We start from the raw sequence: 72,089 nt of genomic DNA, 5'->3' as shown, positions 1-72,089 counted from the left end.
TTCCCCAATTCCATCTTCCTAAAGAGATTACATTTTTTTTTTAATCTCAAAATTTTACATCAGTAGAATTGTTTTGTTTGCCTTGAATTAGAATCTTGAGTGCATTTGGGTGATTGCTAAATGCTGAGTGCATCTGGATGAGTGCAGGAAGTTTGAAGTATGAGGCTCCTACAAGGTGACTGTTAACATAAATAGGTCAAAGTTCTCTTAACTTCTCTGCCAGAGTTTCCATGAAGTTAAATTTGAAAATGGACCAACATAATGTAGAAGTACGAAAGAATCCCAGGACATTAGAGAAAGGAAAAGACTAATTGATGATCCAAAACAACATCATCATTTCCAGACAATGATACAAATGCTAAAGTATTTAGATAATTTATCTAAGGATAAATATACAGATAGATAGTGGAAGAAACCCTGTGTTTTGAACCTAGACAGTAGTCAGAACAAGAAAATCTTCTCTTAATAGGCTTTTCATATAGGGCAGCCAAGGATTATTATATTAATTTATCTAAATGCTGGATTTGCACAGATTTAAGATTAAAAGTGATAATCCCTGGAATATGCAGTTTTGCTTCATTTTGTTTTTAATTATTTTTGCAGCCAAAGGCTATCTTGAAGAGAGTAAAAGGATTGGGAACACAAATTTATACATGGAAGATAAACACATTGCTGAAAGAAGTATTACACTTTTGAATAAATGGAGCTAAAACCTTATGGTTTCTAAATGGAAAGACTGCATGTAATAGTGATTCAATCTTTTCTGGAAAATTTATAAATTTTAACTCAATTCTGACCTGTTAAAATTTTCAGAAGATGTTTAAAGAGACAGAATGACTATTCTCTCCTGAAGGATCCCCAAGATCTTGAACTGAAGCATTACTTCAATATTTTATGACCCATCTCCTCTTTGATAAAAACTGTATGCTTTCTCTTGATTTTTAAGTCAAAACAATGGCAATTTTGAACATGGTTTCTTAAAGAGAACACATCCTCTCTTTCCACGCTCAGGGTTCTCTCCCTCAGGGAAGGGATGTGTGTGTGTGTATGTGTGTGTATCTTTCCTATGAGTTGAAAGTCATTGCAGGGATGGTTCAATATCCACAAATCAATCAACGTGATATATACCACATTAACAAATTGAAGAATAAAAATTGTATGATTATCTCAATAGTTGCAGAAAAAGATTTCAACAAAATCCACGATCCATTTATGATAAAAACCCTCAACAAAGTCAGTACAGAGGGAGCATACCTCAACATAATAAAGGCCATATATTACAAACCCACAGCCAACAACATACTCAAGGATGAAAAGCTGAAAGCATTTCCTCTAAGATCAGAAACAGGACAAGGATGCCCACTCTCACCACTTTTATTTAACACAGAATTGAGAGTCTGAGCCACAGAAATCAAACAAGAAAAAAAATTAAAAGGAATACAAATTGGAAAGGAAGAAGTAAAACTGTCATTCTTTGCAGATGACAACTATATACAGAAAATCTGAAAGATGCTACCAAAAACTATTAGAACTAATAAATGAATTCAGTAAAGTTGCAGGATACAAAGTTACCTACAGAAATGTGTTCATTTCTATACACTAGCAAATGAACTGTCAGAAAGAGAAATTTAAAAAACAATCCCATTTACAATTGCATCAAAAAGAATAAAATACATAGAAATAAATCTAACCAAAGAGGTAAAAGACTTGTACTCTGAAAACTATAAGACATTGATGAAAGAAATTGAAGACAATACAAAAAAATGGAAAAATATACCAACTTCATGGACTGGAAGAATTAATATTGTTAAAATGGCCATACTACCCAAGACAATTGACAGATTCAGTGAAATCCCTACCAAAATACCAAGGGTATATTTCTCAGAACTAGAACAAATAATTCTAAAGTTTGTATGGAAACACAAAAAAATCCATATAGCCAAAACAATCTTGAGAAAGAAGAACAAAGCTGGAGGTATCATGCTCACTTATTTTAAACTATACTACAACGTTACATTAATCAAAATAATATGGTACTGGCACAAAAACAGACACATCAATGGAACAGAATAGAGAGCCCAGTAATAAACTCACACTTATATGGTCAATTAATCTACAACAAAGAAGGCAAGACTATACAAAGCTGCAGGAAAGACAGCCTCTTCAATAAATTATGTTGGGAAAATTGGATAGATACATGCAAAGGAATCAAACTGGACTACTTTCTCACACCACATACAAAAATAAACTGAAAATGGATTAAAGACTTAAATGTAAGACCTGAAACCATAAAACTCCTAGAAGCAAACATTGACAGTATGCTCTTTGACATCAGTCTCAGCAATAGTTTTTTGGATCTGTCTCCTCAGGCAAGAGAAATGAAAGCAAAACTAAACAAATAGGACTATGTCAAATTAAAAAGCTTTTGCACAGCAAAGGAAACTACCAACCAACAAAAAGGCTGCCTATCGAATGAGAGAAGATATTTGTAAATGGTATGTCTGATAAGTAGTTATCCAAAATATGCAAACAATTCATACAACTCAAATAAAAAAAAATTTAAAAATGGGCAGAAGACTTAAGCAGACATTTTTCCCAGGAAGACATACAAATGGCCAACAGACACATGAAAAGATGCTCTATATCACTGATTATCAGGGAAATGCAAATCAAAACCACAATAAGCTACCAACTCACATGTCATAACCACTATCATCAAAAAAACAACAAATAACAAGTGTTGGCGAGGATGTGGAATAAAGGGAATCCTCTTGCACTGTTGGTGGGATTGTAAATTGGTGCAGAAACTAGGGAAAACACTATGAGGTTCCTCAAAAAATTGAAAAAAGAATGACCATACAATCCAGCAATTTCACTTCTGGTTATTTACTCAAAAAGAAAATAAAAATAGTAATTCAAAAAGATATCTGCACACCAATGTTTATTGCAGCATTATTTACAACAGCCAAGATATGGAAGCAACCTCAGTGTGCAATGATAGATAAATGTATAAAGAAGCTGTGATATATATATATATACACACACAGACAATAGAATTTTAGTCATAAAAAAATGAAATCTTGCCATTGTGACAACACGGATGGATCTAGAGGACATTATGCTAAATGAAATGTCAGACAGAGAAAGACAAACACTATTTGATCTCACTTATATGTGGAATCTAAAAAACGAAACAAACAAGCAGACAAAATGACATGAAAACAGACTCATAAGGTAGTGAGAGGGGAGAAATAGGTGAAGGGGATTAAGAGGTATGAATCTCCATTTATAAAATAAATATGCCGTGAGGATGTAATATACAGCATAAGGAACATGGTCAATAATATTGTAGTAACTTTGTATAGGGACGAAAATAAGTTTTTGTAGGCTTATTGTGGTGATCATTTCATAATTTAAGCACGTGCCAAATCACTATGTAATATACCTGAAACTAACATAATATTGCACATCAACTATATTTCAACAACAAAAACAGAAAAGTGTTTGTCATTGTTCAGAAACTGGACTTTGATCCTGAGGATCTGGAAACACAATTTGACAGCAAACCTTGATCTTGTCTCAGGGACAGACACAAGTCAACTAGGCTGCCATGACTGATATATGCAATCAGAATTTATTGATTTGCAAGAGAAATATAATTGCAGAGTAAATTGGGTTCTCAAGTCCATTGACTAATATTTTCTCTTCCTGCAGACAAGTAGCACATGAAAATGGTATAATGAAAATGACCATCGATTGATTTTCAAAAAGAAAATCTCTTCTACATTCACAATATGATGAAAAAAATTTTGAGCCACCACTTTTTTCAATAACTCTGTAACATTGCTCTATATTTATTTGGTATCTAAATGCTACAATGAAAAGACTATGGTCAGCGGCTTCCCTGGGGGCGCAGTGGTTGAGAATCTGCCTGCCAATGCAGGGCACACGGGTTCGAGCCCTGGTCTGGGAATATCCCACATGCCGCGGAGCAACTAGGCCTGTGAGCCACAACTACTGAGCTTGCGCGTCTGGAGCCTGTGCTCCGCAACAAGAGAGGCCGCGATAGTGAGAGGCCCGCGCACCGCGATGAAGAGTGGCCCCTGCTTGCCGCAACTAGAGAAAGCCCTCGCACAGAAACGAAGACCCAACACAGCTAATAAATTAATTAATTAATTAATTAATTTAAAAAAAAAATCTGGAAAAAAAAAAAAGACTATGGTCAGCCACACTTCTTATAACATTTTATGCATCTTTTCCTCTGATTGAATATTTATTGGATTTTTCCCTATATTTATATATACTTATTTGAATTATATTTGATTTGAAAATATTACTAGAATTAAAGAGCTTGTGTTCTATTTTCATTAATTATGTCAAATGATGAACATTTTGATCTATATACTGATGCCTATTTTTAGCTACAGAAAGTTTTTCTCAATTATGATTTTCTTTATTACAAATCTTATTCCAGTTGTTTAGATGTCTTTCTTAGTAATACCCGTAATTAGGCTGTATTTTCATTCTCTTCATGTCTATTATTTCCACTTTTACTATTCATAATATCTCCTTGCGTTCTAGAAATTCTCTTCAAACAATATAATTCTATTTATTACTGTCTCCTCTTCAGGATATTAACATTTCCAAACATAGTAAATTAATATGAAGAGCAGAAAATTTATGATATTCTGGCATTTTCTTAACAGTTTCAAAATGGAGGCTCACCCTTCAACAAATCGATGGGTACTAACATTTGTAAAGTTATTCCTATGTGCTTAAAAACAATAACAAAAATAATGCAATCATAATAATGGTTTCAACTTAATAAGTTGCTTTGGAAATAAAAAATTAATTAATTAATACCCTATTTTATTTTTATTTTATTTTATTTTTATATCACTAGCATTCAAAGATACGCTTATACTCCTGTGATTTCCAATTAGTGATTGGGTGAAAAATACCATGAATCTCAATGGCCCATTTATAATTTTTAATTATGTTACTGGTCAAACCATATCAAGAGCTGTTCCAATAAATTGTCTTGAAAATTGCATGTTGTAGAGACTTAAAATTTAGATAGAACGTATTATTCAAGGATTCTGTTCCTTCTAGAAAATGAGTATGAAAATATCTTATTCACAAGAAGGCCCAGGTAGACCAGCTGCTCTCTTGGGATAAGACTTCTCAATGTCTTCAGAAATGTCTCCATTTAAATTTATAGAGAGCACCTTAATTTTATGAATCCTGATAATTTGATTATGATAGATTATACTCTCCATTACAACACAGAATTTTACTTGTTAACATTGGTTTAATATGTTTCATCCTTAGGATAGTTGGATCATGTTTCTTGCTTGCTGATTATCACATGACACATTATTTTTTATTTTTAAATTTTTTTCCTTCCAGTTTCATTGAGATATAATTGACCTAAAGCGTAGTATAAGTTTGTGTAACACACATAATTTTAAATGTGGAGCCATCTTGGTATAAGTTACACACCATTTCTGAAATGGTAGGGTCAAGAAACTAGTAGCATCACTATCCTCCTAGTCTTACCCTGTATTTTGCATTGAAGACGTATTACAATCCAAATTTATTAATGTGATTCTGACAGACTGGAGTATACTATTTATTTTATAAATCATAAGGCATTAAATGCATCAGCATACATAGGATTTCAACTTAAAATTTTGTTTTCCAGTACAAAGTTCAGCCTTACCCCGGACCACCTGTTTCCAAATCTCTCTGGGTAACTTTAGATTCTGCATTATTATAAATCTCCCCAGGAGATTCTAATGATTACCCATTTCACTACTCTAAAATATTTCCAGACATATAGGATCTCTATTTTTTTCTTTATTCTCCCCTTTTAACAAACATTTAAAAAATATATCCAGTTATCTCTGAGTTGTGTATAGGGTGTGGTAGATTGACTCACCTGACCTTTGCTCTCACTGCCTTCTGTGGTCTTCTCTGCTCTGCAGAGACCCCAGAGAGCAAAACAACATTTCCCAATCTCCTCTCTATCTACACTTGATTTAGGCCCTGCTTATCATACATGCTTGAGTAAGACTTGAATTCAAAACTCAGGTAAGTGGTGAGAGAGAATGCACCCAAGACAACCATTTTGCTCCTGAGATCTGGCCCATGTGGCATGCCTCTGGGATCACTATTTCTGGGTGACGCTCCCTCATTCCTGGATGACAGCTAAGGCAAGAGATTTCTGGAGCCAGCAGGTGGGAAAGCAGCTTCCTGATTCCCCAGCTTTCTGATTTTAGTAGAGAAAATGGTTTCCTTCGCAGACCAGTTTCTATGATGCGGTGGTATGTTCTGGAATTATTACTGGAAGCTCAGCTCAGCCTAAAACCTTGTCCTCCAACACTTCTAAGAATTTTATGTGTATAATTCCCTGTATTTCATCCTGTTTCTGTTAAAAATAGCTAGAGTGGTTTCTTTAACCTTAAACTGATTAATACCTTAATACGTTCCTTTTATAGCTACCTGTCTGATAATCATTTCTCAAAGCTTACTTCGGCATTTCATGTGCAGAATTAGCAATAGAGATCTTCCAGGAGTATATGAACCAGAAAAAAAAACCTAAATTTTTTATTTACACGTCAATAACTCACATCAAACAGATCAGAGGATCCACTGAACGGACAAATTCTGTGCATATTAATTGGCACCAGGTTTCCACATATGAGATGGCACAAAACTCTCCTCCTTTTGCATTTAATAAATCCATCATACATTTGGAGGTTCGCTCAGACTAGTCTATGTGCTTTTACTTCAAAGAAAAGAACCCTAGAAAAATTAAGCCTTAATTTCTTCCCAAATTGGCATGACATGAATGAAGAAGAGGTTTAGGTATCCTTCTCTGGAGATTATACAGGTTGCAAAGAGAGGAAAAGTTTGAATAGAAACTTGGAAAAGATCATTTGTACAATAGTTTACAATCTTACTTTTTTGAAGTTCTCTGATTCTCTATGTCCATGCTCTATATTTGTTCATGCCTTTAACATTTGTTGAACAAACACAGTGAACTTGATACTGTGATAGACAATGAGAATAGAGCACAATGGAGAATAAAAGACATAGATGCTAAAATAAATGCTTCAGGGAACTCATGTTCTAATGGGAGAGAAAGATATTAAACAATTGACTACAAAAGTTTTTAATTAAATTTATATGTTTAAAAAGACATAAAACCATGGGATGACATAATTGGGGTTCTGATCCAGTTTTCCTTGAGTGAATAATATTTGAGCTAACCTCTAAAAGACAAGAGGAAAGTACCTAGGGGACTGGAGAGGGGAGTTTTCTCAGCAGAGTTGTGGCATATAAATGGCCAGAAGAGGGAAGGTCCATAACTCTTTCATAACAAACCTGGAATAAATTTCTCTCCTGAGTAGATTTGTCATATCTAGAAGCAGGTGAAGGACTTCTTCTACATTTTATACCCAAGAAAATATGAAGAGTGGAATACTCAGGTAATGAGAGGTAAAAGGAGAAAAAAAAAAACTGCAGAAAATCAAAAAGAATGAGAAGGACATTGGAAAGATAGTCCAAACCTCAACAGCTTGTCTTTATTAGCTTTTCATTCTCCAGTAGAAGAATATAGCACTTCTTTTCAAGATTGTGCCACACCTGGAGGTGCATCTCCTCTCTGGTCTAGTCCACATTTTAGAAAGTATAATAATATAAAAATTTCACAACACCAAGGGACGACAATTCACAGGTCTTTTCCCACACACCTCCTCCCATTGAATTCCATTACCCATAGCACATTAACTCCTGCTTGAATGTTGGAATCTTCATCACTCCTGAAGCCTAGAGCTGGTTTAGCTGCTTAATTGTTTGGGGGGAGAGAGTGTGATGCGCATGACAGACAGACCACTGTTTCAGCAAGGGGTGTTGTCTGAAGATATTACCTTTCATGGGAGAGATTGTGGGTCAATAGTGCCTCCATGGTGTAATCACATTTCATTTCCAACTATAGAGATCTTCCATTACTATTTTATTTTGTGCCATTTGGTAACAAAAAGAACCTCAAGCAAGTACTTTGAATGGTACTTAATCTCTTTTGGTGCAGATCCTTGGATATTTTATCGGAAATAGTGTCATGACCCCGGTTGGCTTACTTGGCTCAAGAACAGTGTTAAAATTTTATTAAAACTTTTTATTTTCTTGAGAAGGAAAAATTTCCATAAAGCAGGTGCCAGGAGATTCAGCCCCACGTGGAGATTTTGCCAAGATCTCCCAAAGCAATTTTTCTTTGTTCCTTTTATTTCACTATTAAAAATAATCTTTATAATGGATTCTTTAGAGTCCAAATTCCCATACATAAAGGTCATAGCCTTGAGAGAGGGGTCAATCTGTCACATTCTTTCCTTTTTTAAGTCTGTGGATGCATTTATATTATAGAAGCCATAGCAAGATCATAAATTGTTCCTAGGTTTAGGAAAATTGAAAAAAATATCTATTAGTTTTTAAAAATTAATATCTATTATTTTTTTATTAATTTTTATTAGAGTATGGTTGCTTTACAATGTTGTGTTAGCCTCCACTGCACAACAAAATGAATCAGCCATACACATACAGATATCCTCTCCCTTTTGCACTTCCCTCCCATTTAGGTTACCAAAAATATCTATTAGTTGAATCCTCCTTAGCACAGCACAATCTTTTCTCTGTTCTTTCACTTTCTTTTCTAATAAAGTCCTCAATAAATAGAGCAAATGACTTATTATTACCTATTACCTATTATTTGAAAGCAACTATTCTTGGCTGTAAACCTATTATATCCTGAACAATTAAAGATAGTAAGATTAAATGTGTCAGTTTAGGGAATTACAAAATAGTCAAGTGGCTTTTCCTAAAATTTCTACTATAGCCATCTGGATAACAATGTTCTCTTCTGCTTATTACTAAATTAATATACAATTCCAAAAAACCTATCTCTAAATTGCTGAGCTTTTATGTTTTATATAAGGTGTAAAAAAATCTGAATTACAGAAATATATGCTTTAAGTTAAAATAAATATATCATCAGTTCCTTTCCTTATCTAAAGAGTGGAAGAAATAAATGAGATAGATGAATATTCCAGCATTATGATCAGTAAGGAGCTAAGATGAAGATGTCTAATACATGCGCCCTGCTCTCAACAATCTTGGTCTTATATTCTTGGACCATGAAAAAGAAATGGTTTATTACATTTTAGAATAATAATTAAACATTCTACCAGTTTAAATATGTTTTATTAAGGGGAACATATAAGAATATATTGACATAACAAAATAAATTGGTCTGAGAACTTCTACCGTAAGGATGGTTTGTGTAAATGGATTAATTAGTCACCTAGATTTAGCAAAAAAGAGAACGTATGAAAAATTCATAGGTGGGGCTAGCTTCAGGGACTTGGTTCAAAGGCTCAAATGATGTCAGATGTGTCTGATGTATAAGCTTTGCTTCCTCTGGGCTTGTTTCATTTCAGACTTTTCACTATAGCCTTTGGCAGCTTCAAGCTCATGTCAGCACAACAGCAAGTCCATGTTAGTCCCCATTGCAGGTTTAGGGTACTCTAGTCACTGACTGGAAACCCTGAGCTCCAGACAAGCTTCCACTTGCCTGCCCCACCAGATCTGTGCCAGTGCTCAGACCTGTGGGCAGCCACGGGGCAGCCTGTCAGGAAAGGGTGGCGGGGTGGCTATGAGTCCTGACTCGACGCTGGGCCAGGCTGTGGGCATCGTTTGATCCATAACTTTTACTGTTTAGGCATATGGCATGTGAACCTCTGTTTGGATTCTTACTCCAAGTCCTTCAAAAGTTAGAGGCAGGTCTGATACAGGCAATGAGAGGAATTTTGGTCTTTAACCTGAGAGCAGGAAAAAGCCATTTGGAGTTTAATCAGGAGAGGGACAAGGTAAGATTTAGCTTTTTAAAAATAGTTTTACCATAGTATATTTGATTAAATATAAAATCAATTGCTCACATTTAATATGTACACCTGATAAATTTTGACACACCAATGTATCCATTATCACAATCGAGAAAATGAAAAGCAAAAAAATTAAACATTTTTTCTTCCAGTTTTATTGAGATATAATTAACATACAGCACTGTATAAGTTTAAGGTGTACAGTATAATGATCTGACCTACATACAAGACTAAATGATTTATCACAGTAAGTTTAGTGAACATCATTCACCTCATATGGATACAAAATTAAAGACATAGAAAAACTATTTTTTCCTTGCAATGAGAACTCTTAGGATTTTCTTTCTTAACAACTTTCCTGTATAACACACAGTAGTGTTCATTATAGTCATCATGTTGTACATCACATCCCTAGTACTTATTCATCTTATAACTGGAAGTTTGTTCATTTTGACCAGCCTTCATCCAATCCCCTCTCCTCCTACCCTCTGCCTCTGGTGACAACAAATCTGACCTCTTTTCCTATGAGTTTGTTTGTTTTTGAAGTACATTTGACCTACAACACTGTGTTAGTTGCTATTAAACAACACAGTGATTCAGTACTTCTATACATTTCCCAACGATCATGATGTTAGGTCTAGTTATGATATATCACATAGAAAGATATTACATAATTATTGACTGTATTCCCCACACTGTACATTTCATACTTGTGACATTTATTTTGCAATGTTAGTACCTCTTTTTTTTTTTTTTTTTTTTTTTGAGGTTTCTAATTTATTCATTTATTTATTTATTTTTGGCTGTGTTGGGTCTTCGTTTCTGTGCGAGGGCTTTCTCTAGTTGTGGCAAGCGGGGGCCACTCTTCATCGCGGTGCGCGGGCCTCTCACTATCGCGGCCTCTCTTGTTGCGGAGCACAGGCTCCAGACGCGCAGGCTCAGTAGTTGTGGCTCACGGGCCTAGTTGCTCCTCGGCATGTGGGATCTTCCCAGACCAGGGCTCGAACCCGTGTCCCCTGCATTAGCAGGCAGACTCTCAACCACTGCGCCACCAGGGAAGCCGATGTTAGTACCTCAGTCTCCCTCGCCTATTTCTTTCCTCCCTCCAGTCCCCCTCCCCTCTGGCAACCATCTGTTTGTTCTCTGTATCTATAACTGAACAGAACAAAGTTTTGAAGAACACATTCAACTAATGACTTATCTAGACTATATAAAGGACTCTAACAATTCAGTAGACAGAAACAATCCAATTGAAAATGGACCATAGATTTGAACAGTTACTTCACCAAAGATAGATTAACAGCAGAGAAGCACATGAAAAGTGTGCTCAGCACCATTAGTCACTAGGAAGATGCAGATTTGTATTTTAAAAGGTCACTCGGGCTTCAGCCTAGTGAAAGGCTGGAGATCAGGCATGGCTGCAGGGAGAACAGTTAAGAGGCTATTGCCATAGGACTAGTAAAAGACAGTGGTTACTTGAATTAAGAAGGTGGTTGTGGGGATAGAGGGAAAGTGAGAAGTTAGAGACATATTCAGGAAGGAAAGTAGATGGGCTCTGACATTGACTTTGATGTAGAGAGTAAAGGTTAGAAAGGATTTCAAGTTTTCTGGCTTGTGCAGTTGGGTGGATGATGGTGCCATTCACAAACATGGTGAAAACTGGAGGAGGACCAGGTGAGGGGAAAGACTGAGTGTATGTTTTGAGGTACCTTTGAGATACCAAAGTAGAACCACAGAGCTGACAGTTGGAGTAAGATGCATTCTGAACCTTGTCTCTTGTATTTGGTGTGGACAGAAGCTGAAAGGCAGTGGGCTGAGATTGAAATGGGAGGAGAGAGAGAGAGACGAGCAGAGACTGCCAAGTCAGAGTCCCCTGATCTGTCCCCACGAAAGGCGGGGAACCTGCTTTTCATCAGCGGCCTGCACTAATAAAGCAGGAAGAAACTCTGGGTAAAGGGGAGTCTGAGTCCCCCTTTAAATATGTTATTACTTAGAACCCTGGCGGTAGCTTGCCATTCTTGAGATGCCCTAAGCCAGGACGAACTGAAGCCAAAGTCTTCTGATTCCCACCTCTGCTCCAATTCTTGCCCTCCCTCCATTGCTAACTCACAACTAGTATACAGATGTAGATGTGGCCTCAGGAAATCAAAAGGTTCTATAGTGCAGGTCATTTAAAATCTTACCAAATGAACTTCTGTCCAGTTTTTCCACTTCGATTCTACAATCTGTTGAAGGAGTGGGGAAAAAGAGTTTGTTCTGCTTTATTTTTGTAGCTCATTAGTGAATCCTAGCCATACTCTCCCTTAGGTCCCTTTTCCATCTTAGTCTGGTTCTCATAGCCTTAGAAAGAAAAATGGGATTCACTCAGTTTGTGTTGGGAAGAGGCCAAAATCAGTGTCCCATTAGTGTTCAGCCGGAGTAGTCTTCTAGCAGTACAATCTAGGGAAGGTATTTACACCTCCTCCCCCTCCCCTTTCCCGAGTTTGGCAAATTCTAGCTCATGTTTTGCTCTCCCTATAAATATGAGAGAAAATAAAAGGCACTATTCAGCCTCTTTTGTCTGAAAAGTCTGGCATTTCAGTGGTTTTCTTTAAGGCGGGGTCCTCATTTGCAACCAGCTTTGCCATTAACGGAAATCAATCTGAATGTCCTACTGTGCGTTTTTTTCTTTCCTCGCAGTCTGAAATGGCCTTTGCCAAGTTTTCAGGCTGAACCTGAAAGACCTTCTCTCATTATACGCTGCCTGCCTCCAGCCTCACTGAATCTTTGCAGAGATTTCTCAGGCAGAAGGGCTGCAGTGTGAGGGTTGGGAGGGACTCGACCTACTCCGCTAACCCAGTGGCCTGAGCCAATCACAAAGAGGATTGGAACCTCGCTGCACGCCCCCCTTCCCATCTCCTCCCCCTGCAACAGCCTCCTGGAAAGAGGGGCACTGGAGAGATGTGTTTGCAATTCAAATCCTTGGCTTTCTGCCTGCCTCTTTTCTTAATAAGAAGGCAGGAGCTGCCCGGAGGTGCAAAGGGGTCTTCCGAATTGCAGTGGCCCTAAGATCGGAAGATCCTTGCCTCTGCCTCTTTTATCTGATTCTGAAGCTAACGGGAAAAGGGTAAGGATGGTGGAGGCTTTCTGTGCTACGTGGAAGCTGACGGACAGTCAGAATTTTGACGAGTACATGAAGGCTCTAGGTAGGTAAAGATAAGATGTGCTTTCTCTTCTCAACCTGCAGCTTCAGATACTTGCAGATTCCTTCTTCACCATCAGGTTAGCAAGAGACAAAGACAGATCACATTGTCATAATCAGGGTGCTAGGCTGTGTGTTTCTCACAGAATGGATATTTAAATGTGGCATTTGCCTGCTTTCTTGCCTAGGGCCAAATAACGGAGCATTTAGTATTCTGTGGAGGACATGAAGCTTCTGCGCCTTTTCCGCTTTTTCTCCAGCATCCTTTTACTATTTATGCTTCCAGATAAACATCCACATATTATTACAGCTCAGTAGTTGTCCTGCATAATTGATGGGCTAAACATACTCTAATGAAACTTACACTTTAGGACATAGATTCCAGAATAGGAAGGTAGATTCCTGCTTTGTGAGCTATTTTGGAAGTTGCAGCCAACTGTACTGCTTCCTTTTGCTATTTTAGGTGTGGGCTTTGCCACTAGGCAGGTGGGAAATGTGACTAAACCAACAGTGATCATCAGTCAGGAGGGGGACAAAGTGGTGATCAAGACTCAAAGCACATTCAAGAACACAGAGATTAGTTTCCATCTGGGAGAAGAGTTTGATGAAACCACTCCAGATGACAGAAACTGTAAGGTAAGGAGCCGCTCCTTCTCTGGGGGTGGGGATGGGACGGAGAGAATAAAAGAAAGTCCCAATATTTCTTTTTTTCTAGATGATGGGAAGTGAAAAATGTTCTCAGTATTTCACTTCAGACAGGAGGACCAAGAGTTAATTTTGCATTCTAGTGTTCATAGCTTATACTCTGAACAATGGGCACCTACTATAGCTCAAATCTTGAATCTGTTTCTTTACCATGCGTTTATCTCATTTTATATCAAACCTGTATTTCAGAAAGTATTTAATAGTGTTCATTTAAAAGACTACATTTTGTTTAATCTCTATTTTGCCTCAGGTTGACTAAATCAATAGCTTGCCTCATTCGAAGACTCTGTTTAAAAGAGTAGGATGATTAGTCAGAAAGCACTAGTTCAGGATTTTTATTTCTAATAGTAAATTTTTGCATCTAGATGTATACATTTCAATCAAATTATGAATTACTAGAGATTTTCTAATAATGACTCTGGAAGCAACAGAGGAAATTGTACTACTTTGATAATTAGTTGATCACTATTTATTCAATTATTACTCTCTTAAAAATCAACTCAGGGACTTCCCTGGTGGCACAGTGGTTAAGAATCCACCTGCCAATGCAAGGGACATGGGTTCAATCCCTGGTCCGGGAAGATCCCACATGCCACAGAGCAACGAAGCCCATGCACCACAGCTACTGAGCCCGTGTGCCACAACTACTGAGCCCGTGTGCCACAACTACTGAAGCCCGCACCCAGAGCCCATGCTCCGCAACAAGAGAAGCCACTGCAATGAGAAGGCCGCGCACCACAACGAAGATTAGCCCCCGCTCGCTGCAACTAGAGAAAGCCCACGCTCAGCAACAAAGACCCAATGCAGTCAAAAATAAATAAATAAATAACTCTTTAAAAAAATTTTTTAAATAGATAAAAATCAATTCATTTGGCTTCCATATCAGAAATCTAACCTGTACCTATTGATATATTCTGCATTTTGTTGTTGGTTTCAGTCTGTTGTTAGCATGGATGGAGACAAACTTGTCCACGTACAGAAATGGGATGGCAAAGAGACAAATTTTGTAAGAGAGATTAAGAATGGCAAAATGGTCATGGTAAGCAAGAGCAATTTCCCCTTCCTGCTTCTTTGCCCACCCCTCACCCCCTCATTTCCCATCTCCTTCCCTGTCCCTCCCTCCCTCCTTTTCTCCTATCTTTCCTTCTTTAATAACATTAAATCACTAGCAAGCTTCTCTAATCATGTGTAAAACAGGAGAAATAAAAATATCTTAGCTAATTGTTTCCTCCACTCTGCTTCTTTAATTACAGAAAAAGAGAAAAATTCTACTTAAGTGTAGTTTTAAAAAGTTGCCATTGATTTAGCTAAAATTGTGTCAAAAGAACAGTTGTTGGATTACCGTAATGTCTAATCCTCAAATGAAATCTGAATATAAAACCAATCATCATGAAAATATAGAGAGATGATATTACTATATTATCATTTGCTGAACCTCAGAAAAATTACTTTATAGCTTCTGTAATAAGTGAGAGCTTTAAACGTTTTATATTTTAGTTTATAAAGGTTTCACAAGTTCAGTGCAGATAATTTGGAATATAACAGGAAAGTGTAACAAAAATATGAAAATCCTTTTTAATGTCCCCTTAGAGAGAACAATTTTGGTATGACTTCCTTCCAGTCTTTCTTTTTAATGCATCAGATAGCTTTAAAAACATGTCTATTCAATACTGGATAGTCATGTAAAAATTATAAAATTAAAAATAATTTAAAAATAATTTCTCTAATGATGGAGTAGCATCATAAACTGGGAAAAAATGTTATGTCTCAACCTAGCACCCCAGACACTTTTTTTTGGTGAGTTGAGTAATGGAATTTTGATGACATTGAAGTAGTCAATACATCATTTGTGGGTTTTTTGGGGGGGGGGTTGCTTTACGTATTCCTTCTAAGATAATAGCAGGAAGGGTCTTTTGGTTTTGTTATTTAAGACTATTGACTAGTTTTCTTCTCCTTCCCTTGACTACCAGCTAGCTGTTCTAGGTTGAGATAGAGGGCTTACATACTCATTCTTCATTTCCTGGGTGGAAGTGGGTGTGGGGAGCAGAGGGGCAGTTTTCCTTTCATGTTGATGAATATTTGCCCACGTTTTCCTGCAGTGACCATCACCATCATCAAACAAACAAACAAACAAAAAAATTCATTTATAAAGGATTCAATCTGAAGTCCTCCTTTATGATTTTTTCTTTTTTTTTTTTCCTGAATACAGAAAAGTGGATAGCTCAGCTTTGGCATGTATGACGGTGATCAGGCAAGCCTGAGTTCAAACAAGGAAATGAAAGTAATGGATGACAAGGGCACACTATACTCTTGGAAATCACAGGACTACATGAAAATGATGAACACTAAAAAACTAAATTTTGTAAAGAGGATTTATAGCAATTCTTCAAGTTGGATTAGATACAAGAGCCCATGTTGCACATTTTAGCCACATAACCACCAAGGTTCACATAGGCTACAACATGACAGCCAAAGCAACGAGAACGTTTGTACATTTACCTTTTCCTGCTGATTTTGGAACAAATCATTGCAAATACCATTTGTCCAAATAATTTGGGTTTCCAAAAAACTCTTCAAAATTTATCTAGATCATGAATTGTAAAGTATTATGAAAACCTACTATAAATTTTATACACTTTTTAAAGCAGATAGCTAATCTGCTCCAATTACCCTGATAATCTAAGGCAAAAGGAATTCTTTTGACCTGAATCTAGACAATCTCAGTTTTTGCCTCATATTTCTTTTAGAGACATGAATTATGTATACATGTCATTCACGAGATAAATATATGGGTTTCTTTTCAAAAAATGAAGACTTATGAAACATTTAATGTTTGTAAATGCCATTATTCTTTTGTATAATACTTAAATCATATATATGATAATCTTTAAAATAACATAATATGATAATCTTTAAAATTTTCAGCTACTGATGTACCTGTGTAAAAAGACTTGGTTATCTTTTGAATCTTTCAGACTCTTACTTTTGGCGATGTGGTTGCCATTCGCCACTATGAGAAGGCCTAGAAAACATCCTGATCTGGGGCTGAAGAAGTTCTACGATCTTTCTGTTTACCCAAGTCTCAGTGCTACACTGCTGTTACGGCACGGCCGATCACTAATTAGAAGGTTATCCTTGGTGTGGAGGTGGAAAATGATGACTTCAAAACTTGTTTTAAAAACTTGTTACTGCAAGCAATCAAAGCCATTTTTGATCTGCAGATTTATCACATTTTATAATTCCTATTAAAATTTTAAACTACTTTTTTTTAAAATAAAGAAGGGAATACATTCTACAATTTCCAGTGGAATGCAAATCAAATTGGAATAAAAATCTTACACCCATGAGAAATTTGTTGTTGTTGTTAATGTCACTAATCTGACTGGGAATTGTATATTAGAGAGTTTTAAATAAAATAGCCTTTTTTTTATGGCATAAAGTCAGGCTGGGGAAGTTAGCACTTTGTTTAAAATACTAATTTAAAAAATAAGCAGAAGCCCAGGGAAACGTGGAAAAATTTGGATTGGTACCTCTGTAGAGAATTTGGGATGGCCAGGATCCAAAGGAGCTTTGTTATGGTGGGCTGGGCTGCACAAATGACCTCTTGCTACTAGAAACAGGTAGTCTGAAGAAGCAAGCTGATATTCATGAAAATGTCTTATTAAAGAGTAAATATAATCAAAATCTCATATAATCAAAATGTCATGTAATTCAAGCTTCTTATTGAAAGGTAAATAGGACCAGGGAGTGAATTTTATCCTGGACTATTGTAACCGAGTAGGTCCCTACGGGGCCTTCCTGGGACAGGCCTTCCTCCATATCCTCTGCTTTAGCTCCTCTCTGAAGTACCTAGATAACAGTATTTGATGCACATTTCATGAGTTGTTTTCCAGATGTGAAAACCCCCCACCAAATGGAAGATGTTAACTACTTGATGACCATGAGCACATAGCCCCCAGGCCTCCTGGAGCCTAAGGACTGATAATGTGAACCCTTGTGACACAACCCTGTTACCTCACCATCAGTGAGTCAGAGAATTGTGCATGAGCTGATCACATACCCTGCGACCCCACCTCCCTCACCTGGCTTTTAAAAATGTTTGGCTAAACACTTCGGGGAGCTCAGGGCTTTTAGGGCAGAAGCCACCTGTCTCCTCGCATGGCCCTGCAATAAACCTTTCTCTGCTCCAGACTCTGACGTTTCAGTTAGTTTGGCCTCATTGTGCGTTGGGCACACGAACTCGTGCTAACACTATAAAGATGTATCTCCAGACAAGTACACTGAGCTGAACAAAGTCTATAAGTGCTAAAACGGATAAAATGGAGTGTGCAGAGGGCATTGTGTGTGTGTGTGTGCCAGTGTGTGCGTGTGGTGGTGGGGAAGCAGGGGTGTGCCAGGTTGGTGGAACTGAGTTGACCAAAAGAAAGTAAATATCTGTTTATGACTGGCTAAGATTTGCATTTGTAAAGTACAAATATTATTTTGTATTTCACTGTTTATCAGACGATTTTTGTACATGTTCTCAAACCGACAATGTGAAGCAGGTAAGGCAGATAGTATTATTTTTACTTTACCAATGAGGAAACTGAAGATTCGATTAACATGTCCAAGTTCTCTTGACTAGTGAATAATACTGAGAACTGCAAACCTTGCAATCTTCCCGCTTATTTCCTCTCAAAAATTAATATTTCAGCTAAATTTTCTTCTGAAACAAAAATGTAAGATTTTATTTTCCCTGAATTACTCCTTAGGAAAACTTTCCTGTTAGCCTCTGTGAAGGCTGGTGCGTGGGGCAGGGAACGGGTAAATATTTTTCAGGACAAACATTCAGTATTCATTTTTAATCAACCCAATATTTTCAGTAAGTTTCTATAAGTTAATTCAAGGTCCAATTAACTTACAGATATAAGTATGAGGAAACTTCCCTTAACTTACACAGTTCAACACAATGATACTATTACCTGACTATTGTATTACTTTAACTACTGCAGTAAAGAGTAGAAAAGATCTAAAGTGCAGCTACAGGATTTAACACGTGAATGTACAATTATTACTGAATGTCAGGATAAGATGGTATAGATCAGGTTACCATTACTAAAACTAGAGTCTACCTTTGTCTTTAAAAGCATGAAACAGAACATAGAGAGGGTGTTTGCTCCAATAGCTCTGAAAACCTTCATCTCTGCTTCTGGAGGAAGACTGCTTTCTCTTGGTGATTTCAGCCTATGCTCTGATAGAAGCACGGCTCTGGCCTCTCTATTCTTAAAGATACAAGGGCAAGGATAGGGATTTAGCTTCATCTCATTATAATTAGGTCAAAAAACATCCTGGCATTCATTTCCATAACAACTGTCTGAAAAATGGAAAAGTTTTGGGATGGCCTAGTGGGAAGAAAAGTTACACTGGGTTAAAAGCTCAAGAGTTGCAGCGGTAGATCAAATGCAGTTTTCTAGGAAGATAAATAACAAGGATATTTACTTCCTAAATGTTTACAAGGTAGTTACAAATCATTTTCCTTCAAGCTATATTCTATCTCATACAGTAACCTGCCAAGGTACTAACTTTTCTGGTTTGCCTTTTTAAAAATTTTTCAACGCACTTGAAAAGGAAAAACTACTAAGCCCAAAGGCAATTTGACTAACCGGCCCTGGAAGAACACCTCTGAAATTCCAAGATCTCATAGATACTAACTATGCTAAAGGTTGTCTTGTGAAATCCAATCATGAACCACTTTGTCACTGGTGCTGTCTCTCACCCAGATACACACGCTCACAACAAATTACACCTACACCTGGAACATGGGGACCTACAAATACATGCCCAGGTGTGAGGTGTACACCCAGAGATGGTAAGGCACTGTAGCTTTGTGCTCCTCAGAGAGAGGGTATAAAGGAAAACAAAAGAAAGCAGAGGGAGTCGAAGGGAGGATAGTGTTCCTACCCATTAACTCAATATATTGCCTTTTTAAAATTGCAAGCATTTCTTAGGTTTCAAAATGTGTACGTCATATTTCATGCTTACTTAAGAAGAATTATTTCACAACCAATTTACTTCCAGTAAAGCTGATTGAAAATTAGCAAAAGAAAAAGAGTGAGAATTGCTATTTTTACAATTCTTAAAAATCCTTTTTCTATCTTTCAAAATGCTTGCCCTAGAAACATGCAAGTTATTTTGCTGTCTTTAAAGTTGTTCTCTCACATCCATTTTCCTTTTTCTTTTTAATCCTTCTCCATTTTCCTCCACACTCTTGAGGCTGTGGACTGAGAAACTCCAAGGACAATTTTTTCCACAATAGGAAAGCACTTTGGTTCTCCAAAGGCTTTTGATTCATCCTAAAGCTGAAGCAGAACTTGAACAGCCCTGGCAGCATATGAAGCAGAAAATGGAGGCACCCTAACTCCCATTTCAAAGCCCGTTTCATGAGACACTTTCCCATTAAATTACACAGCATACAAAATAAGGTTTTCTCTGTTGGGAAACAAATACACTTTACAACATCTTTTATGAGGTTAGTAATTCTGGAGGGTTTTTTCTTCTTCAAAGGAATTCCACGCCCTACAAATTTAAACTACATGTTCCCTTATCTTAAAGAAGTCAGCATCCTCATAAATGGTAATAGAAGGACCACAGAACCCAACGAAGTTTGGGGGTCTTGGCTCCTTTGTCAGACTGAGTATCTTCAAAAATTCCTTGAAGAGTAAAATCAACCAGTTCTATGATTTTCCTATATCTCTGGAATGCATAGAATATGGTTCTGAGACATTGTTCTCAGTTGCAAATACAAAGAAAAAAAGCCAAATGAATAAAAAACTGAAACCTAGTGTTTCTGAGCAGTGGTTCTCAAACATCACCATCACTTTAGCGTCACGTAGAGGACTTGTACACACAAACGACTAGGCTTCACCCTCAGAGTTTGTGGTTCAGTAGGTCCCGGGCCGGCCTGGGAATTTTGCCTTCTAACTAGACTTCCCAGGTAGTACTGACACTGCTGGTCGAGGGACCACACTCAGATCCACTGTATCCCAAATCTCTGCTGACCTAGTTCAAATCGAGACACTTCGAGGTTCTCTGCATCACTTCTGCAGAGGAGCCCCATGTGCTCAGGGTCAGGTGGCACTTAGGGAAGATGCTCTGCGAGGGGTTGCTCCAAGCACATTCCTTCCCAGGCCAGTCACTGACGCTGAGACACAAACAACAACGGGAAAAGCCGGATAATCGCTAGACAGCTGTTGAAGGTCAACTGAACCTACTCATTAAGGATTCTGCCCTCTCACGTGACCACTAGGCGTCAACCCCCGCAGAGGTCTTCTTCCTCCTCCCCAGCCCCGGGCCCGACGGTCGTGTGGAGCCCCGGGACAGCAATAGGTCTCCCAGGCCCGTGGCCGCGACCCGCGATGGCGCTGCTGGGCGCGCTCGTCTGCTGCCTGCTGGCTGCCTGGCACTGCCGCCCCGGCCTCGGACTGCCTCTGGCTCCCGCTGGCGGCCCGAGTCCCAGTCCGGCGGTGGGTGAGTCGCCTGTACCCTTTTCCTCCCCGGAGCTGCCCAGGAGCGGCGGCCAGAGCGCCTGCGCAGAGCCGAGAAAAGTGCGTGTGGGCAGCAGTGACCCCGGCCAAGGCTCTGGGCTGCGACTCCCCCTGCGCGGCGCGGGGAGGGCGAGGGCGACGGAAGGACACGAGCGCCAGCTCGGCTCGGCGGGGAGGCCGGGACTGGCTGCGGACAGCGGGGGGCGCTGCTCCTCCCGTGCAGTTGTTTTCGCTTTGTGTCTCCAGGTGTGTTTTGTGCCCGGGGGAAAGGAAGGAAAAACTGGGTGTCTCAAAGGAAGAAGAAGCTGGGGGCTGGATGTCCCGCATTTCCAGAGGCCCCGAATCTGCCCAGAGCGGAGGGGGAGCTGCGGGGTTTCGGCGTCTCAGCAGTGTAAATTTCAGTGGGACTGAGTTTCTTCTGTCCTGCGCGTCAAGTTTGGTGGCCTTTTCTTCCCACTCCTCCAGCCTCAGCGCGGTTGCAGCCCTGGCGCTCCGCGCTCGTCAGTCTACGTTAGAACGCACGGGGCCTTCACTTTACCTGGACGCCCCTGGGCTCCCCGCGGGCAGGGCCGATGTTAATTCATTCCCAACGCTTAGTCCAGCGCCTGTACAGAAGTGTTTCTCAAAGTGGGGTCCGGCCCCAGGAGCACCAGCATCGCTTAAACGCGTTAAAAATGCAAGTTTTTAGCCCCACCCCAGACCTGCCAAATCCGAAACTCTCGGAGAATTGAGCCCCAACGATCTGTTTAACAAATCTTCCAGGTGATTGTGATAGACGCTAGAGTCTGAGAACCACAGGTCCAGAATGGATAAACGTTGGATGAGAGATTTAAAAAAAAATTTTTTTTAATATAAATTTATTTATTTATTTGTTTTAGCTGTGTTGGGTCTTCGTTTCTGTGCGAGGGCTTTCTCCAGTTGTGGCAAGCAGGGGCCACTCTTCATCGCGGTGCGCGGGCCTCTCACTGTCGCGGCCTGTCCCGTTGCGGAGCACAGGCTCCAGACGCGCAGGCTCAGTAGTTGTGGCTCACGGGCCCAGTTGCTCCGCGGTATGTGGGATCTTCCCAGACCAGGGCTCAAACCCGTGTACCCTGCATTGGCAGGCAGACTCTCAACCACTGCGCCACCAGGGAAGCCCGGGGTGAGAGATTTTGTGATGCCACCTGAGCCTTCAGTGTTAAAAGATCAAGGTACCCACCCTCACCTCCCTGACTCAACTTTAAACATAATTGCTTTGTTATCTAGAGGGGGCGAAACGGGATGGGTGGAGTTGTGTTCTGTGGTTTGGGCACAGCTGTCTCTGAAACAGCTTAGCACTTGACGCTGAAACCTCTCTTCTCTATCACTTTACCCTCACATGATTTCGGAAATGCTCTGGGCAAAAATGCCTCCTGTGTGTTCAAGAGCCAAGTCCTCATGACTCAGCTGTCAGGCAGTTGAAAGCAAGAACTGTCAATCTGGTTTCCCAACTGTCAGTGGTAACAAGAAATTGTCCTCAAATACTTATGCATGCTGCTGGCTTCTGCTTTCATTAAAGCTGTTTTTCTTTAATTATGTGGCTGTTTAGGATTTTGAGATAAAACGTCCTAGAATGCAGCAGGCCAACCCATGGCAAATGCACCTTTTGGTTTTAAGGATCTGATTGCTGAAGGCCTCAATGACAGCTTTCTGGGGTCTAGTGAGTCTCCACTTCACACCGCCCTGTTTCTGTAGGGAAGCTACACCTGGGGAAGAGAGAGGGAGAGGGGGAACCAAGGTTCAAAGACCTGCTGAAGTGTCCATTCAGCAGGTTCACATTGGATATATTAATTTATATGCTTTCCGCTTGATGTGACCTTCCCTCTCCCCCTGATCCCACCCCAAATGCTAGGACTTCTTTACACCGTGGAGTGTGTGTGTGTGTGTGTGTGTGTGCAAATTCCCGGTCTCAGCTTTCTGTCCTGTCAAGTCCCAGTGGTCAGAGGACAACAGCCCAGGGAGACTTCACCTGGTTGTGTTTGGCCACAATTTTTTAGATTTAGTAAGTCAGGACCTGCTGGAGTATTTGGTAGGAACTGACATTATAAACAAATAAACAAAAACACCTATTTTAAACAACAACCATATGTCCAAACATCTGAATTATGATATACTAGCTTCTTTGGGATACATTATCCCAAAGATAAGATTGTTTTGAGCATTTATCTAGATATGTTTACAACACACACACATATACACATATACATATGTGGGAATCTTTTTAAAGATTATCTACAGAACAAGAAAGCAATTGTTGTGTAGTGAAAAGAACATTGGACTGCGAACCAGAGAATCTGAATTGAAGTGTGGACTCTGCCACAGGCCAGGTCTATGACCTTGCACGCACACACACACACACACACACACACACTCACAGTATTTTGTATAAATTTCATTAGAGGTTGGAGGTGAGGCCTCCAGCAGTTCATTATTCATAAATCCCAGGTTAAGAACCTGTCAGGGCTCCATTCTTGGCTTCTATTTAAAGACACCCTTCAGTGCACCTAAATAATTATTCCTCACTTATCTGTCTAGCAATCCAATGTAGTGGAAAGGGCGCTAGACTGCAAGTCTGGAGAGACTGGTTCCATTTCAGCTTTCATTACTGAGTCACCATGTGATATTGAGGAAATTCTGAATCTGCCTGTGCCTAATTAAAGAATGTTTGTTGAGGACCTATTATAGGTCAGACATATTCTAGATGCTGGGGATATATAAATCCAGGTAATAAGTTACATCAGAGGAATGTGTCCTTAATGTGTTTCCAGTTTTGTTTTACAAAGTTTAATATATTAATAATTTCATGTCCCTTACTTGTCACAGTATCCCCTATAGGTGTAGCTGTTATCTATCTTACATGAGGCAAGTGAGACGGAAGGACTTCTTTTTTCTGCAAGGACATTTGAATGTGAGCACGCACAGAGAGGTACTGTGTGCAGTGCTTAAGAGCCGTGTGGACTCTGGAGTCAGATTTCCTGAATTGCTGTCTTGGTTCTGCTGCATATGACGTATGTGACTTGCACTTAATTTCTGAGTGCTGCAGTTCCTTACCTGTAAAATGGAAATAATGGTCAGTTAATACACGTAAAGCGTAAGAAACAGCATTAAACTTACAGTAAGTACTCAGTACATTTCAGCTATTACTTGGAAATGAGGAAATTCAATCTCAGATGCAAGCTTGACATTACAAATGAATAACAATGTAACTAATGTTGAGCTTACCAGATGCCAGGCTCTTTCCGCTACTAAGTCACTTAACCCTCATTCAGTAGACAATATTATTCCCATTTTACAGATGAAACAGGCCGAGATCATACAACTAGATTAGGAAGAAGAGCTTGGATTTGAAGTAAGGCGGTCTGATTCCGGAACCCCCATCCTTAACCATAACACTATGTTGTTCTGTGTGTAGTATTCTACATACCTTAACATTCTATGAATAATAATATACATATTTACATAAAATAGAGATGCAGTATATATTTATACCCCAAGGAAGGGCCGCCACCAGGATGATTCTGAGCTATCTGCCAAACCACTTTATGTGCCGGGTAAAGTATGTCCAAGCTGGAAAAAGAGTTGGAGTACTTTCTGCATTATGGAATACAATAAATTACTCTTGGCAAATGTTTTCAAATTGGGCTGAATACCAAGTAATTGACCATAAAGACTATTTAATGACTACTTTGTTCTGGATCTTCTGTCTACCGCTTCTTAACTGTGAACTTAAATGTGTTATAAAATTACAACAACTTTTCGAAGAAATAACATCCTAAATATAATACACCTTTTCCACCTTAAGTTAACTGCTTTCAATTTTCTACTTTATTATCCAGCTTTGGGTTTTATCCAAGTGTTTGCTCAGGTGCATACTTAGCTTTTGTCATTCATTTGTATGGATAAAAGTTGGCATTCTAATTATTTGCTCCATGCTTCTGGTGTAGTACTGCTGCTGTGTCACTTCTGATGTTTCCTCTTGTAAATTAGTCCTAATCAGAGTGAGCTCCAAATTCAAAGTGTGAAAAAGTCTCAGTATTAAAACAGTTTATGGGTTGCATATGAGAAGGCAGCAAAATCACTGAAGATATATGTAAATTAAGTATAAACAAACTTGAGGGCCCTTCAAAATGAGGGGTCAGATTTTGTCTCTGCCATTTATTAAGCTGTATATACTAGAGCAGATTTTCTAACTGATCCAGCATTAATTTCTCAACTCTAAAATGAGAACAGTGATTCCTACTTCAGAGAGTAGTTTCGAGACTGAAACGACACAGTATATTTAAATTGCTTATCACAATGTCTGGCACATAGTAAATACTTAATAAAGAGAGATACTACTATGATTAACCTGTGTTTCCTTCCGTGAAAGAATCTTTCTCCAGATGATTTCCAATCAGGGGTGCTATCAAGTGGGTCTTGGGCTTCTCCCTGAAAACCCAGTGGAAGCATCTTCTTTAACAAATGCTTCCCTTAATATTATAAACATCTTATACAAGTGTATGATAGAAGATGTTCCTCTGTTAAATAGCTTTTAAGAACCTCTGGCAGTGGCTATTTTTGGCTGAAAGCTAAACTGAAGACTCTTTTTTCATTAGTGTTGAGAGGCAAGGTTTTACAAGAAATTAGGAGTGAGCTTTATTAGTTACAAGTTCTGCAATCTATTCACTGTGTGACCCTAACAAAACACATCCTATTTTTTGTCCATTTTTCTACAAGAAGAAAATAAATAAATTCTAAAACCTTAAATTCTACAAGGAAGGAGACATGCTATTAAGATACAATATGGGATTATTATTGACTTCCCAGAAGGATGTCTCCATATATATCACTATGCAAACTTATGTTTGTCATGTAGTCTTTGTTAAGTAGTCATGCTGTGAGTGACTTCATCATTTCTGATGTGTGTAAATAGTAAATTCTAGTAAAGTCTTCCTATTGTCTTTAGAATCCTTATTTCTGACAGGGAAAGAGTGTATTTAACTTCAGGGCATATGAATATTTAAATTACTAAGGCTTTCCTCTATCACAGGGTGGAGCAACTATCTCGTCTTACTGTAAATATTGGTATGGGAATTCCAGAAGAGAAGTAGATTTAACAGCATTTATTTTCTCATCAGCAGGACAGTTTTGGCATGTGACTGACTTACACTTAGACCCTACTTACCACATCACAGATGACCACACAAAAGTGTGCGCTTCCTCGAAAGGTGCAAATGCCTCCAATCCTGGCCCTTTTGGAGATGTTCTATGTGATTCTCCTTATCACCTCATTTTGTCAGCATTTGATTTTATTAAAAATTCAGGACAGGAAGCATCTTTTATGATATGGACAGGGTGAGTGATTATATAAATACCCTTAGTTACTCAGTATGTATCTACAGTGTCCTAAGCTTCATTAGAATGCCAAATTTCATAAGAATATATATTACGTTTTAAGAATTCTTGGGGTTTAACAAAATACTAGATCAAATTAATCAACATTATTAGGGATAAGAAAAACTTTAAAAGACCCAGTTTTGTTTCTTTGTTTGTTTATTTAGAATACAGGCTCTAGAAATATGTCCATGTTAACTAAGAGATGAAGCCATAAACAGCGTATTTGTGTCAGTGTCTTGAGGTGTTTATTAATGTGATAATAGGTCTTGATTAAATAATCCAAAAACAAAAGGCAACAATGGGAGTTAACCTGTGATAGCAATTTTGCAAACATCATCTTCTGGTGGTGTAATTAACGAATTCCATCCATCATGACAGAGTGAAGAGGCCTAATATTTCCTGGGCCTGCAATAATGACCGTGGCACTGTTTTAATTTATACATTGTAACTCACTTAATCTTCACAATAGATTATTATTATTATTCCCATTTTACAGATAAGGAAATGAAGGCACTTAGTATCTAAGTAACTTGCCCAAGTGCACACAGCTAGTAAATGGCAAACCTGGCACTTTTGGCCCTGGAATCTGTGCTTTTAATTGCTAAAAATTTTTGCCTCTTATAAATCTTCAGTCAGGCAGTGAAACAGACTGAGATTTCCAGTTTATCTTTTGTATTTCACAAATTTTCTTTTTTATAGGCTTCTCTATGGGACAAAGGTAAATGAAGAGTAGTTTATCAACTCTTTATCATCTGTTGATTTATAGTGGCATTTGACAATGACAATACAGCAAGGCATTACACAGGAGTCTAGTGACTTTTTATAGAAACTGATTTTGTTCTCTACGATTCTGTCTCCTTTTCAGGGATAGCCCACCTCATGTTCCAGTGCGTGAACTCTCAACAGACACGGTCATAAATGTGATTGCTAATATGACAACCACAGTCCAGAGTCTCTTTCCAAATCTCCAGGTTTTCCCTGCACTGGGTAATCATGACTATTGGCCACAGGTAAATTTGACCACAACTTCTAGAAATGCTTAAAGGATTTTTTCCATCAGTAGTGTCAAAATTATGCTGATAACTAGCTGATGATAGGGCCTGGGAGGGGCGCTCATGGAGGTGGAGTTTGCTCTTAATGCTAACCATCGAGGAGGGCAAGACAAGTGCTTTGGGGACTTGAAAGGGACTCCTAATAGTTCATAAAAAGTTATATCCATAGTGTGATTTTGGAATCAAATTACCTAGTTTGTGAGTTATTAATTCTTGATTTCCTTTGTATTCTTCCTCAGTTTCTCCTTTCTTTTGAATAATTTTGTTCATTTGAATTTCCATGTTCAGGTTAGCAAAAACGATTAATGTTGACAAATGTTTACATTTTTCAGAATTTCTATTAGGCATAGTATAAGCTACCCATACTCTGATCTAAGCTGGATTGTGATTAAAAACAAAAGCTAGCAAATCATCATAAGAACCAAAAAGGGAGGTCCATGTTCAAGATGTGATTCAAGGCAGAGAGCATGTTCAGAATATTTTTAATGCCTGATACGGCCCAGGCTTCAACCTATTAGAGTGGCTGTTTATTAAACGGCCTGTGCGTAACACAATCGGATAGCAGCCCTGGTTACAGGGATCTGCTATAGCAGTGTAGAATCTTAGATTTGTTCAGATTCAAGAGATCTTAGAGATTGTTGTTTAGTTCAGGGCTTGGCAAACTAGGGCCTGTGGTCCAAATGCAGTCTGACACTTGTTTTTGTAAATAAAGTTTTGCTGGAACACAGCCATGGCTATGCTTTCTGTTTTGCCTGTGGCTGCTCGTGTACTGTAACAGCAGAGTAGAATAGTTGCCACATTGACTATATGGCCCAGAAGCCTAAAGTAATATTTATTTTTTGACCCTTCATAGAAAAAGTTTGCTGACCCCTTGTCTAGATCAACTCTTCATTTTACAAAAGAGAAAACTGAGGCCCAGAAATGTTAAGTTGCTTGTTCCAGTGCTCACAATCACTTAGTGGGAGAGCCCACATCCTGGATCTTTTGTGTTCAGTTAAACAAACATCCTTTCACACATCCTTTACTCTTGCCAGACTAACATATCAATATTTCCTAAACATTATATTTACTTTCATGCCTTTCTTTGTCTACATTTTTCTTTTGGTTTAGCATATCTTTTCCATCTCATGTCAAAAGGCTGCTTAATGAGGGTTTTGATTATAATAGTTAATTAATGTGAATAATGTGACTTTGAAAAGTTGCACTCTATGATGAGCTTAAGTTTCAAGTGACTTCTTGAGCCCGGCCTCCTGTCTTGAGATGAACAATATGGGAGTCTTTGCGAGTTGGCCTTTCAACCAGTGGTCAGGTTTTGTTACTGTTGAGATGTTAGACCACACAGAGCAGAGGCTTGGGAATGGGCAATCTCCAGGAATCAGAGGTTACACACATTGTTTTTATATGCTTTAGGTGACAGGCAGACTGTTGTAATGGAAAACATGTGGGGTTTAGAGTCACATTCACTAGAAGTTAAAAACCTGTCCTGTCCTGCTTCTAATAGCTTGAGCAACTTGGATAATGCACATAATTATCCCTGATCATTTGTAAACAAGAGCAATAATACCTACTTTGCAAAGTTTTGGGGAGAATTAATGACACTATATGGAAAGGGCATAGTTTCCTACCTGGCACATAATAAGCCCTCAGTAAGTGAAGTGGTAGTTTTGTAGCATGAAGCAGTGACATGGCGCACATGTCACTAACTCCTCTGAGGATTGGTTTTATTTTACTTTTATCTCTGCCTTCTTTTTGTGAAGCCAAATCTTATAATAATTCAAAGATATAGATGCTATCCAACGTCTAAAATATATCCGATTATATGTACAGCTAGGATAAACTGGCAGCCTTTATACCTTAAACAGTTAATTTTTTTCTCTTCCTAGCTTATGACCTTATATCTGAAAACCTTCTATTATTCTACTGCCATCCTTCCATCCCAGTTTCAGGAAGGTCAGATGTAACATGAAAGCCCTACAACAAATTCTCCTAGAGACTTCTTATATCTGAGATCAAATTCCGGTGAATGTTAGTAACAAATAAATCGGATGTGTTATTTCTCCACTAAAACCCCATAAACATGTATTTAAACATAGCTACATAAACATACAAATACAGACGCAAATTCCCACCCATTACATCAGAAGTAGATATTTGTGTGGAGAGCCCAGGGATTTCTTTCCATTGCCACTCAAGGAAGCAGTCTGGGCCAGGGTCCTCAGGTACTCATACACTGGCAAGGCTGGTGCCACCAAACTGGTGAGTGGGTCACTTCCCATTGTGCAATAGATAACTGGATGTAAGAATGATGGTAGGAAGACCTGGGATTTAGACCCAGCTCTGGGACTGACCAGCGCTCCCTGGATAAATCACTTAACTTCTCTGGTGCTCATATTTTTCATATTTAAAATAGACAGAAAAATCTAGAGCAATGTTTATATAATTTTGATTCTACATGACCATACCAGCATCTTGGCATCCATCCCAATGTAAACAAATGGCTAAGATATTAGGTTTTTGATGATGATGATGATGATGATTACCAATTTTTAATCAGAATTTAGATTGGCCTAAGCCATTGTGTAATTTTCAGACAGATGACTCTGATCACTGACACAAATTGAAAATATCCTTAGGATAATCAGTTTCGGTTAGAAGAAGTCATTTGCTTATTACTTGCCCTGAATATATTTGTATTTTCATTATGTATTAGGCACATGTATTAGGAACCAATGTGACTTGGGTGTCATCTTAAAAAAAAAAAAAACTAAGAATTTTAATTAATGATGACAGGGAAACTCCTTTAAGAAATAGGTCTATGTCACCAATATAGAGAAGGAAATGAAGAGAGTGAAGAAAATGGCTTCAGTTTTTGAATATAATTTTTTGAAACAAAAAATAGGAGTAATTACCCAATTTCACAAATGATTTCTGGGTTTTTATTCAATATGTACTTTCTTGAAGTTTTTTTTCTTCCCTAGAGTTTATGTCACCATAAAGATACTTTATTATAATATGATAAAATAGGATGATAAAAATACGGTATAATGTATTATACATATATTATTTAAAAAATCAGAACGTTATGATTTAGGCTGACATAAAGAGACTTCAAATCAAAAACATGTTTTTCTCTTTCTAACTTACTTCACTCTGTATGACAGACTCTAGGTCCATCCACCTCACTACAAATAAGTCAGTTTCGTTTCTTTTTATGGCTGAGTATTATTCCGTTGTATATATGTGCCACATCTTCTTTACCCATTCATCTGTCGATGGACACTTAGGTTGGTTGCATGTCCTGGCTATTGTAAATAGTGCTGCGATGAACACTGTGGTACATGACTCTTTTTGAATTATGGTTTTCTCAGGGTATATGCCCAGTAGTGGGATTGCGGGGTCACATGGTAGTTCTATTCCTAGTTTTTTAAGGAACCTTCATACTGTTTTCCATAGTGGTTGTATCAATTTACATTCCCACCAACAGTGCAGGAGGGTTCCCATTTCACCACACCCTTATAGCACAGGGAGCTCTACTCAGTGCTCTGTGGTGACCTGAATGAGAAGGAAATCTAAATAAGAGAGGATATATGTATACGTACAACTGATTCACTTTGCTGTACAACAGAAACTAACACAACACTGTAAAGCAACTATATACTCCAATAAAACAAACAAACAAAAATATCAAAAACATGTGGTTATAAGTCTTCATTCAAGAAGTTAAAAAGCTTTATACTAGTATTAACATTTCAGAGGACTTTGTTTAATTCTGAAATCCATCTCCTAGGCATGCTACACCAGGTCCTACACATTCAGGCTCAAATCTGCCTTCAGTGTCTCTAAAATAAGCATATTCTCACATCCATTCTATACCCCAGTCACGCTGAAACAAGGGCTTGTTTTCTGTATATGGCACTGTGTTGGTGTCTGGGCCATTATTTTTGCTTCGATTCCCTTTCTTGTCAACTTGATGAAATAATTATTCAAGTTCTGGTTCAAATACTCTTTTCACTCTCCCTGCTGACTCTCTGGGCTAGACTTGATTGTTCTTGCTTTTCCACTCCCAGAACCCTTGTGGTGGTGCCTAGCACATTGTCTTATAGATGATTGGTTGCATTTTGTCCTCCATCTCCCCAATTAAGTTATAAATCCTTGAAAATTAAGTCTATCTAGTATTCCTGCATCTCCAGATGCCTAACATAGTAGTAACTGCTCAAGTGATATTTAAATTAATCCATCCATATATCTTTAGAGTTTCAATGGTGGATTATATTGTTTGTGGCCAGGATCAACTGCCTATATTCACCAGCAAGGTGTACAATGCAGTAGCAAGCCTCTGGAAGCCATGGCTGGATGAAGAAGCTATTAGTACTCTAAGGAAAGGTAAGTGAAAGATTTACTCATCCCTATTTTATCTCTATTTTTTATCTCAGTTCACGTTGTTTAGACTTAGATCTTTAATGTTTGCTTGGGTGTGCCAATTCTGCAGAGTCTCCGTGCCCAGTTTTTCTGGAGGCCTTATCATGTTTGAAAGCCGGGGAGTGGCATGGATGGTGAGTGGGCCCAGGGTGAAGAAAACAGGGGCAAGGTCCCAGTGGCTGAAAGTGCCATGGCAGCAGGGTGTTCTGTCACCACTGGTTCACAGGTGTGAGTGGGGTATACCTTTAAGCCTCGTCTCACCTGAGATTGTAGCAGCTCTGGTTTATCTGACATTTCTTCCTCAGTATTCTCTGGCAAGATCCATGTGTGTTCCCATTCTTTGGATTTTAGATTTCACAATATCTCTTATCTTATTCCCCAAACATACAAAAGTAGAAGTTGGTGTATTAATCTTTCTTTTATAAAATTCAGTACCTCATTGCCTAGTGCCAAAACATTTAGTTATCTTTTCATGTGAATGTTAGATACAACTGTTGTTACCTCAATTTGTGGAAGTGGCAGCATTGGACTTGACACATAGTAGGTTTTCAATAAATGTTTGTTAAATCTGATTCTTATCCAATGACAGCCTATGTATGTGTAAACTAAAGAATAAGAAATAAGTATAACCTGCCTAAATGGCTCGAAAACCTTTATTAAGATTTTGCTTTCACGGTGTCTATGTATCTGTGTGTGTATTATTCTAGAATGTGTTTCAAATTTGTTTTTACAGGTGGCTTTTATTCACAGAAAGTTTCAACTAATCTGAACCTTAGGATCATCAGTCTCAACACAAACTTATACTATGGCCCAAATATCGTGACCCTAAATAAGACTGACCCAGCAAATCAGTTTGAATGGCTAGAAAATACACTGAACATCTCTCAGCAAAATAAGGAGAAGGTAGATGCCGTAGACCAACATCATCATGGGATAAACAGAGGGTTAAACTTGTATACTTATTAGACTTGAGTGGGGTCAGGTATTAATAAAAGTATTAAAATTTAAAGATGTTCTTACATGAAACACTTTGTGATTTGCTTCTGCTGTTGTTGCTTGTTTTATTTTGCTTTTAATGCTCTGGGGATTGATTGACATCTGTTGATATTTTTAAAAAAATTTTGAGCAAGGTCACAGTTACCTTACATCATAAACCATGTAGTTCAAATAAACAAGTGCAAATATAGGGCCATTAATAGTTTCATAATTTCATCTGTTTTTTTGGTAAATAAATAGGAGAAATGGTATATTTGCTTTCTAAAATTTAATTAATATACTTTCAATCTTGGGTATCTAAATCATTTTGTTGTGAAAAATGTGCAAAAAGATTCTCATCAGTCCTCTTTGTGTTTCTTTCTCCAGGTGTACATCATAGCTCATGTTCCTGTGGGGTACCTGCCTTATTCAAGGAGCATCACGGCAATGAGAGAATACTATAATGAGAAATTGATAGATATTTTTAGAAAATACAGTAACGTCATTGCAGGACAATTTTATGGACACACTCACAGAGATAGTATTATGGTTCTTTCAGATAAAAACGGTAATATAACATTCTATTTGCATCTCCTCAGTCCAAGATGCTAGAGCAAAATAGTGAATATCCATTAATTTTTACTGATCAAGTAAATTAAAAGTTTTATTAAATCTACCTGCCAGCACCTGCTTTTTCTCAGTTACCTTCTGTGAGTGATGGCAACTGTCCAAATCATATTTAGTCCTGCTACTAGGTTTCTTCCTTTTAGCTCCACAAGGCCATCGTCATTTGACTGCTGTTGACACAAAAGCCTCTGAAACCCTCAGTTTGCTCAAATGTTCTTTTAGGTCCTCAAGTTTAGAGAATCACTCTTTTTTATTTACCTGCTAGACTCAAGTTTCCTTTGATATGACTAGATTTACTTTTCAGAATTTAAAGAGCAAAGCACAATTTACTGTTGGTTTAAAATAAATTAAGCTCCTACTTTTAAGTGCTTATCGACATTGTCATCTACTCAGCATTAAAAGAAAAAAAAATAGAAGAAGCTCTAGCATTAAATAAGACAACGATTATCTATTTTTAAAGATAACTTCTGTATAAGGGCAAGAAAACTGAGAGTTAACAAAATAAGAGTTCTCATTTTTTAGTAGTCAGCCAGGAGAAAAATCAATATGTATTTTTTTTTTTTCAGTAATTGGGGAACATTTTTGAAATGCTTTACCTTCTTCATCTAGAATGAGTGGGCTTGGTAAAAATGACCATTTTTCAGCATTTGATAGCTTTTTGACTCAGAAATTTAGTTCTATAACACAGGTGTCCCCAACCCCTGGGCTGCGGACCGCTACCTGTCTGCAGCCTGTTAGGAACGGGGCCGCACAGAGCGAAGTTTCATCTGCTGTTCCGCATCACTCCCCATCGCTCCCATTGCCGCCTGAAACATCACCCACCCCCCATACCCATGGGAAAATTGCCTTCCACAAAACCGGTCCCTGGTGCCAAAATGGTTGGGGACTGCTGCTATAACAGATATGTATAAAACATGGTGACACTTAAATTCTTATTATATAATTATTGGAATATTGTTATAGGTAGAGTACAAAAAAAACTAGCTTTGTATGTTTTGTGTGTGTGTACTTGTAATAAGTTGGATAGTTTTATTATGAAAAATTTCAAATATATATATAGGTAGAGAGAATTATAAAACCTCCATGTACCATCACTTATATTCAATATCTATCAAGATTTTGCCACATTTATTTTATCTATGATTCTTTATTCTTTTTTTGCTGAAGTATTTGAACATAAATCTCAAACATCAAATGTATTTCAGCCCTACATGCTTCTGTATTCATTGCTAAAGTATATGGATAACTTACATAATAATAATACCATTAACTTACCTAACAAAATCAACAATAATTCTTTTAATCTCTTCATAGTAAAACTTCCCCTATTTTCTCAAAAGTGTCTCTTTACTGTTGTTTCAGATCAGGATCCATCAAGCATCACACATCATTTGGCCGTTACTTCTGTTAACCTCTTAATCTGGAATTTGTTCATATTTTTAATATAGTTAAACTCAATTATTAAAAAATTTATGTTTATGTACATATATTTTGTCTAGGAAATCCGATAAATTCTTTGTTTGTGGCTCCTGCTGTTACTCCAGTGAAGAGTGTTTTAGAAAAACAGACCAACAATCCTGGTGTCAGACTATTTCAGTATGATCCTCGTGATTATAAATTACTGGTAAGTTGGTACAGTTTTAGAATTGACCCCATATTTATGCATATCTTTGTAGTTTTCATTAGTTTAGTTGAATGTTTTCAGCGCAGCTGTTGTGAGTTGTACTTTATGTTGAAATCTCAGGATGTTTTTCTTCTTTTTTATATTTGGAATGTCAGCACTTTCTAAGTGTGGGTTTATGAGGTTAGCCTTTGGGAAGCTGTTTCTGTCTTCTAAGGTCTTCACATTTACTTAGATAAGGGTTTCATTGGGTAGCGCCTTGTTTGTGGACTCGTATACATTTGAAACTTTTCACTACTCCATATTTGTTATTAATTGCTCTTCTCCAGAACACAGCTATGAAGAAGAATGTAGGCTCTGAAACCATACTCTCTCATGAGTGGTCTTACCCTACTTCTCTGTGTCCTAGTCTATTCCCCTTAAAACCGGGATTAAAATATTACTGACTTCACTGAGTTGCTGTGAGGACTACATGAACAACTATTCTTAAAGCACTTGGAAAAATGCTTGGCTCACAGTAAGCACTCAATAAATGCTGGCAAAATTTTTTTTGTAAAGAAAATAAATAGAGTTGGAACTTTTGAGACAAAAGTTCTCTGGAGCTGGTACATGACTCTATATATCAATTCAGCCTCAAAAGGCCAGGCATTTAACTTATGGGTACTGCCCCTTTCAACAAATATAATTTGAAAAGAATTTCCCAATTAAAGTCTTTATTGATGTAACTGTATTTTTCTCCTAGGTAAATTTAGTAGGAGATAGATTTGTTAATCCCTAGAGCATGTTTTTACAAGAAAAGATAGGGCAGGAAAAATCTGGTTTAATCCATAAACATTAAATTAAATGAGGAGATAAAACAATTGATATTTCTTTGTACATAAAGTCTAGAACAGCACACATACACTGGAGTGCTGGTAAATGTTTAACAGCTGGTTCATAGGGCGGGGGGAAAAGTGCTTTGATTTGTAGTGTTTGCCGATTTCCATGGCATAAATACTCCCATCGTGGCCAATTTCAAGCTGCCAAAGTGATACCAACTAACTTGCAAGATGCCTGAAAATTTGACAGTCAGCATTTGTGGGCTGGTACAAGCCACCTCCTGCATATGACTGATTTATATACAACTGTTAGCAGTGGTTACTTCTGAGGTGTGTGAATCGAAGGCTTTTTATTTTGTAAATCCCTCTGTATAGTTGGATTATTTTCTATTATGTTCTTTCATTAGTTTTTAAATGAAAAAATATATAGATTTTTCTATCGGGACTCTTTTTCTTTAAAAGCAATGCGCACTTCTTGAAATGACTATACTTTAAATTAAGAATGTCACATAAATCCTAATAAGAACTCTTCTTGATATGCAGTACTTCATATGCCAAAAAACGAACCAGGCTTTGTTACTCTTTTTAACTATAGGATGTGCTGCAGTATTACTTGAACCTGACAGATGCTAATCTAAAGGGAAAATCTAATTGGAAGCTGGAGTATAACCTGACCCAGGCCTATGACATTGAAGATTTGCAGCCAAAAAGTTTGTATGAATTAGCTAAACAATTTGCAATCTTAGATAGTAAACAGTTTATAAAATACTACAATTACTTCTTTGTGAGTTATGACAGTAGGGTAATTTGTGATGGGAAATGTAAGGCCTTTCAGATTTGTGCAATTATGAATCTTGATGTTATTTCTTATACAGATTGCCTCAAACAATGTTATATAAAGCACAATCCATAGTATTTCACAGTCTGTACTCATAGAAAATGTATCATTGCCCTGTTTCTGAGATCAGTTTGTGGCAATTGTTATGCAAAACTTTGTGAGTTACTGAGTGGGCAGGAAGAATTCCTGTCTTTGCTTTTTTATGATGCCCAAAATGTAGATATTTTTAACATCCTAAATTTTTATTATATCGAATGTATCTAAACTGCCCATTACTAGAATGATGTTTGGATGTAAATACCCTATCTTCCAGTTTATATAATTACGTCTAATTTATACTCTTGTTGAAATTGTCATTTATACAATAAGACAAATTACTTTTCCCTAAGTATGATGAATTCTTTTTAATATGATAATTTTCAGTCTTTTAATTCATTCTTCTGGAAACTTCATTTGTAAACTGAGGTTCAGACAGTTTTAAGTATCATGAGGTTGACACTGTTTATGCACTATCTATACTCTTGGGAAAACACCAAGGTCACATTAGGGCCATCTCTGAGTCTATGAAACATCACGGGACATGACCTCACTAGCTGTCTTCATTCTGTGAGTGAAGGGGAGTCCTCTTTAGTACTAAGTTTTAAGGAAGAGAATGTCACAGGAGAATGGCTAAATATTTTATCAAACTTTAAAAATGCAGAAATAGTATTTATATATTGCTTACAGATACATGTAATAGATCCCCCCAAAAGAGGTGTGTTGGTAAACATCAAATACAGGAAGGTTGGAGGTTAATGAATGGGGAAGTTGACTGGGGAGAGATATATAAGGGGATTTAAATGTGTTGGTAAAGTTTTATTTCCTAGTTCAATCAATTTCCTAGTGGCTATGTTAATGTTAGCTCTATTTTTCTTTATATATTTTTAAATAGATTAAATACTATGGAGATCCAGCCTTTAAAGTTGATTATTTTGGCTCTTCTACAGAGAATGATTCATAATGAAAGCATGGAGGCACTGGGAGGGTTTGAAGTACTCTAGTAGAGAAGGGATTGTGGGTGGGCTGAGGTGGTGGCAATGGAGAGAAGTAGCCCATTTGTGATATATTTTGTAAGTAGAAGCAGCAGGATTTGTTGATGGCAAGGATGTAAGAGATAAAGTACAGAGAGAAATAAAGGATGACTGCTAGATTTTTGGCTGGAGAAACTGGTAGATGGTTGTGTTATGAGGGAGTTGGGATTACTAGAAGAGGAGAGGGCTGGTGGGGAGTGTGAGGGGCACAGAGCAACAGATTAAGAGTACTATAGTGTATTACAGCTGATACAGGCTACCCAAGAATTCCTCTAGTTCTTTAAACATTTTGCTATTCTAGTCATCTCTAAATTGAGAACTTTAGGATTTCTTTTAAAAAATAAATTAGTACCCTAAGAAAGCAGCCAAACAACTCGGACTCTACTACTATGATTGTTTCTACAATATTTGAAATTTATTAGGAATAAACATGACTTACTTATAGGAATGTATCATCTGCCTGCCTCCCCACTGGTACTGCCTAAATCATTCTAGACAAACATCAAGGACACTTAAGGAAAGGAAAAATAGTATTAATTCAGTTATTGATGAGCTATCTATTCTTTTGGTAGAGAATGGATTTTCTCAAGCTACAGCATCCCCTACTTGGGTTGCTTCTCCTTGGAGCAATTATGTGTGTAAGCATAATTAGGCAACCTTTCCATGAACACAGAAAGAAATAATAAGGTAAGGATCATGTTTATTTTATAATTAGTTTTTCAAAACATACCTGAAGTTCCTGTTTTACAAAATTCTCCTCATTAAAATTCAGTGTGATTCATCATCCTTAACTTTTAGTAAAACAAATTTCTTTCTACAATCTGTTGTTTAATTTTAAACAAATCAGTATAAAACTCCTCTCTTTTATTGTAAAACTTCAGGTCTTTTGCATTCTATGCTATACATAGTACATTCCCTTATGAAAGTTCTATGTCCCCAAACTGGTGGTTTTAGGAAGATGGCTGTGAGTGTCCCCTGAGCATTGCCTTGTAGGCTTGGAGGACTGTTCTTCATGCAGGACTAGGGACCCAGCGGTCCTTTTGGTTTCTGTAGCCTTTGTTCCTGCCTCAGTGAAGACTCTTTCCTCCCATCGCCACCCCATATTCTAATTAACATAGATTGTCAGTTTCTAAACACACATGTAATTATACATTTCAAAAGATTTTCAATATGTATGTTTGATAAATTACTTGAATTCAAAATACGTAACTCGAAACTCAACAGTAAGAAAACAACCCAATTTTTTAAAATGTCGCAAGATCCAAATACTTCACCAATGAAGAAATACGAATGGCAAACAAGCATGTAAAAAGATACTCTACATTAGTCATTAAAAAAAATGTAAACTAAAAAGTAAAAAAAAATTTTAAAGTAAATAAATTACTACTACACACCGATTGAATTGTTTTTTGAAAAATTGACAATGTCGAGAACTGGTGAAGACAGAACTGAAACTCTTACATATTGTTCTTTTCTTCCCTTTTAAAGTGCTACACTTTATTGGATTAATTTCTCTTCTTTTATTAGCTTCAGATGTAGCGTATATTTCAATTTCCTAATTTGTTATAAGGTTGGGATTTATTTATTTTTCATTTTTAATGACATTTATTGCTTTCTTTCTAATTTTACAAGTGTTACATGTTCATTGCATTCAACTAGAAATACATAAAAGGATAAAGTAAAAAGTAACAATCACCCATAATCCCCACCTCTCATAGGTAATGACCATGAGCATTTTGATGCATTTACTCTGTGTCTACATATGCATATATTTTTAATAATTGAAGAATAATTGACCTACAACACTATGTTAGTTTCGGGTGCATGACATAGTGACTGGATATTTCTTTACATTACAAAATCATCACGATGAAAAGTCTAGTTACCATGTGTCACCATACACAGATATTACAGTATAATTGACTATATTCCTCATGTTGTACATTTCATCTCCGGACTCATTTATTTTATAATTGGAAGTTTGTACTCTTAATCTCCCTCATTTATTTCACCCATACCCCCATCCACCTCCCCTCTGGCAACCACCTATTTGTTCTCAGTATCTATAACTCTGTTTCTGTTGAGTTATGTTAGTTCATTTGTTTTCCTTTTTAGATTGCACATATAAGTGAAATCATACAGTATTTGTCTTTCTCTGTCTGACTTATTTCACTTAGCATAATAACCTCTAGGTCCATCCACGCAATTACCCATTTCTTCACCTTTGCTCACATTGTTCCTTTTCCCAATCTAAAGTCCCCCATTTCTTGCTCTCTCTAATATTGTTTTTCTTAAGACCTCACATAAAAACTACCTTTATTGTCAAAACTTATCTAACCTCTTCAGGCAGACTTAATCTTCTCTCCTTGGGGCCACCATCGGTACCTTATTTAAAACCATCGATGCCATTACCACTCCTCCTTTTCTCTCGTTCCCTCTCTTCCTTCAGTTCTGAGAGGACAGGGCTCTGCTTTACCCAACTTTGTATCCCCATCACCTAACACAATGCTTGACAAATAGGTAAGTAAGCTTTATAATGAACAGTATCAAATTAATGAAATTATATCTATGTTGGGAGATATTCTTCTCCATTTCTTGCTGATGCCCAAACTCCTTAATGACTAGATGAAACCATCTGTTATTATCATTAAGCAGCAGAGATTAAAGGTTGAAGATAGAAATGTTTGGCTTAGGCAATCCATTGATGGAAACTTATTTACACTAATGGGTAACGAGTTGATTAGTCAGCCATCCTACGTGCCTGAGAGCATACTCATTCCAGTTGAGACAGAGAGGATGGATTCTGGCATTGGCATTGGCGGGTTGGGGAAAGGGAACTGAGAAAGGAAGTGGGGATTTTGAGACATAAGAAAAGAAGGGTAGCCTGTCCTCTCACATGCTGGTAAGGAAAAGGGCTTAGTGAGTAAAAGATCATCGGGAGGCCATGTGATAAGTTGATGAGGCCAGGGATTCTAGTTTGTGTAGTTCAAGGTACTTACCTCTCTGTAATTCAGTTTGTCTCGTCAATTAAATGAGAGTTATAGCATCCCCTGATTTATAACATTATTGTGGGAATTAGGTGAAAATGTAAAGTGCATAGCTCAGTTTCTGGACATTGTAAGCATTATGTAAAAGTTATAAATATTGGGCTTCCCTGGTGGCGCAGTGGTTGGGAGTCTGCCTGCCAATGCAGGGGACTCGGGTTCGAGCCCTGGTCCAGGAGGATCCCACATGCCGCGCAGCAACTAGGCCCACGTGCGCAACTACTGAAGCCCACGCGCCTAGAGCCCGTGCTCCGCAACAAGAGAAGCCACCGCAGCGAGAGGCCTGCGCACCGCAATGAAGAGTGGCCCCACTCACCGCAACTAGAGAAAGCCGTCATGCAGCAATGAAGACCCAAGGCAGCCATAAATAAATAAATTTATTTTTTAAAAAGTTATAAATATTAATATGATTTTTAACATTGTTAGATGCCCAAAGGGAACAGAGTAGATTTGACAGGGACTTGGAAGTACAGAAGGTGGAAGATGAAGTTAAGGAGAACAGAACCTCATACTTTTCAACGTTGTTCTGGGGAACATTCAGTTTATACACACATAAAGCCACAACCACTGTGTTTTGTATGGCACAATTCTCTCCACAAATATATGTAAGGTTCCTGTAATGTTCCAGGCACTGTTCTATGTGCTAGGTAAACAGCAGTGAACAAAACAGGTGAAGATTCCTTCCTTTATGGGGCTCATTCTAGCACGTGCATTACTGTGATGAGTGCTTGTGTGTATGCGCGGGTGCGTGGGCGCAGCTTATAGGGAACGCTGATTGCCTTTGAACCACATTGCACGTAACTAAAACTGATTTAACAATTAAAATATTTAAAATATTTTTAACAGGATCACCTTCATTACAATGGACTTCATTCCCAGAAACTATTTAGTAGGGGTTGTGACTGTCATGTCACAAAACAAGAGGGTCAGAAGTACTGACAACTGTATTACAAAGATACCCACTTGAGTCTTTGCTATTTGGGAAGAATGATAAAAAGTTGCTAAAATGATTGCTTCGTCTAAAACCATATAATTGCAAAAACATGGAAATGGCTGTCACAGCATAGAAGAAAAACCTATGTTCTGATCAGTCAGGCAGGTTTTGTTATTTTGCAGATTAATACTGAGGTTCCTGCCGGATACTACTTACAAAATCCCTTTTTATGTGTGTGTCTTGAAAGCATTTATTCTCACATCACCCAGACAGCAATGGGATTGTGCTTGGAACAAGAACTGGAGTTACAGGGAATGTTGTGATATAGTCTTCACTTGTCTTCTTTCCTGTTAAGCCTGCAAATTACTGCCAAGTGATACCAAAGCACCATAGCAGCAGCCTGAGGCAGTTTTTATTCACCTGAAAATTCATTAACCACCAGTCCCCTTAAAATCTAGCTGGACTCTTTAGCTGAAGTATCTGTAGTTTCTTTTAACCCTTTATTTGTTTGCCAAGAGTTGGTAGCATTGATTTTAGATATATAAACATATTAAAATCCTTTGAAAATAAAAGAAGTCACTTAAAAATTTTAAATACCATCTACTCATCATTATATTTTAATGGATACGTTTGCTACAGAAGAAAGAACCAAAATCTTTCATTTGGAATCTTTATGCTTTAGAGGCAAAACAAGATCTTTTCAATAAGAGTACATTTAAGATGTTATTTATCTCTACATTTGAGCATGATAGACCACAGAATATCAAATTGGGGGCTCCCTTGTTTAGAAGCCATACTGTGTCTATTTAAGTTACTCATATGTTCAGTAATTATTTTTATGGAAAAGGGAGGAGTAGATTCATACATTTATTCATCAAACATTTTCTTAATGCCTGTTATGTGCAGGGCCTGTAATTGAAACCTGAAACAAAAAAGAAGACATATACATAAGTGGACAATTAAAAATAATTATACTCACCACAGAAAGAAATTGTAATTATGTGACATGATGGAGGTGTTAACTAATGCTAAGGTGGTAACTGTATTGCAATATATAAGTATATGAAATCAACATGTTGTACACAAACTTACACAGTGTTATATGTCAATTATATCTCAGTAAAGCTGGGGGGGAAAGCACTATCAGGATACGAGGATCTAAGTCCAGAAATTATATCCACCCTTCAAATTCATACCACAAACTCTTAGAATGGACATAATTAAACGTTAGTCTTTAGAGACATTTCTCTGAACCACAGATACTTTTGTGCCAATCAGTGCTGCAATTTTTAAGTAGATTTGAGCCAAGAGTGGGACAGAAGCATTCTAACAAAGTCTTTAAGAGGATTTACGTTAACTTGATAATAAAACTTTCTCCCCCTCCAAAAAAATTGCTGTAGTAGATTAAATCTTACTGATTTGCTCTCTTATTTTGCCTGATCCTTTATAGTTATGAGTTCTTGGGTTTTTGCATTTGATTGAGGATTTTAACAAATTTTCTAAACGTATTTTTTGGTTCTTGAGATGAGTTATTTTAAAAATACATTCCCTCTCTGGGTCTAAAGGCTCAATGTTTTCTTTCCTTTTGCTACATTAGTTTTGTATAATATCTATGGTGGACTTTTTCTGTCATGCAGTTTCAAACGAGGTACACCTAGTTCTGGATTTTCCCAAGAGAAAGAAGAGAGTTTTCTCATTTGTAAAATAGAGATAATAATAGTATTTCACAAAGACGATTGTTATGAATCCAATTTTGTAAAGCATATAAAACAATCTTCGACAGATAGTGCGACAAAAATGTAGTTAAATGAGATAAAATATGCATTACCCTTGATCCCATTCATTGTCTCCTTGAGTGTTGTGAATTAACTTATTCTCAGCTTCTCTTTTGGCAGATAATAGTAGCCATTCCCAAATTCTGGCCTGTCAGATAATAATGAAAACAAGTTTCGTCCACATTATACCACATATATAGATATTTATTAACTAAATATTTAATAGTAAAATAACATATTAAACAATCAAAACTAAAACCAAACAACAGACATTTTATTTACAATGCTCATTTTATAGTCTCTAGAAGATCCCATTCTCCATCCATTGGGGTTCTTTGAACACTACCTTGGATTAGAGGTTTGCTAGAGTCAAACACCAAAATTCTAGAGATACAATATTTCAGTCTTGTAGCCTCCTCAGATGCTCAAAATCAGGGCAGTTGAGGCGTTAGCCTCTGGTGCAAAATTTAAAGAGGTGCCAAAACACTTAGTAATCAAGAGAAATAATATTTTAAAAATTCAAAATGAATGCAGAATAATTTGTCATGAACAAAATGTGAAAATTTTAAATAAAGACAGTCATTGTTTTATGTTCCTGCATTACTGTGCAACAAGAAGTCATTTCCAAGTAACCAGTGGTTATCGAACTGCCAGAACAGTTCGTGAAGGTTTACCATGGCATCTGATCCCATTGGGCAACATGGAGCTTTATGGTCATGTTTTTGATTGTAGAGATTTTATTAACTTTTACATTTGGTTCAAAATGTGGGAGGATATTTTGGTAAGAGTATGTAAGGGCACACTTTTTTTCTTTGCTGAGCTCAGGCTTCAATATGCCTTCACGGAGCACTGCTCAAAACCCTCAGGAGTTCACCTTCAGAGGCAGAAAGGGTGAGGATTGTCTAAGATATCCTTATAGGTGAGGCTGCTGGCCTCCTGGCTTTTCTACCTTGCTTATGTATGATAGGAGGAGTGAGTGTCTCTTTAAAAAAATACATGCATATATTTCTATGTCTGCCTATCCATCTATCGTCTATCTATCTGTCTATCTATCCATGCCATTTTAGCTAATCTACATACTTTGCATATCTTTAATTTCTCCTTTGAGAGTCCATTTCCAACATTCATCATGCTAGTCCACAGACTATTATTTTCACCAATAAAAATGCATTTCTGTGCTGGAGAGAGTGTGGAGAAAAGGCAACCCTTCTACACTGTTGGTGGGAATGTAAATTGGTACAGTCACTATGGTGAACAGTATGGAGGGTCCTTAAAAAACTAAAAACAGAGTTACCATATGATCCTGCAATCCCACTCCTAAGCATATATCTAGAAACGATGAAACTCTAATTTGAAAAGATACATGCACCCCAATGTTCACTGCAGCACTATTTACAATAGCCAAGACATGGAAGCAACCTTAATGTCCATTGACAGATGAATGCATAAAGAAGATGTGGTACATATATACAATGGAATATTACTCAGCCATAAAAATGAATGAAATAATGCCATTTGCAGCAACATGGATGGACCTAGAGATTATCATACTAAGTGAAGTAAGTCATTCAGAGAAAGACAAATATCATATGTTGTCACTTATATGTGGAACCTAAAATATGATACAAATGAACTTATTTACAAAATAGAAATAGACTCACAGACAGAAAACAAACTTATGGTTACCAAAGGGGAAAGGGGAGAGAGGGGGATAAATTGGGAGTTTGCAATTAACAGATACACACTACTATTATATATATGCAAACAACAAGGACCTACTGTATAGCATGGAGAACTATATTCAATATCTTGTAATATCCTATAATGGAAAAGAATCTGAAAAAAAGAATATATATATCCCACTACTGGCCATATACTGAGAGAAAACCATAATTCAAAAAGACACATGCACCCCAATGTTCATTGCAGCACTATTTACAATAACCAGGTCATGGAAGCAACCTAAATGCCCATCGACATATGAATGGATAAAGAAGATGTGGTACATATATACAGTGGAATATTACTCAGCCATAAAAAGAAATGAAATTGGGTCATTTGTAGAGACGTAGATGGACCTAGAGACCATCGTACAGAGTGAAGTAAGTCAGAAAGAGAAAAATATCGTATATTAATGCATATATGTGGAATCTAGAAAAATAGTACAGATGCACCAGTTTGCAAGGCAGAAATAGAGACACAGATATAGAGAACAAACGTATGGATACCAAGGGGGGAAAGCGGGGTGGTGGTGGTGGTGGTGGTGGGATGAATTGGGAGATTGGGATTGACATATATATGCTAATATGTGTAAAATAGATAACTAATAAGAACCTGCTGTATAAAAAAATAAAATTCAAAAGAAAATAAAACCTTAAAAAAAAAGAATATAAATATATATCTCTGAATCATTTTGCTGTACACCTGAAACTAACACAATCTTGTAAATCAACTATACTTCAATTAAAAAAAAAAAAAACCCTTGGCTAGATTAAAACATAAAATAAAATTCTGAAATCCAGTATTCTAATTAGCAAAGAGTAACAGCTTCCTGATTAGAACTTGCACTGACCACTCTCAGGCCTTTCATTCTCGATAGTAAGTGAGTTGAACACCCAGCACATGAACTTTTAAGTATAACAATGGACTGGCCAGGGAGCTGAAGCTTACACTCACTTGCACATGCATAACACAGTTATCTCTGACGGGGTATTTTTAAGTAAGTCACAGACAGTGAAACACTGAGTTTTAGTCAATATGTTCTTAGATCTCAAGTTGGATGTGTATTGCTGTTTACCTCATAGGCTAATGTAAGTAAATGCCAGACACACAGTAAATGAGGGGGTCTGCTTGACTTGAGCTGATATCTTATTTTGTCTCTACTGTTTGCTTGTCCGAGATGCTAAAACATCAGAATCACGGCAAAACCCATACTTTCCCACATGCAGTAGTATTTGGGTTCATCTTACCTCCATTCTTACATAAAATTTTATCTATGAAGACTATGTCTCCCAGAGTTCTACAAACATTTCTCCTTATTTCTTGCCTATTTATATTCTGGGGTCTTAGTCTAATTTTTTATAGAATGAGATAGACATTAAAGAGGAGGGAAACCAATGCTCAGGTTGCTGCACTCTGGCTGGAGAGCGGTATATGCCTTGATTTCCAGTTGGTTGAATGTCTTGTTCTTCTGAGCAAGAGGCAGATGTGGGGTAAGGGCAAAGGTTTCTCTTCTTCTTTCAGACCAGCAGACTTGCAATGCTTGATTATATATTATGCAGAGATCAGTAATTGTTATTCCCATCAAGTTATCAGTTCAAATTCTTTCTGGATTCTGACGACAAGATGACTCCTGGTCCTGGTTAATTAATTTATTCTTTCATGAAATATTTATGGAATTCCTCCTAAATGCTGTTTAGACCCTGGGGATACAGGGTAAAATATCCCTGACTTTATAGAGCTTAAATTATTGTTGTGCCTTTTGATCTTATTCTGTGAATTCATAGAGTAGCAATATGATGAGCTGCTAGACAGATGTCATTTGACACCGAAGTTCAACCAAAGACACGTAAGGCATATCTAGTGAACTTTAATTTTTAAAGTCATTTTCAGTTCAACCTATTTTAATATCCATAAATTGCTCATTAAAGAAATTTAAATTTTTAAATAAAAATGTATATCTTTGTGTATATTTCCTACACAAACTTGCAAAATAATAATTCCTTTAGCTCTTTAGTATTTCAAAAGTGTTTTAGCCCATCTACCAGATTATTTATGGGCACAGTTGACTCAGAAAGATTAAGTAATCTGCTCAAGGGAAATACCCAAGTAAGTAAAGAAGCTGAAACTCAACCCACGCCTTCGGACTCCAAGCTCAGTATTCTTTCCATTATACTAGTCAAATTTGCAGTTTCCAGCACTTTCTACATTGAGTTATAATTCATCAGGTTCATAGAGCACAGATAATAAACTCTTCTACTAAAACAACTTCAATTATGTGCTTCACAATTGAGTTAGGCAATGGATTGTTTCCAAGATTGCCTGTCAGTATTTCAAAATGTGTTTATCCAGTAAACTCTTGCCTCTTTTCCTGTTAAAATCTGCCTGTTCTGAGATCTCAGAGTCAATATTCTTTTGACGCTACATACCTCCTTATGAGGAAACACTCACTTGATTGTTATTGATAAGTTGAAAACACAACGAAGGCTGCGTGATGTTGTCTTGACCTGCTTCTATTAAATTAAAACTTCTGGTTTATAATTTGGTTTCCTCTTTCTCCTGACAGACACAATTTAGGAATCATGTAAGAAAGAGTTTATCCTTTTTCTTTTACTTCAGAGTAGGTAAAATGTAACTTTTCAAGTATAAGAGATTTTGTTTTTCAATCTTGATTTTTACATATTAAATGCATCATTACTTTCAATATGTTGCTAGAAAACTTTCTTTTAATTCTAACAGCTCATTATATATTTAATGGGGCTCAGTCAGTTATCTATTTAACATGATCTACTGAGCATCCATTTTAAACAAGGTACAAAATTAGTTCCTATATACCTGATTACTCCAGTTTATGGAATGGTTTTCAAGTTTCTGCACTGGTTCTGGACCCGCAGAGCATCTAATATTAAAAGATGAACTATCCCTTGGACATGCATCCATCAATCCCTTTGTACACAAGGGAGATATCCTACAATTGCATTTGAAAAAACACATCAATGTATAACAAAGTTAATTCAAGAAAAACTTTCAAGCTAAAAACCGAAACAAAACAAAGCAAACGAAAGTGAAAGTTATTGAAGCAACAATGGTTGTTTTTCCTGCAGTTTGTGGCTTGAAAAATAATGGAATATTTAAACCAAGTCATAAAGATTAGGGGCAAAATTGTGAGGTTTGTTTTATTTACACACTTCTTGCTCTCTAAAATGTCCATTTTTTTGCTTTAGTGTCATAAACTATTTTTTAATTATTTTAGGTAACATAAAATTTTACATTAAATGTGACTTACATATGTTTTCTTGAACTTTTTTTCTCTCTCTTGCTATACTCACCTTTTAGCAGACTATTTTGTTCCTATAAAACAAGGAACCATTGGATTTCATAACGCAGCATTCCTGGTACTGTTATGTAATTTCCATTCACACTGCATGGTTAGCATTGCCTGTAATGAGGCTGCCTGAACCATGGTAACCTCTTGTAACTCAGTAAACAATGGAAAATAGATGGATCATTCATTCTAGTGTTACATTATAGCATAATCAGCTTTCATTACAGGTTTTCTTGTGGAGGTGATGGGGATTAGATGCTGTAAACACAGGGTAGAATATATCTGTTCTCTCCAAAGGCCAAGTTCAAGAGCTGTGTGAATCATTCTTTCTCACGGCCATTTTAAGTTTCTTTTTGAGCCTTTAAAAAGGATAACCGCTTCTTTCTTTCTTCCTTCTTTCCTTCCTTCCTTCCTTCCTTTCTTTCTTTCTTTCTTTCTTTCTTTCTTTCTTTCTTTCTTTCTTTCTTTCTTTCTTTCTCTTTCTTTCGTTCTTCCTTCCTTCCTTCCTTCCTTCCTTCCTTCCTTCCTTCCTTCCTTTCTTTCTTTCTTTCTTTCTTTCTTTCTTTCTTTCTTTCTTTCTTTCTTTCTTTCTTTCTTTCTTTTTCTCCCTTTTATTCTGAGCCGTGTGGATGGCAGGCTCTTGGTGCGCCAGCCAGGCGTCAGGGCTGTGCCTCTGAGGTGGGAGAGCCAAGTTCAGGACACTAGTCCACAAGAGACCTCCCAGCTCCACATAATATCAAACGGCAAAAAACTCACAGAGATCTCCATCTCAATGACAAGACCCAGCTCCACTCAACGACCAGCAACCTACAGTGCTGGACACCCTATGCCAAACAACTAGCAAGACAGGAACACAACCCCATCTATTAGCAGGGAGGCTGCCTAAAATCATAATAAATCCACAGACACCCCAAAACACACCACCAGACATGGACCTCCCCACCAGAAAGACAAGATCCAGCCTCATCCAACAGAACACAGGCACTAGTCCCCTCCACCAAGAAGCCTACACAACCCACTGAACCAACCTTAGCCACTGGGTACAGACACCAAAAACAACGGGAACTACGAACCTGCAGCCTGCAAAAAGGAGACCCCAAACACAGTAAGTTAAGCAAAATGAGAAGACAGAGAAACACACAGCAGATGAGGGAGCAAGGTAAAAACCCACCAGACCTAACAAATGAAGAGGGAAATAGGCAGTTTACCTGAAAAAGAATTCATAATAATAATAGTAAAGATGATCCAAAATCTTGGAAATAGAATGGAGAAAATACAAGAAACGCTTAACAAGGGCCTAGAAGAACTAAAGAGCAAACAAACAATGATGAACAACACAAGAAATGAAATTAAACATTCTCTAGAAGAGATCAGTGCAGAATAATTGAGGCAGAAGAATGGATAAGTGACCTGGAAGATAAAATAATGGAAGTAACTACTGCAGAGCAGAATAAAGAAAAAAGAATGAAAAGAATTGAGGAAAGTCTCAGAGACCTCTGGGACAACATTAAATGCACCAACATTCGAATTATAGGGGTCCCAGAAGAAGAAGAGAAAAAGAAAGGGACTGAGAAAATATTTGAAGAGATTATAGTTGAAAACTTCCCTAATATGGGAAAGGAAGGAGTCAGTCAAGTCCAGGAAGTGCAGAGAGTCCCATACACGATAAATCCAAGGAGAAACACAACAACACACATATTAATCAAACTATCAAAAATTAAATACAAAGAAAAAATATTAAAAGCAGCAAGGGAAAAACAACAAATAACACACAAGGGAATCCGCATAAGGTTAACAGCTGATCTTTCAGCAGAAACTCTGCAAGCCAGAAGGGAGTGGCAGGACATATTTAAAGTGATGAAGGAGAAAAACCTGCAACCAAGATTACTCTACCCAGCAAGGATCTCATTCAGATTTGATGGAGAAATTAAAACCTTTACAGACAAGCAAAAGTTAAGAGAATTCAGCACCACCAAACCAGCTTTACAACAAATGCTAAAGGAACTTCTCTAGGCAGGAAACAGAAGAGAAGGGAAAGACCTACAATAACAAACCCAAAACAATTAAGAATATGGTCATGGGAACATACATATCAATAATTACCTTAAATGGAAATGGATTAAATGCTCCAACCAAAAGACATAGACTGGCTGAATGGATACAAAAACAAGACCCATATATATGCTGTCTACAAGAGACCCACTTCAGACCTAGGGACACCTACAGACTGAAAGTGAGGGGATGGAAAAAGATATTCCATGCAAATGGAAATCAAAAGAAAGCTGGAGTAGCAATTCTCATATCAGACAAAATAGACTTTAAAACAAAGACTATTACAAGAGACAAAGAAGGACACTACATAATGATCAAACAATCAATCCAAGAAGAAGATATAACAATTGTAAATATTTATGCACCCAACATAGGAGCACCTCAATACATAAGGCAAATGCTAACAGCCATAAAGGGGGAAATCGACAGAAACACAATCATAGTAGGGGACTTTAACACCCCCACTTTCACCAATGGACAGATCATCCAAAGTGAAAATAAATAAGGAAACACAAGCTTTAAATGATACATTAAACAAGATGGACTTAATTGATATTTATAGGACATTCCATCCAAAAACAACAGAATACACTTTCTTCTCAAGTGCTCATGGAACATTCTCCAGGATAGATCATATCTTAGGTCACAAATCAAGCCTTGGTAAATTTAAGAAAATTGAAATCGTATCAAGTATCTTTTCCGACCACAACGCTATGAGACTAGATATCAGGAAAAAATCTGTAAAAAATGCAAACACATGGAGGCTAAGCAATACACTATTAAATAACCAAGACATCACTGAAGAAATCAAAGAGGAAATCAAAAAATACCTAGAAACAAATGACAATGAAAACACAACAACCAAAAACCTATGGGATGCAGCAAAAGCAGTTCTAAGAGGGAAGTTAATAGCAATAAAATCCTACCTCAAGAAATAAGAAAAATCTCAAATAAACAACCTAACCTTACACCAAAAGCAATTAGAGAAAGAAGAACAAAGAAACCCCAAAGTTAGCAGAAGGAAAGAAATCATAAAGATCAGATCAGAAATAAATGAAAAAGAAATGAAGGAAACGATAGCAAAGATCAATAAAACTAAAAGCTGGTTCCTTGAGAAGATAAACAAAATTGATAAACCATTAGCCAGACTCATCAAGAGAAAAAGGGAGAAGACTCAAATCAATAGAATTAGAAATGAAAAAGGAGAAGTAACAACTGACACTGCAGAAATACAAAGGATCCTGAGAGATTACTACAAGCAACTATGTGCCAATAAAATGGACAACCTGGAAGAAATGGACACATTCTTAGAAAACCACAATCTTCTGAGACTGAACCAGGAAGAAATAGAAAATATGAACAGACCAATCACAAGCACTGAAATTGAGACTGTGATTAAAAATCTTCCAACAAACAAAAGCCCACCACCAGATGACTTCACAGGCGAATTCTATCAAACATTTAGAGAAGAGCTAACACCTGCCTATGTTTTCTCTTAGGTTTCCATCATAGCCATGGGAAAGAAGTGGCCTGGCCAGGCAGTTTGTCCATGGAGATGATGAGAGGCACATTGAGCAGAATAATCCCAGATAATCTGCCCCCACCAATAGCAACCTAGAATAAGGTAGATTCCTAATCACAGACACATGAGCAAGAAAAATAAATTATTGATTTAATCACTGAGTTTTGGAGTGTCAGCAGCAATTGCTAACTAAAATAAATGTCTAGTAGTTAATAAAGTATTTTTGTAATGTTGATCAATAGCTTACTATTAATAATGGAATAAGAATAAAATCCATAAGACATGTTTTAATACTTTGAGCATCATGGCCACAGGAAATAAAAAAATAATTTGTGAATTTATTTTAGTTGAAGAGAAGTATGATTGAGTGATCAATATTTGAGTAAAATGTAAAAGTAGTACATTTGCATTAAAATGGGATGGAAATATGAATTCAAGGAATAAAATAAGTAAAGTAACCTTCTGACTGTTCAAGAAGAGATGGATCATGTATTTTTTTTGTTTTAATTAATTAATTAATTTATTTATTTATTTATTTATTTTTGGCTGTGTTGGGTCTTCGTTTCTGTGTGAGGGCTTTCTCTAGTTGTGGCAAGCGGGGGCCACTCTTCATCGTGGTGCACGGGCCTCTCACTATCGTGGCCTCTCTTGCTGCGGAGCACAGGCTACAGATGCGCAGGCTCAGTAGTTGTGGCACACGGGCTTAGTTGCTCCGCGGCATGTGGGATCTTCCCAGACCAGGGCTCGAACCCATGTGCCCTGCATTGGCAGGCAGATTCTCAACCACTGCGCCACCAGGGAAGCCCGATCATGTATTTTTTAAATGAATAATGATGGGGATCAAATCACTATGGTGTTTCATGTATCAGGGTTCAATCAGAACCACTGGGGAGGAATCTGTTTATCCATCTACCTATCTGTTTATATCGATTCTTCTGTTTTTATGGAATAAGAGATTTGCCACAAGGATTTGATCTAATACAATTTTGGGAACTGGCTAAACAGTCCCTGTAAACTGGCAGCCTTTGCCTCTGACACTGGAGCTTGAAATCAACAAGGCAAACCATTGGGAAGGGGAAAGAGATGTGAAGTTGGGAAAAACAAGAACAAGCATGTCTTCAGCATGAGCTCAAGCAAGAAGAGACTGGAATCCATGTCAGTTCTCACTGCCTCCCATCTTGACATTGGGTGGCTTGTAGGGTGGTGCCTTGACCACACAGCTAAACACACACTTGTCCCAGGAACCGGAGGAGCTGAAGGAGCAGCCAGAACAGTCGCAGATCCTCTGCAACCAGGTGAGCCGGCAGGGGAGCAAAGAGTCACGTGAACCCCAACATGGCTGCTGCTTCATGGTTATTCTCCAATTTCCCACAAGATTCCTTCCTGTGGCCCACCCTTACCAGAAGCACACAGGAAAGAGAATTCTGGGGAAAATAGTGTAGCCCAGCCTAGCCAACATATTATGGAGCCATAACACTTTGGATACTTTTCCAAGAGTTTTTAACAGATTTATTTTAAAATGTCAAATTTGAAATACATCAGAATTTATATTCTTTGCAATTATTTAAACTTAAGATGAGTAGTATTCCCTGTGAACTTAAAAATGTGTGTGAGAGTACATAGTTTTATAAATTACTTTAGAAAGTATGTAAGTAAAAATGTCTGAAGATCCCTGAGATAGGGTTTAGTTTACAGAAATTGTTAAGGAGGGAGAAACAAGTTGGGATCTGATGGAATCATTCCCTAAGGCGAGATGTTGGCTGCAGATGCAGGAGCAGATGGGGAATTTTATGGCTAACCCAAAAAGCCAGCCCAAGGAAGCAGATCTCCCCTTGCCTGAGGGGTCACTCTGCAGATGTAATCGTGATGTTACTAGCTGGTGCCCGCTTCTCCCTAATCTTCTGTGCCAATCTTCTGCAGACCCCTAAGGCCGGACAGTTCCTACATGTGGGCTCAGACCCTGATCAAACAGAGCTCCAAGCAGTTCTTTGCATTCCTCTGGACCCAGCCCCGTGCCTCAGCTCCTTGGTGAGGTTTCTGCTCCAGGCAGACAGATTTCCCAGGAAGTGACCACCTGTTGTATGCCTGGCTCTGTAAGAGCCCAATACTGCATGGATTCCTAATGACATGCCCCTTCTTAATTGGGTCCCTGAGGACCAATATCTTGCAGATTCACTACTGAGAAATGTGCTACTTTGCTCCTTCCTGAGGAGTGTGGAGGAGGGGACGACAGCTGAGAGATTAGGGATTGGAACCAGATGTGCAGCTTGATGTTTTGAGGAGTGAGATGCAGATCTGAGTCACTGTGGAAAACTAAAGAGGGAAGTGATGAGGCAGCAACCTGAGAGACAGCATCGAGGATGAAGCCAGATCAGAGTCCTGCTCACTCAGCACGGAGCTGGGGGAGAATAATTGACACGCTCTCTTGAGGGAGTTCAGTAGTGAATGTCCTCTGAAACCTGGGTAATCGTTGACCCGGCAGTTCAAATGAATAATATAACCAATAATGTAACCATTCACTTGATAGTAGAAATCTAGGGTGTTTCCAGTGTTTTATCATTATAAATGTTATGAGGGATATTCTTATATATCAATCTTTAAGTAGATTTTTATTTTCCTAGCATTCATTTCTGAAACAATAATTATTGGATCAAATGATATGAAAAATTATAAGGCTGCAGATGCCATTTTTTCTTCATATGAGATGGTATATTCCAATTTATACTCTTGCTAGCAAAACAGAGAACACACTCTTTACCAAACAATGATTACAACCTTTTTTAAGACTTTCAAGTCCAATAAAGATGTTAAAAAAAAAAAAGACTTTCAACCATGTGATTAGTGATATCTTATTACTCATTTCTTTGAATAAACCACTTTTGATATGGAGTAGTATCAAAAAGTCTAAAAAACAAGGTAAGAGGCAAGACTACTCTGGACTGAACTAGTATGTTTTGCAAAGTGTCTCTCCATCTCGATTTCACACACAAACTAGAAGATGGGCTGTACCTAGTGACTATATTAGATTGTGTGATAGGATTATAGATTTTAAGTCCTGAGCCACCCTCTTCCCCCACCCTCCATTCCTCAAATGCACAGAAAATATCTAATCCATTTGTAACACATTCAGTTGACTGCAGTATTATAGGTACAACTTTCTGAAACAGAGTTGATCACTATCTAGATTCGACTCCTACTTCTCAGGAATAACATTATTATGATCGTTATTTTTGTTGAGTTTCAATGATAACCACAGGCTTTTAAAGTAATTTAAATCAGTCTCTATTAAAACATAAACAATTTTGATATTATTGTGATATTTTCACAGCATTTAAAATTGTAGCCCATACTGCTTGAAACTGTTCTCTGGTATGTTCTTAATTTGCCCTCAAGATCCTCTTTGTTGTCACTCTAGACATGAATATATAGCCTGCCTTCTTTGGTTGTATGGTGGTCTCCAAATGAAAAGTTCATACATATGGTGATAAGTACGGTTATCATTAAAAAGGCTAGTATGTGAAATATCTCTATCCAAAACCAGAGGATAAGTTTGATTCCTCTAGGCCAGCTCTTAAAAGGCTCTTGAATCAGATCAGCACAAAGCTTGATTCCACCTTTGGTGGAGATGGATGCAGCAGGACATCAGGACCTGATGCTGCTCTACGTTTGTATCACATAGTGTTACAGACTGTATGTTCACGTCCCCGCAAAATCCATATGTTGAAATCCTAATCCCCAATGTGATGGTACTAAGAAGTGGGGACTCTGAGAAGTAATTAGGTCATGAAGGTGGAGACCTAATGAATAGGATTAGTGCCCTTATAAGATGCTCTCTCTGTTCTCCAATATGTGAGGATATAAGGAGAGGATGGCCATCTGCAAACAGGAAGTGTTACCACCAGACACTGGATCTGCCGGCACCTTTTTCGGGGACTTCCCAGCTCCATAACTGAGAGAAATAAATGTTTGCTGTTTAAGCCCAGTCTATAGTATTTTTGTGATCGCAGCCCCAACTGACGAAGGCTTGTAGTGAATTCCTTTTGCTCTAATCCCTTCCTTATCAAGCGTTCTTCTCATGTTTTGACTTCCCAGGTAGCAGGAATTGCGTGCTGGCTAAGCTGATATAAGAGTTTGATCTGCTTAATGACCTGCTCATATTTATTTTTGCAAGTTAATAAACTGACTTTTTAAAAAAAATTTTTATTTATTTTTGGCTGTGTTGGGTCTTCGTTTCTGTGCAAGGGCTTTCTCTAGTTGCGGCAAGCGGGGGCCACTCTTCATCGCGGTGCGTGGGCCTCTCACTATCGCGGCCTCTCTTGTTGCGGAGCACAGGCTCCAGATGCGCAGGCTCAGTAGTTGTGGCTCACGGGCCTAGTTGCTCCGCGGCATGTGGGATCTTCCCAGACCAGGGCTCGAACCCGTGTCCCCTGCATTAGCAGGCAGATTCTCAACCACTGCGCCACCAGGAAAGCCCGACATTTATTTTTCATTTAGAAAATTAGGTGTCAAAATTCCTTAGAAGGAGCTGATTTAAAAAATCGCAAATATGCTTTAACATGAAGGCTGTGTAGCAGAGAGGTTAAGAGCTCAGCTTCTGGATCAGGACTGCTGGGGTTCAAATTTCATCTCCATTACTTATTAGCTGTATGACCTTGGCAAGTTTCTGGGCCTTAGTTTCCTGATTTATAAAATATGATGAATATAGGATTTATATGACAAAATTATGGTATGCATTAAAGGAATTAATACTTATTAAGTGCTTAGAATAGCATCTGGCAAAAAAAAAAACCCCACTATATAACTATAAGTTAATATCATTAAATAAATGGGGTAAGCTATGCATACCTGTGAACTAATCTCTTAGTTTTCTTTTTCATTCCATATCTAGTTCTAAACCTTGTATATCTCCTATTCAATTTTTTTTCACAATCAATTTTTAGTAGGCTCAGTGTTTTGATTATTTTGCTTAACTCACTTAAAAGGAAATTGACATTTGCATGTTAATAACCTGGAATTAAACATTTTTCATATACGGATCTTATCAAATGTGTCTGTGAAAGAGTCTACAAAAAAAACAAGTCTATCAAGAAAGGATCATATACGGATCTTATCAAATGTCTCTTTGAAAGAGTCTATCAAAAAAGGATGTACATACGAAGCTTCAAATTGCGAATTTTCAAAGATGTGAATGTGCGTTCACATGTCCAATCACGTAAGTTAGTTCACGTGTCTGGCATACATTGTCACGTGTGTGCATCCTCTACAAGTGGTTGTGCTTTTGTGTACTTTACTGTATAGCACTGTATAGAGTACAGTAGTACAGTATCTTTATTTCAAGCCCAAGATGTCCAGAAGCAAGAGTAAAAGCAGTGGTGATGTAGCTGGTACTACTGTACTTTTCAAGGTACTGTACTGTAAGATTAAAAATGTTTTCTTTGTTTTTGTTTTTTATGTATTCTTTGTGTGAAAAGTATTATAAATCTATTATAGTACAGTACTATATAGCCAATTGTGTTAGTCGGGTACCTAGGCTAACTTTGTTGGACTTACAAACAAACTGGACTTACAAACGTGCTCTCAGAATGGAACTTGTTCTTATGTAGGGGACTTACGGGGGACTTTCCTGGCAGTCCAGTGGTTAAGATTCTGCACTTCCACTGCAGTGTGATGCGGCCAAAAAAAAAAAAAAAGGATGTAACTTGTTACTGTGGAAGTCTCTTTAGAAGAGGAGAGTGATGATATGACAAAGATGTAAATACAGCCAAGCAATATGTGAGCTGCTTGGTAAGTGTTGGATGCATGAAAGTATGCATAGGTAGGGAGAGGCAGACAAATGTGTAGGTAACGTAGATAGATAAGTAGATGAAGTATCCCGTAAGCAGAAGTAGTGCAGATCTCAGGGCCAGAGTAAGTGAGAGCTGGTGCATTTCTTCTGGTTCAACTCATTTCTAAGCTCACCAGTACCATGATTGTAAATAATTTATAGAGTATTAACTAACAATCTCTGCTCGGGAAGAACAGACTTACTATACTTAAACTGTGTTTTAGATGTCATTTGATGATCTTTGGTCAGTGTTATGATTTTTCAAAGTGTTTCTTGCAAAAAACATTTGCACTTCCAAGAAATGACTCTCCTCAATGTTTACATTAGAAAATAAATGACAGGCAAAGTGTATGTAATTCACAAAATGTCTGCTTATGAATAATTAATGGAGTTCACTGGAAGCTTAAGATGCAACTGACATCATCAGTTCTGGGTGTTACCACACAACACTGCATTCCCTTCTTATTCTTTTCTCCCCCTCTTCTTATTTATTTGTTATCCTATATCTTGACACTTTCCCCTCACTCCTGATGTTGAACTTGTGGCTTTTTCCAAGTGTGAACTTCAGATGGTATTCCATCAGTCAAGCTCCCTCTGGAGTGCGCACAATGCCTGACAGGGTGGGGATTAATGTTGGAAGCCTCTCCCTCCAGCAGCCTCAGGGTCTCCTTTTCTTTCACGCTTTAGGGATGTTTTGTCAGCCTTTGAATGCTGCCTCTTTGGTTGCCTTTGTGGAGACAGCTTGTGCTCAGAGGTGATTTACTTGTAAGCTGATTGTCGCTCCATGTGTGAAGAGAGCATGACCAGTTCTCAGTCAGCCAGTCAGGGCGCCCCCAGCTCGTTACATCAGCATCGCATGATGGGGAACTGGGCAGCACCAAACAGTCTGTCCTTGTTGCCTTTTTTTTTTTTTTGTCTTTCAAGGAAAGAGAAGAAAGCCTGGGAAAAGAGAAATAGAAGCCTGCTTTTCCTTAAGAATCACTGAATGCTCTTCACTGTAACACCAAGAAAAAAAATTTTAATTGATGTTCTATAACAGGAGGGGGGAAGCAAAGGGACACAGAAGACTGAGGGAAAAAAATTACAGTTTAGTGAGACTTGGGTCCAGTATATCAGCTTTATCTGTTTTGGCACTTTGTTGAACCTTCCCCTATAACTCCCTCCCCATTTTTCTAGTGGTTATAGTAATGTTTATCTAGAAACTTGTATGTGCATTAACAGAGCAGAGACAAAGAAAATAACACTTCTGTTTGTTTTGGTTTTGATCAAATTAAGTAGATTGTTTCTTCCTGTTTCGTACTGTTCTGGATTGTATTACATTGCTTACAGCGGACTGTATGCTTTAAATAAAAAGTGAGCTAGTCCCCATTCCCTCACCTGTGTCAGTTCTCATCAATGTCAAGTACTGGTCAGGGGAGGCACGGCACATGACAGTCCTGTGACACACTGGTTACCGATCCTGTCATCCGAGGACTGTAACATTCATGGTAGTTCCTCCTTCCCAGACACGTGGAGCAAGCATATGCCTTACGTCCTGCTGAATTGTAGTCAGTATTGATGACTCATGTCCACAGTTGGTTTTGGGGCAATCAACAGTGTTTTCAACCTGAGTTTGAACATTTGACCAAGAAGGTTTTTTAAAAAAAGGAGCTTGGTTCTGCTGAGGTTTACTAGCGTCTCCATAATATGTGAACCAAACTCCTGAAAGCGCCTCTTGCTCCTTGTCTACGATAAAATCACAGAATTCTCTCTCTGATCACATGGAACTAACACTGGTATCCCTGCCAATAACCCTCTTCATAAATTAAAGAAGGAAGCATTTGTGTTAAAAATAGTGAAGTATGCTGTCTTATACTTCTGGGAATAGAGATTACTGTTTCTGAGAAAACTTGCTCCAGTTATGAAGCAGAGGCACCAAGTCATGGACCTTTTAATAAAGTCACTTTTAATAAAGTTCATTTCTGTCACTTTTAATAAAGTTCATTTATAATATTACTTTATGCCTGTCTCCTTTCCCTTGGCAAAGGAAACTCCTAATTTTATCTTTAGCAGCTGAAACTTTAATGAGAATGTTTTTATGTATTATTTAATAAATTTTGTCAATTTGATTACATAAATCAAATAACATCCTCATTGCAAAAAATTAGAAAATGTAGAAAACATAAAGGAGAAAACCATTTCATCGTTCCACGACTTAAAGGAAACCTCTCCTAATGTTTGCTATACTCGTTGGCTGACATGATTTGTGAAGGGGACCTGGGAAGACATCTGACCACACAAGTTGATCCTGGCACTTTTCCTTTGTTGCACTTGTCACAGCTGAAATGATCTTGTCCTTTGCATAATTTTGCTTTTTTGGCTATCTCTCCCTCAATAATATAGATGAATTCCATGAAGACAGGTGCTTTTTCTGTTTTGTTCACGGTTGTATCCCCACCACCAAGAATGATGCCTGATATTCGAGGCACTCATTATTTGTTAAATAATGCCTCCATGAATGAACACGAATATTGTCTTATTCCCTTGAATAGTCCTTGCTTAGTTGAATTTATCCTGTCTAAGCAATTTGGAATCTTGGTATTTAAATTAACGTTATATACATAGTATCTCCCCAAGCTTTTATGAGGGAATCTTCTTGTAATGCTGCAAAATTGAATGCTGAGTGTTGAACACCAAGACTTTGAGTGAGTAGGACAGGATTTCTTTGTGTTCATTCTTAGATGGTTGTTCTGTTACTGAAACCAAGCACGGAAGACTTTCAACCAGTTGCTAATCAGGGAAGGGAGGGGATGCAGAGACAAGGGAGGAACAGCCAAGAGACAATACTGCAGGCTTAGGGCAGGGTCCTGGGTCCACCTCAAGGGATACACATAATAATATCTTTAAGGTCTTCTGCAGAATTAAAACCCCCGCCAAATGGAAGATGTTCCAGAGAGAAGGTCACAGTTTGATAACCTCGAAGCTCATCAGGAAACCACCTGAGGCCAGATTAAAGGAGTGCAGGCCCTACATACACCCTGGTCCTTATCAGAACCCTGCCCTTGAACCATCGCTATAAAACTCCTCATCAAATCTCCCCGGGTTGAGGCACACAGTTTTTGAGGCATGACCCTGCTGTGTCTCCCTTTGCCTGGCAAAGCGATAAAGCTATTCTTTTCTATTTCACCAAAAACTCTGTCTCTGAGATTCGATTCGGCACTGGTGCATGGAGGCCGAGTTTTCAGCATCATTACAGCATTCCTTGTGTCATTCTTTTCAAGCTGCTTTTCTTCAGTCTCCAGCGCGGAGAATGGTATAGGTGGATGGCTATGCCTTCCTTCTGCAACTCCTGGCCTCACTGACATTTTGAACCTACCAAATTCCTGTGCAGGGTCTTTGCACAAGCGATTCCCTTGCCTAGGAGACTCTTCTGTGCTTTTCAGAGGATGGCCAGCACTTTTGGCTCTGCATTTGGCTGTCAGTGACTTTCTTGTGGTGCTACAGGAGTCTAGCTACACTGATCACTGTCTGATATTTCAATTATTCATGCATATGTATCTGTTACCTCTGTTGCCCCACCTCCAACTAGAATGTTTCCATGAGGGCATGAAACTTGTTTTGATCACTATGGTACCTGGTAAAGAGAATAAATACATTAGACAACACTTTATCTAAGAAATATTTACTAAATTTACATGCTCTACTATGTTATGGGCTAAATACTAGGAATCTGAAGCTGACTATGAGACCATCCTTGTCCTTGGGACTTATAATCTAGAAGAATTTATGGAGCCCCTGCCATATGAACAGGCCTATGCACATTGCCAGGAATACAACCCTGAATGAAGAGAGATTTGGTGGGGTGAGGTTGGGGAGCGGTACAGGTCTAGGTGGTGAAGATAGAAAATAAAAACCACTAGATAATTACAAGCCATTAGATAATTACATTTTTGATAAATGCTACATAGGAAAGTAGAGAACATAGCCAGGATTTAGCTTGGATTGCTTGATTCTTTCCAGATAACCTTATTAACCATTCTGTCAGAAAATTAGACAGAAAATCAGATGTGTTTACTTAACACTCTTGTGGCATGGATTTTTTTTTTTTTCTCCTCGTTTTTTTAGCAGCCCAGTATATTTCCAACCAAAGCCACCCACGTAAGTCAATGGAGTTAGGCCAAAGAAACCAAGTTCTATGTTGATTTTGCTTTAACGTAATAACCGGCACTAAGAAGTCCAACCTGTGTTTTTATGTCCTCTTTTTTTTTGGATGAGAAAATAAAATTCTGTGAAGCATAAATGTAGATTAGACATTCTGAAATAAGTCAAATGCCAGGACTAAGAAAACAATTATGCTAAAATAGAATTTAATGCATTTAATCCCATAAAAGGGATGGCTTTCATTAAAGCCACTTAAATATCGGATCACGAAAAGATGATTTCTCCTGCCTATGGTAGTGGGCTCCATATTCAATGGTAACATGCAATTCAGGGAGTTTTTTGTTCTGAGGTGCTATGCTAACTCAGTGACTGAACTCATCTCCACAAATCCTTTGATGACACTTTAAGTTCTTCAAACCAAGAAAATGGTGAGTGAATTTTATTAGGGGCCAGTAAAACTTAAAAATAAATTAGCTTAAAATATAATTCTTCTCTTGTATGAATACTTAATTGACTAGCAGCCGTATGTAACTCTTTACTGCCCTCCCCTGATCAGTTTTAGAAATGTTGACTCTTTAAAGAAAATTAAACTCTTCCATCATTAAGAAAATAAATTTAGTCATTTCCTCCAATAGATAAGTTTAAATGGCCTCTTTTCCAGGAGACAACATCTTCCAGTCTCAAATTTCTCTACATTAGCTTATCCCCAAAAGTAATAACCAGGAAAGAAACCATAGCTTTTAATTGACACTATCTCAAAGCCCTGGGATCTCCAGAGTGGTGCTAACTTCTTTCCTTTCAGTATTACTCCCTCTCATTCAAAAACTAGAGGTGGGAGTAAAGAAATTGAGTCAAGCTCACTCTTTGATATAGCTTTTCTATTGAACTTGTGGGTAATTACTGAATCCCAGTAGCTTGAATACAACTTTATGGAAAATGCATTGCACTACATTCTAGCCCGAATATGAAATTTAAAAAGGTGAGGTGGACACATGGGGGCTCGTTTGATTTCGAATGGTGGACCGCTAGGGCCAGAAGTGAATCAAGAGTTAAACAAATCTAGTGAATTGAATTAAAGTATGAGGAAAACGAGGCCCAGAGAGTGAAGTGATTCTCAAAGTCACACATAAAAAAACAGAGGTTGATTCAACTACCCCTGATTTCCTCTTCTATGCAGCCTCCACCACGGGATCGGGTTTGGAAAAACCTCTCCTCATCTCCCATGTGTGAACCTAGGTTTTAGTGTCTCTTCAGCTTCCATCATTAAAACCTTAATGCTCTTGTGCTGCCCTCTGGTGACAAAAGATATGTACTACAGCTGCCGGGCTTGGTCAAGCACACCCCTCTTTACTCATACATTCAACAAATATTTATGGAGGTCTACTAAATGCCTGCCGCTTCTCTAGACACTGGGCTTCCAGCAGTAAAAATGAACGACAATATTCCCGCCTTCGTGGAACTTATGTTCTAGTGGAGACACGACAGTGAACACATTATATAAAACAGTAGGACTATAGAGATCAAGATATCAGGGAAGGGGGTAGATCTGTGTGGGCAGGAAGTTGCAATTTTAAATAGTGTGTTCAGGGAAGGCCGCGGTGAATAGATGACATTTGAGAAAAGACTTGAAGAAGTGAGAGAATAAACCACGTCAGTATATGGGGGAAAACGGCTGAGGCAGAGGAAATGCAAAGATGCCAAGGAGAGAGAGTACTTTCGGAATCTGAGGAGGCCAGTGCAGCCTGAGCTGAGAGAGAGGGAGAGCGTAGGAGCCGGGCCAGAGAGGCGCAAAGATGGAGACAGGAAGGCGCTATGGGGCCTGTCGGCTGTAACAAGAGTTTGGCTTTTCTCTGGGGAGGTGGGAACTACTGGAGCTTGGTGAGTAGAGGTGTGACGGGAAGTGTCATATGTTTTTGCAGGATTACTATGACTGCTGCGTTGTGAATACACTGCCGTGGTAGCAGAGAAGCCAATTAGAAGGCGGAGGCAAAATGATGGAGGTGAGCACCTAAGAGATAGCCACGGAGGTGAGATTCTGAACATGTTCTGAAGTTAGAGCTACCAGCACGTGCTGATGCTTTGATGTAGGGTGTGCGCAAAAAGGACAAGTCGATATTGATCACAAAATTTTTGACCTTAGGATGGAAGGATGGAGCTGTTGTTAAACGAGATAAGGAAAGACTAAGCAAGAAGCAGATGTTGAGGAAAAATTCAAGAGTTCAGTTTGGGTATCTCAATTTTTATATTTATCTACATAATTACCACTTGTGGTGTACTTCATTCCCTTATGTGGAGTGAAATGAACATTTGTCTGGTATAATTTTCCTTCTGTCAGAGAACTTCCTCTAATATTTCTTTTCGTGCACGTCTGTTGGTGATTAATCTCCGCCACTTTTTTTTTTTGGCATGAAACAGTATTTCACTTTCATTTTTGAAAGACATTTTCAATGCATATAGAATTCTAGGTTGACAGTCTTCACCTTTCTTCCCAATACATTCACTTGCTTCATTGTCTTCTGGCTTTCATAGTTTCTGACAATTTTGTTGTCTGTCCTGGTCTTTGTCCTCTGAATTTATTACACTTTTTCTCCTAACTGCTCTTAAATCTTTTTCTTTATCACCAGTTTTCAGCAATTTGATTTTGATGTGTGTTGGTGTGGTTTCCTTTATGTTTCTTTTCTTTGGGGTTCTTTAAGCTTCTTGGATATGTGGGTTTATAGTTTTTGTCACATTTAGAACATTTTTAGTCATTATTTCTTCAAGTACTTTTTCTATCACTTCCCCTTTCTGGGTTTCCAATTACACTGTTAGATTGCTTGATGTTGCCTCACAGGTCACTGATACATTGTTCATTTTTTTAAAAATCTTTTTCTCTCTGTGCTTCATTTTGGGTATTTTCTGCTGCTTTAAGTTCACTGATCTTTTTTTTTTTGTGGAGGGTCTAATCTGTGGTTAATCCTTTCCATATTTTTCATTTCTGATATTATATCTCTACACATCAAGTCAATTCTTTTTATATCTTTCACTTCTTCCCTCATAATGTTCATGCTTTCTTCCATCTTCCTGAGTATATGGAGTATAAACATAATAGTGTTTGAAATTCATTGTTTGCTCATTTCACCATCTCTGTAAATTCTGGTTCTGTTGCTACTGAATGACTTTCCTTCTGGTGATGGGTCATATATCCTGCTTATTTGATGCCTGTTTTTTTATTTGAAGACAGACATTATGAATTTTATGATGTTGGGTGCTAGATTTTGTTGTAATCACTTAAATAATGCTGGGCATTGTTCTGACATGCAGTTAACTTACTTAGGATCAGTGTGTTCCTTTTGGGGTCTACCTTAAGCTTTGTTAGCGTGAATCCAGAGCACCCTTTAGTCCAGGTCTAATGTGTCCCCAGTACTGAGATGATACTCTTCTGCGGATTTTACCCTATGCTCCAATGTCTTACAAGGTCTTTCTCCTTTGGCTGGTGGAAGTATTCATTATTCCCAATGCTGTGTGTCCTTTTCTATTAGGATTGTTCTCCTGTTGCTTTTGGAAGGTTCTTTCCTTAGTCTCAAGGAGTTTCCTTTCACCTGTACTCATATCAGTACTCAGACAAAAACTCAAATTCTCTCTGTGTGGCTTCCTCCTCTTTGGAATCTGCCTCACAAATTCTAGCTGCCTTGGACTCTCAACTCAGATCTCTGTCTTCCAACTCAGTGAGATACCTGGGCTCCGTTTAGGTTCCTCCTCCTCACTCTGCAGCCTGGAAGCTCTCTCCAGCTAGTACGCTGGGGCGAGGCTGGGGGCCCCCCCTTGTTTGTTTTCCTTCCCTCGGGGGTCACTGTCCACAATCCCTGTTGTCCAATCTCTGAAAACTGTCGTTTCATAGATTTTGTCTGTTTTGCTAGTTGTATAATGTTGGGCTGCTGGGGATGGTGGTGGTTAAATCCAATCCCTGTTACTCCATCTGGGCAGCAAGCCGAAGTCTTTAGGGCATTTTAATTCTGAGACATGTCTGTTGAACATGCAAGTGAAGATGTCAAGTAGGCAATTAGATATATGAATTTGGAGTTCAGGAAAGAGATTCGGATTGGAAATACACATTTGTAATATAAATTTATCAACTATTGCCTTGGAAAATTCTTCCCCACCTTAGGCTCCAGTCGTCTTATCAAAACTAAATTGTTCCTTCTATCCTATCAGGTCTCTACTAAGTAAGAGACAGACTACATAAAATGATATAGTGTCATTGAGTTACTCTTTCCAGGTACATATTCATATGTTAACTAGACTTACCCAGGGTCAATATCTTTGCCAAGCAAGCACAAGTAGATTTTACCTGAAGTGCCAATTCCTGTCTGTTAGTAGTAGCTTCTTGAAGTGTTATACACAGAAGGCATCTGAGGCCATGCCCAGGCTCAGGGGCAAAGAGTGCCATGATTAATTACTCATTTCTGTTGTGGGAGCAGGAGAGAGAACAGAGGAAACTGTACCATGTGTTTAACCTGTCTTAGCATAAAATAATAAATGGGTTTATTTGGGGCAATTGACACACAAATGACATAATATAGACTATCAACTATTCTGCTTTCATTGAGAAAGATATTAGTTAATTATTTCTGAAGAATAACTCATAAGCATATGCCTCTCAAATTAGTCAAGAACACAAATGGTTGTTCCATTTTCTCTAGTACCATGTGGTTGGCAAATAGAACATTTCCTTATGTACACCATATGTGGTTTCATTTGACATAATGGAGGGTGGTGCCAATAGGCTTAGGAACTCTCTCCTCTCTCCTCTCTATCTTATAGAACTCATCACTGGGACCTCACTGTCTCTCCTGGATAAGGGGCAATCTAGAAGAACAAATCTCATTCTCTAACCTAAACTTTAAGAAAAGATTTACCTATAACATCAGAGCTCAACCATCTTCAGATTATATTGAGTTGTATCTTCAAACTTGTTTTGCATAGTGTTTGAAAAATAGTAAGCACTCAATGAATGTTTCATAAATTCATTAATGTGATGTTTCCATTTTCCACCTTGAATGGATACCTCAGTCTATACTTGAGAATTTTCCTTGGAGCAAAATATTGACACATTGGGCTCACAAAGCATCTCAGGAAAGCTGGGAACCTTCAGCCACATAAAAGCTACCCACTGGGGCAGATCAACCCTCTTCAAAAAAGTGAACTTAAACTAGATATAAGAGCCCAAAAAGGAGATCGAGCTTCCATCATTCCACATGGATTGCCTACCATGATTCCTCTTCAGTTGACTCAGAGTTAGTTGCACTAGCGAATTGTGCTGCAGTTCAGGTTTAGTTCAGTTTGACAAATATTTAGTGAGAACTTACTCTGCAGCAGGATTTCTCAACCTTAGCATGATTGACATATTGACATTGTCTAATTCTTTGTTGTACAACACTGTCTTATGTATTGTAGGATGCTTAGCAGCATCCCTGGCCTCTACCCACCAGATGCTCGTAGTATTTCCCAATCTCCCCCACCCTCCATTTAGTCTCCATAATGTTTACAGACATTGCCCAATGTCCTCAGGAGTAAAACTTCTGCTGCTTGAGAATCATTGAGAATCACCCTCACCTTTGCAGATAACCACCCCTTGAGTTACCCTATTTTGAGTACAACATCTGTATCCTGTTGGATTTATGACTGATTCACAGTCTGTGCAATGCTACATGACTCAATGCTCATTTTGTAAGGTGCAAGGAGAGATAGTAAGTATTTGGTCTTAGAATATTTGGTTAACTTATAATTTTTAAAAAATCACTTTGGCTAGTAGGACATGTGTTTGAAGTGCTAAATGTGGAATTAGGTAGAATTCCTAGACAGCTACAAAAATATTCAGGACATGTGATTATGAGGGCCTAAAATAAGGTTTCCCTACTGAATGAATGGGGAAGAGCTATGTAGGGAGATGGATTCCCTCATTCCTGGAGATTGTTGAAGGAATCCCCGGGCCTGTTGTGTCCAGCAACCTACAATTATTATAGATCTGTTTACAGGCTTATGGATATAGTTGCTTTTTATATGTAAATTATGGGAAAACTATGAGAACACTGGCTTAAACTAATTCATTGACAATGAGGATGATAAAGAGGGTTAGATTTCCAAACTACTGAAAGGGCAAAACTGATTAGACTTGGCGGTTAATTAATGTCTGGGTGAGAGATAGTGATGAGTCAAGGATGACCCATGTATTTGCTCAGATGCCTGGATGTATAAAGTAGTGATTTTGCCAACTGAGGTTGGAACACAGAGGGAAGGGCATGTTCTTGGAGCAGTGGTTCTCGACGTGTGGTTCCGGAACTAACCTCATCAGCATCACCTGGGAACTTGTTAGAGATGCAAACTTTCAGGCTCTAACCCAGTCTATTGAATCAGGATCTCTGGGGATGGGACCCAGCGACCTGTTTTAACAAGCCCTCTGGGTGATTCTGATGTTTGAAAGAATTTGAGAGGCTCTGTTTTGGAGGGAAGGTGGTCATAATTTCCATCTGAGACTTGTGGAATGTTCCAGTAGGACGTCCAGGTGGAGAGGTTCAAGAGGCACGTCTGCTATTAATCTTATTGTGGTCAGTCATATGGATGTATTTTTCTTGAGTGAATGAAGATGTCAGGCTCCTTTTTTTTTTTTTTATTCTGTTTCTTGAGGACAGCAGATAGGATCACAGGGAACATTTCCTTTAGGAAAATGATACAAAACTTTGGATAATGATAGTTATGAAGTTTATATTTCAGTCCTAAGGCTATCCTTTCTCTCTTTGTCCTGGAATTCTACTGACTGACTCATTGGCTGATTTACGTCCATCTCTTTCTACTGCTGTGTTTTCTGTGCCTCACTGGTAATTACTAAATGGCTTGAGTACATCCTGTACCCAACACTCAAGTGGAAGCAAGGAAGTACATGCACATTGGAAGGAATTTTGGTGCCATTTGGACTCATCGCTAGGTGTCAGGACCGACACAAGGGTGAAAGTGGGAAGGGGGAAGTTGTGAGCAGACTTACCGCCTCTTCTTCCTGCCACCAGTTTTCTATACAGGGGTCAGCAATGGCCCTTGTGCCAAATCCAGCCCACGATCAGTTTTTCTGAACAAAATTTTATTGAAACACCGCCATGTCCCTTAGTTTACAAATTGTCTATGGTTCCTTTTTCATTACACAGCAGAGTTGAGTAGTTGTAACAAGGATAGTACGAACTGCCAAATCTAAAACATTTACTCTCTGGCCTTTTACAGAAAAAGTTTGCTGATCTCTGCTTTAGACCAGTGGTTCTCAAAGTTCAGCTTGCAGCAGAACCCCCGGGGGCTTTAAAAACAGAGGATGTGTGGACTGTACCCACAGAGTTCCTAATTTAGTAGGTTAGGGGTACAGCCTGGGAATTTGCATTTCTAACAAGTTTCCAGGTGATGCTGGTGCTCCTAGTCCAGGGACCACACTTTGAGAACCACTGCTTTCATTTAAGCCCTCAGGGTACCCATGCCTGGATCAAAGCAAAAACTACCTTAGCTACAAGTTCAAGGGATTATTTCAGGTTCTGCCTCTACTGAACTATCATCATTCTTATGAAACTCCATTTTCATCCTATGGCCTTCCTCCTTGTGTTCTTCCCCTCTGTCCAGGCCTTTAAGATAAAAAAGAAATTCATTAAAAAAGTAAGTCTAGGGAGGGTGGGAGGGAGACACGAGGGGATATGTATACATATAGCTGATTCACTTTGTTATACAGCAGAAACTAACACAACATTGTAAAGCAACTATATTCCAATAAAGATGTTAAAAAAAAAGAAAGTAAGCCTGATAGTTTTCTTACTGTCCTGAGGTGAAATATGTTAAAAATTTGGCTCTTTTTAAGAATTACAACTACTATGATCAATAATACCTTTTCCTTTTGCTTTACTCTTATATCTATTTACCCTATTCCTGTACTATATCAAATAAATGATTCAAAGCCACAACATTTGTTTTCCTTATTTGAGTGAAAGCTTCGAAGGAGAGGGAAACTATTTTTTTCATCAGTCAGAGAAGTGACTACATATATTAGCTTGAAGTAGGATTTAAGGAGAAGTTGAGATTGGATCGAATAGAAGTGGTGGTTACTTTCTTCATCTTGATGAGTTAGGCCTTTACAAGATTGTTTCATTATTTTGTTAGAAGTACTGTGACTTAATTACTAGAGTAACAGACAGGACCATATATAAATATAAATGAAAGCAGGTTCAGTGATAAAAGCTTTTGTAATACCCATCATTCAGAACTATCCATGCGGCTGCTCCCTTCCGTGCTTACAGAAATGTAAATGTGACTGCCTTTGGGTTTACCATGGAAGGAAAGCATGATATAGTTTAGTTTTGAACTTTAAGTTCATAAGAAGTGGGACTATATTTTATTAGTACCAATAAAGTACTATATCCACCCAGTTGCTTAATAAATATATGCAATTATATTTCTTTTCCCCCTTTTCTCATATTATGCTTATCAGGGTCGATGGTTCATGGAAGAAACTACCAAGGGATAAGGAGGGTTTATAAGTCAGTTTATTTTTCCCACCCTCTGCTTCGAAAAAAGTGAAATTGGTAGTAGGGAAATCTGAATAACTCATCACCTAACTTTTAAAAAGTACGAAACTCAGGCTCTGATTAATTCATCATTCAACTTCTAAAAAACACAAAAATTGATTTACTATTTGAATAAAGAGTAAGGAAAACAACTACCCAATCTATAAATTGCTCAGCTGGAATGAAGTATTACTAGACACACTTTAAATATGAAATGGGCTAGTACAGGTTCTATCCATTTATTATAGATTTTATGCCTCAAATATATTCATAATGGATTACATTGCTGAAGTTCATTCCTCACATGTTTATATATTTAATATTTCTCCCTCAGAAGATTTGAACATGGCTAAAGGCAAAGTTATATTTCTCCTTGATAATAATGAAATAATAAAGTGTTACACATAAAGGAAGTTTACTCTGAATTTATGGCTGAAACTACCCTTTATATCAAGTTGCAGTAATGATTCTCTTACATAGTGACTTCTTTCAGCATCATCATTCTTCTGTCTTGGGACCTTGTGCTAAAAAGTCATCTTTTCAAACTTGGCTCTTTCAGATCTTCATAATTCAAGATGATGTACTTTCAGAAAAACAGATACCCTGAAGAATACCTTAGGAAAACCAAAGTCTCTAATCACTATCTTTGATTTAACGCCAAATGGGTAATAATATGACTAAAATAAAATGGCAGAGTTGTTTCCATTTAAAAGTGCATTAGCAAAGCTGTTCTATGGCATTAGAAGGTAGAACAGTTACACCAATTACATCTGAGAGGAAGTTATTCACTTGAAAAGGGCATGAGGAGTCTCTTGAGACGCTGGGAATATTCTGTTTCTCAATCTCAGTGCTTGTTTCATGAATGTGTTTATTTTGTGAAAATTCATCAAACTATAGACTTATGAACTGGGTCCTTGATGTATGTTAAACTTTAACAAAAATATTTATTAAATAGGAAAAAAGATAATAGACAAGGGTGACAGAAAATCAATTCTGCTTTTTATTATAGATGAAATTTTC

The 72,089-nt window shown here is 37.9% G+C and overlaps 2 protein-coding genes across 9 annotated transcripts; both read left to right on the top strand.

Annotated features, from left to right (window-relative positions):
* The first annotated feature begins 13,044 nt into the window (after nucleotides 1-13,044).
* FABP7 (fatty acid binding protein 7) lies at nucleotides 13,045-16,853 on the top strand. The gene is made up of 4 exons (XM_061206969.1): nucleotides 13,045-13,126; nucleotides 13,586-13,758; nucleotides 14,765-14,866; nucleotides 16,803-16,853. The coding sequence occupies exons 1-4, from the start codon at nucleotides 13,054-13,056 to the stop codon at nucleotides 16,851-16,853; spliced, it is 399 nt and encodes a 132-aa protein (XP_061062952.1). The 5' UTR covers nucleotides 13,045-13,053.
* A 4,272-nt stretch (nucleotides 16,854-21,125) lies between these two features.
* On the top strand, nucleotides 21,126-45,905 carry SMPDL3A (sphingomyelin phosphodiesterase acid like 3A). Of its 8 annotated transcripts, XM_061207150.1 has the most exons (10): nucleotides 21,126-21,333; nucleotides 26,486-26,702; nucleotides 27,610-27,754; nucleotides 32,083-32,179; nucleotides 32,949-33,118; nucleotides 33,578-33,758; nucleotides 35,317-35,441; nucleotides 36,852-36,966; nucleotides 38,737-38,851; nucleotides 45,866-45,905. In XM_061207150.1, exons 1-9 carry the CDS (start codon nucleotides 21,222-21,224, stop codon nucleotides 38,814-38,816), a joined length of 1,242 nt encoding a protein of 413 aa, XP_061063133.1. In that variant the 5' UTR covers nucleotides 21,126-21,221; the 3' UTR covers nucleotides 38,817-38,851; nucleotides 45,866-45,905. The 8 variants fall into 8 exon arrangements, with proteins under 8 accessions (XP_061063133.1, XP_061063131.1, XP_061063130.1 ...); XM_061207148.1 differs by lacking the exons at nucleotides 38,737-38,851; nucleotides 45,866-45,905 and having other exon boundaries at nucleotides 26,489-26,702; nucleotides 36,852-38,493; XM_061207147.1 differs by lacking the exons at nucleotides 38,737-38,851; nucleotides 45,866-45,905 and having other exon boundaries at nucleotides 36,852-38,493.
* Nucleotides 45,906-72,089: the final 26,184 nt, after the last annotated feature.

Source organism: Eubalaena glacialis, chromosome 12, assembly GCF_028564815.1.
Source record: "Eubalaena glacialis isolate mEubGla1 chromosome 12, mEubGla1.1.hap2.+ XY, whole genome shotgun sequence".
NCBI classification, from domain to species: Eukaryota; Metazoa; Chordata; class Mammalia; order Artiodactyla; family Balaenidae; genus Eubalaena; species Eubalaena glacialis.
This window is presented reverse-complemented; position numbering and strand designations above follow the sequence as displayed.

Coding starts and splice junctions, on each gene's coding strand:
- SMPDL3A (XM_061207147.1), top strand. CDS start 21,222: ATGGCGCTGCTGGGCGCGCTCGTCTGCTGCCTGCTGGCTGCCTGGCAC. Junction 21,334..26,485: donor GAGTCCCAGTCCGGCGGTGG/GTGAGTCGCCTG, acceptor TTTTCTCATCAG/CAGGACAGTTTTGGCATGTG. Junction 33,759..35,316: donor GGTTCTTTCAGATAAAAACG/GTAATATAACAT, acceptor TATTTTGTCTAG/GAAATCCGATAAATTCTTTG.
- FABP7 (XM_061206969.1), top strand. CDS start 13,054: ATGGTGGAGGCTTTCTGTGCTACGTGGAAGCTGACGGACAGTCAGAAT. Junction 13,759..14,764: donor CAGATGACAGAAACTGTAAG/GTAAGGAGCCGC, acceptor TGTTGGTTTCAG/TCTGTTGTTAGCATGGATGG. Junction 14,867..16,802: donor AGAATGGCAAAATGGTCATG/GTAAGCAAGAGC, acceptor TGAATCTTTCAG/ACTCTTACTTTTGGCGATGT.